Consider the following 71,012-nt stretch of genomic DNA (forward strand, 5'->3'; position numbering starts at 1 on the left):
GGAAGCTTTGGAAAGAAGAAAAGAGAAAGGAAAGAGAAAGAGAAGAAAAAGAAAAGGAAAAGAAGAAAAAGAAAAGAGAAAAAAAAGAGAGAGAAGGCCCATCGTGGACCGAACTGGGCCAAGCTTGGGCTCTGTTCATTGCGGGCCTAACTTGGGCCTAGTTCAACCATGTTGGGCCTAGTTGGAGCCGTACCCTTTTGTGGACCCAACTTGAGCCCAATTCAGCCTTGTTGGACCCTATTTGGGCCGTACCCATTGTGGACCCAACTTGGGCTCAGTTCAGCCGTGTGGGGCCCTGTTGGGCCGTGTCCAATAGTATTTTAAGTTTTGCTTCACTCTGAGATTAACAAAGAAATTTATTATATCTAAACAGGTGCACTTGATCTGTTTGTTTGAAGTGGGATTTAAGCAAGAAAAGGTAAGTAATTTAATACCTCAAAGTGTATTTTTCAAAGTATTTGATAAAATAATTATTTGTGATTGAATCTTGAGTTATATTTTGTACCTAGTAAAATGGGTCATGCATGTTAAATATCATTTGAAATTTATGTTATATGTTATGAAATCTGAAAAATGTGACTAGGCAAATGATGAAAAATCTATTTTTTATACATGTATGTATTCTCAGCATGGCTATGATCTAGCCCTGCCAATGGAGATTATTCGTTGGCCCTGTCGACTTGTATCTGTGAGAGACTGGTTTCGACATTGTACCACCGGTGATTAGAATAGTGATGTTTGGACACCGTACCACCGGTGTTTAATAATAGTGATGTTTGGACACCGTACCACCGGTGTATAATAATAGTGGTGTTTGGCACTTTGTGCAACCCATGCTACTAGGTTATGTGGCCGTAGCCTACATATGTTGGAATTTTAGTATCAAAGTTTTTGTGAAAATGATGATAAGTTTTGAAAAGAAGAAAAAATATGATTTGATTAAATTTCCAGTCATTATTTTGTGTTTTAATTAAATATTTGATATGCTTTGACCTTACTCTGAAGTATTATGTTGCTTACTAGGCTAGTGTAGCTCATTATCCTATTTTATTTGTTTTTCAGATCCAGAAGCTTGATCGCACGGGATTGGGGAGTGCGATAGATTTTGGAAGTTTTTGCTAAAATTAGAATTTTGGTTAGTCAAACTAAAATATTTGAATTATGTTGACATATGCAATTTTTGGAAACTTTGTAAGATTTTTGTATATATTATAATGTTTAAGTAAAATTTTAGACGTGTGTGATAGCTTTGATATGGTCAGTTGCCTTGCACACCCGTGCAGCCTGCTGCACAGGCGTGCGGTGTCTGTCGCGCTCCGGGCTCGGGGCGTGACAAATACTTCCTAACCAAATGGGTAGGCCTGCAAAGAAGTTGACCAGAGATGAGTAGCAAGCTGCTCTAGCTTGCGTCATAGCATAAAAGGAACAATCAAGCTCAAGCTGAGCTTGACAGCATGTTTTCAAGCTTGGCCCTGCTCTGGCCGTCATGTTAAAAGAAAGGGGTAACCAAGCTTGAACAAACTTCTTATCAAACCGAGTGGAGCTCCCACTCATTTTTGCCAAACTAACATATTCAAGTTTGGCCATTCTGAACCAAGCTTTAAAATAACTTAGTTCAGTTCGTTCCCTAGCCAAACCAGGCTCAGATGAGCCCTTACTGTGCTGTGCCTGAGTTGTTCATGAACAGCTTTGCTCATTTGCAGCCCTACAAATGGGGCCTTAAAATTTATCACAAATAGAACATGCTATGATCTGGCTAAACACACAAAAGCAACACTCTGAAAGACATCCATCACCTACTGTTAGAAATCAATTCTACACTGCACCCATACCTTCTGAGAGAATGAAATCATTCCCATAAAAATTGATGCCTAGGAAGATTTTGCGAGCATGGCCATGAGCGTCAGAGTTAGAATCATCAAGAAGCATATGCAGTGTAGAACGTATCCAGTTTAAGGGAGCATTTGGACCAGGACGATTAGGCCCTGAGAAATCATAAGTCATGAGAGAGAAACCATCTATGGCATCGCTAAGCTGCTGAAGATCTTGTGGCCCAAGATCATATTCACCAAGCTTTTCTGCATGAGGAGGGGAAATGACATAAATCAATTCCAAATGGCGAGCAGCATCTGTCATTGAGCTCACTGAATGCAAAGCTTCTCCCAGCTGCTTGATGAATTGTAGTGCCTAGGTTGCACCAGGGAAAAAGAAATATTGTTTATATGATGCTTAAACTAGAAGTAAAACAAGATAATTGCATGTGGTGTAAAGATGGTCCATGCTACAGTAGCTGATGCTAGTCTAAGTGCAAGCATTTCAAATCTCATAGAAAAATACTAAAAATGTGTAACAACCCAAGACCACACCCAAAAAGGCTAGCCGAAAGATGTTATTTGGATCCTTTGACCGTATATAAGAACACAATATCTACCCAATGAATAGCCAATGCAGAATTAAACGCACCTGCATGGGTCCTCACATACTCTTCCTATTTAAGCCCTAGCATCCTCAGCAGGCTAAAAGTCCAAATCTATTCAAATTCAATTACAAACATCATAATCAGCTTGTGGTCAATCCAAATAGGTCCGCACTGCAATACCCTCGAGTCCACATGAGCTATGGACTAGGTTGGCTCTGATACTATTTGTAACAATTCAGGACCTCATCTAAAAAAAACTAACTAAAAGGTATTATTTGGTTCCTTGACCATATATAAGTACCTAAGATCTACCCAGTGCATAGTCAATATGCGACTAAACATATGCGCTCACTAGTCCTCACAAAATGCATACTAATATTTATCAGCTGGGAGCTTCATATTCTATGAATTATTAATGCAATTAGCATGAAGATTTTCAAATAGTACATTATTTTTAAAATAGATAACAAAAAAGTTATTTTATTAAAAAAATAGGGAAATTTATAGGTTTAATAACTAAGAGAAGTGCCATAATATATTTTTAGCATTTTACAAATTTAAAACTGCTTAAAAACAAAAAGAGTTAACAACACATTCTAAAGTCGTCATGATATCTTCCCATGATGACAAAGCATCCAGGATAGGATGTGGTCCAACAATGAGAGTCCTTGCAACTCCAGCAGAATGGGCAATTATGGATTTGATGAGGAAAGAGAAAGGGCAATTATAAATTTGATGAGGAATGAGAAATGTATGTCTAGATGTCATTCCTTAATTCTGTAATATTAAGTGGAAAAGCTATTATAGAAGACTATATGTCAATGAAGAAATTAAGAGTCACCAAAGATATGGAATAATCACATTGCAATTATTGTTAGGTACAAAACCAGCAATTCAAATAATCATCTTATCAAGCATAACCAAGTTGGAAATTACCATACTACGCATGTCCAGATCATTCAGTACACCATAAGCTGCCCATCTTGACCAGGATTCTAGCACAATACCGTCATACCCCATTTCCCTATTCACTGACAAGTAGAAGTTAAACTTAACAATTCCATGAATAGTGTTGTAGAAAAAGATGATAACAAGGACGCTTGTTTAAAATGAAGCACTTACTTGCACTCCATTATTATGACATCAATTGCCTTAGTCCACTGCTTCTTCTTCAGGAGCAGCTCTGCAGGAAATGCTTCTAGAACAACTCTAGGTAAAACCTATTAAACGATCATATATACAACCATTACATGAAATTTATTTTGCATGGTAATTAGTGCTGGTGCAATGTTGGATCCTAATATGTGTCATCTTTAAGTTCTAAAACATAATATTCAGCACAAGTCTGCTAATGCTTTTGATATATAGACATTTGCTTTTCAGATTCAGGTCAGCAATATCAGTAGTGCAAGAAGAAGAGTAGTCCCCTGGTCATCAGTTAGTAGATGAATAATCCCTATTATGAAGAAAACTAAGTGTTAACATCTTTCATACAAAAATCAAATAGTAGAGACCAAGACATGAATCACACATGGTCTGCTAATTGTTTGTTATGGATGAACCAAGAAAATGACATAAATTACTCAAAAGGATAGAAATCTTATGAACATAACTGGTGCATCAATATGTAGATTTTAGACCACAAATCAAAGGACATCTACACCTCTTAACAGCATTTCATATATTTTTAAGCATGATCATGTTTATATATTAGTGATCTATTAGGTTTGGTGTAGCCCGAGAAAAAAGAAGTTGATCCTAGGTAACTTTCTTGGAATCTTTAATGAAGAATTCCGGAAGCTTCTAGAAATATTTATACAGGATGAGTATGGAAACATGTCAACATTAATATGCCGCCATGTCAACCCAGTAAAATAACCAAGGTTGCATAGCTTTCTGTGATTTTTAGAGGAAAGCATAAAATAAATGGATTGATTACTGTGATATCTGAACAAATAGCGACAAGTTAGAGGGGAAAAAAGCTAGTTCTACAACATATCTGTATGTTTGTTAGCAATATTATAAGAAACTCTGCTGGCAACTGAAAAGTGTACGAGAAAAAGAAAATAATAATTAAAGGTCTTGTAAAAAATTGATAGCAAGCATTGAGCACAAAGCATAAGTTTGGCATGAGAAGCTCAGGTTTATGATGTACCAGAGAATGTCCATTCATTCGAACTTCGGAAATCCATTTGATGTCAGCATTATGCCGTCCTTCAAGAACTAGTTTCTTTCCTTCACTGACAATAGGCATATTGATTGAAGAATTACAAAAAGAAAAAAGAAAAAAGAAAACCTAAACATGACACACAGCTGGTTACTTCACTAGATTAATTATACCTCTTCAGCTCATACCAGACAGGCGATAGATGTGTGAGCTTAGAATTGAACAGCTTTGCCATTTCATAGCCTCTGGAATTCCTGCATTGCACATTTTCCCTCGGAGTAAGCAAAGAAATCAAGCATGATACATGTCTCAAAACAGAGACAATGTTTCTAGGGATATCTTAAAGGAAGGCACACACGGTCTGGAAAGCAAAATTTGAAGGTATCATTATCACAACCCTAGCTTTAGTGCCATCACCAAAAACCAGTAATAACACATATAGAATAAATAAAAAAATAAACTAATGCATTTGGAAGCACTTTTTTATCATTTTATTTGAATATTAGTAAACAATGGATTCAAAGTGATAAAAAAAGAAATGGCAAAAAATGACCTGGTAATTTTTAATAGAATTCACAGGAGTCATTATATAAAAGGTGGTTGTGCTCTCCAGGATGAGCTGCACGATAGTAGGGTTGAGGGTGAGGTTGGACTCCAATTGTGATCAAGGTGAAGATCAGACAGGGATTAAGGGTTTTACAGGGCCAGTCAATGTAGGCTGGAAGAAGGGGAGATGTTATGAGTTGCAAGATGAAGGGAATCTAGGTTGGGCAGTAACAAGAGGGTGGCAGTTGAAGGTGTTATATCAGGTTTCTAACTTGGAACTCTTATTATCCGTAACCAAAATCCAATAGATAACTATGAGATTTTCTTGGATCACACTTTAAACATATTATATGTAGGTTCCTTGTTTCTATAGACAAAAACCAAAACATTAAATTAGATTCCAATCAAACAATCAAGTTGTCATCACATGGGTACAAAATCCTAAAAAGCATGAACTAACCCATTTATGTCAAGAAAAATAATTTATCAATATTGTTGAACCCAATGGAAACTTCAGTCACATAGGAATCAGTATTACACAAGAAGATGAACCAACAAGGATAGCAGAATTAGTAAGAAATGATGATGAAATGGTCATATTAAAACTTTACGAACCAATCAAAAAGTAAAAGGTTAAGCTCAACAAGACTTTAAAGCACAATCATAAACATTTTCATTATGATTTGTATAAGGTAGATGTAAAATAACATTACTGAGTAGTCAAATAGGAACTACGAAAAGATTGCAGCATTATATGAAATTAAGAATAACAAACATTGATCTAACCTTCTATAGCAATCAAGAAGATGATCAACAAACTCGAGGGTAACAGGACCGTAAAATAACATTACTGAATTGTGAAAGAAGAACAACGAAAAGATCGCAGCATTGTACGAAATTAAGAATAACAAACGTTGATCTAACCTTATATAGCAATCAAGAAGATGATAAACAAACTCGAGAGTAACAAGACATTCAATGGTTAACCACTATAAGTGGAAAAAGAGATGAAATATTTACAGATTATTTCTATTTTTGTATTCTAAAATATAACACGGCTTCAAGACGAAAACAACAACAGCAACAATAATAACCGGCTGAGATGGGGGCAAAGCACATGCCAGGGAGTTATGTATGCGAGCACGGAATTCGGGAAGTGGCGGCCAGACTTGTTCTCGGAAACCCTTCCATGCTCCTGAAATAGATCAAACCATTAGCAATAATGGGGAAAGAATGAGGGGAGAGCGATGGCCAAAAGGGGGGAAAAGGGTTTGTGAGATTACGGTGAGGATTTCTTGGAAGGAGACGTCGCGCTTGACTAGGCCCCGCTCGTAGACGGAGAGAGCCGGCGACGCGGCAGCCTCCGGCGAGCGGCGGTTGCCGCGGTACACCGCGAGGGACCCCGCGACCAAGAAGAAGGCGAGGGAGAAGACGAGGAGGGGAGTGGAGGAGGGGAACCGGCGAGTAGCGGCTGCGGGGCTTCCGGTTCGAGAATCTCGTCCCGGGCGGTCGGAACCGGACGCGCGATCTGGAGGCGGGTGATTCCGGCGGTCTCGCCTCCTGGCCGGCATCGCCGAGGGGGGTGTTGACCTGAGAGTGGATGGACGATTGCGGATGCTTCTGCGTCCGCGGCCGCGGGGTATGCGAGCTGGGCCAAGTGATGGATGGTATGCTTGATGGGTTGGACCACTTGTCCGTCCGATGCCGACAGTAGTGTCTAACTGTCAAAGTCTACTAGCTAAAGAATTTTTTTATTTTTTTTTTATACACCCGCAGCTCATACTAATCTCGCATGAACACCGACAGCTAAAGATATAGCTAAGTACAATAGGCATACATGCCATGTCCAAACTAATAGATGTAGACTAATTGGAGAGCCGGTTTGATGCAATGAATAGTTGTAATGGAGTTTGGTCGGTGGCATTGAGGAAGACATGAGTAAGATAGTTTCCAATAAATCTTCCCTTAATATTAGCTCTAGAGGATATTAAAATTTATTATTTTTATTAAATTTGTGCGGTGGGTGATGCAACAATAGATTCATACAAAGAAAGGTGAATCAGTCTTTCGTGCAAAAAATATAACCCAAATCTAGATGAAGGGCTACTCATCAAATATGTGTGGGTCGACAAAGTTGAGAGAAGTGTTATTTGGATTAGATGGTTAGTTAAAATATAATACTATTTATTGTATACACCCTCTTAAGTGAGTCTCCATCGGAACCATCTCTTGTCTTCATTTCTCTTTCTCTATTTCTTGCAAATCTTTTAGAAATTTATCTTTTCAAAATTCATTTTTTTGGGAATCATGTTTTTCTTTTCTCTCTCTCTCTATATTTTCCAATTACGTTTGTTCTAATCTGGTGATCTTCAGTTAGAATACATATATTTGATTTTTTCTTTATATTGTGTGATGGAATGATCACGGTTTTGATTGAAATTAATCTCTTGATACACTCCAGTTCAAATTTGATTGAAATTGGATGGTTTTTTAATATTTTTTAAATTAGAAATGGTTTAGAAAATTGGAGATCTTGAAGCTCGAAGTTCGAACAAATACGAAGCTCAAATTTGGAAAGTAGGCCTGAAAATGAGATCGGGCCGGATACAAATCCAACTTATTACCTTGGGGTTCCCTGCCTCAGCTTGTTGTGATTCACATTATTAACTCTTTCATTTTTCATTTCCACATAAATACTAAATAAATTAATAAATTCATTAATTAGCTTGCATTTCATTCTTATAATTCTTTTCGTAAACTATATTAAATTATCCTTCGATGTCTATCCGTTGCGGACCCGTTCGCATCCAAAAGCAAATAAATAGCGTATGCATGATGGTTTGGATGCTCATGCACGAAGCCACGTATCGATTCCTTTGCCGCTGTACGCTCCCTCACCCCCGCTTCTCACGCCACCTCATTGCCCACCTCTTTTTCTTTCTCTGTCACCCTCTCTCTCTCTCTGCTATTGCTTCTTCCCATTCACCACCCCAGCCAACTTCTCAATCCTTCTCTCCGGCCTTACCCAGGGAGCCGCCGGCCGCGACCAGTCTCCACGCCATGGTGAAGCTCGCCACGGCTCGAGAGAGCCGGATGTACGGGCCCCACCCGGTGCGCAACCGGTGGGAGTACATCAACGCCGGCCTGTACGTCTTCGCCGCCATCCTCCTCGTCGGCGGGTTCGCGGTCCAGCTCCCGGGGAGCGGTGAAGCTGAGTTCGGTCTCGTGGTTACCCTCGTAGGATTGGTGCTGGTGGCGGCGGTGAACGTTCATGACCTCCTCGCCCACTTGGCCGGCATCGACTACCGCTTCGAGCTCATGGGTTTCGACGTCCAATTGGGGCTCGTCGAGTTTGCGGTGCCACTGGTTCAGATGATCGGATCCATCCTCGTCTTTACCGGGATTCTTTTCCTCTTCATGGAGGTGAATATGTTTTAGCAGAACAAATTATATAATAATTATTTCGCTCCCTAAATGTAACCGGGGTGGTGGCGCAGTTGGCTAGCGCGTAGGTCTCATAGCTAAGCGAGTGATCCTGAGGTCGAGAGTTCGAGCCTCTCTCACCCCAGTGGAAACTTTTTAAAGTGGTGTTTTTTACATTTTTTTTTTTTAACCTCGATAAAAAAAAGTTATTATTAAGAAGATGAAGGCATTTAATTTGAAAATAGAAAATTAGTGACTCTTGAATGGCATGTCATGCTAATATTAGAACTCATGGGGTTGGCTGATTTTGAGAATGAGATTGGCATTGTAAAAGAATTTTTTCGCCTCCTTTCCCAGCTATCTCTCAACTATTTATTAGTTTGAAAATAAATAATCATTAAATTTGTTTTCACATAACTATATATTTTATAAGAAATAGGTCTCTTGTTTTTCAGAAACCTCATTTTACGAGTTTTATAAATAGCGATCAAACAAGCATTTTAATTCTAGATTATCTGCATAGCAATTTTGGTAAATCTTGACGTTCGAACAATTTCTAGAATAAACTAAAAAGCCCTTGTGGTTCATGAATTCATATCTGCTCTCTTATTCGATCTCTGGAACAATATGATGTTTGAGAAGTTTAGAGAGTAGAAGAAATGTGATCTTGAGTTAAATATGCTAGCCATTGTTAAACTGCCTTGTCACCTTAGCTTTCTGGATTTGGTTTCCATGGGTTTGCAATGGACAAATAGGTTCGCCAGAGAAATGTGATCTTGAGTTAAATATGCAAGTGATCTTGAGAGGCAATTCTTCATCAATCATTAGTATTTGCATGCACATACAAAAGTTTTGCAAAAAAAGTTGCATCATTCTTGATATCTATTTAAATAACCAAAAAGAATTTCTTTATATATCATCCATATGATGGAATGCAGGAAGTTAGAGGATACAATTATCGTTTAGAAAAGCATGCTCTGAACTTGCTGATGGCCGGGCCACTGCTATGGCTTCTCGGTTCGATCCACAATGCCTGCCAGGTCTACGAACGGTCTGATAGCCACACCCAGATTCTGCAATCTAGCGTACAGATGCCATTCCTCTTGGGAAGCTTCTTATTCTTGGTGGGTGGCATCTTCAATCGCCATGACATCTTTGGCTCGATACACCACAGCATTAAGTTAATGGTAAGATTTTGTTGCAACAAGAATTGACATGTATTGAATCATGTAGGTAAAGATTTCCACGGACATGCAATTACCATGAATCAAGCCGTGTAGGTGAAGACTAATGTATCAAGTATCAGTCCTTGTTGAACATTTGTTATGCCTTCTAGTAGTTTAGAAAGCTTATGTGAAGCTTTGTTTGTGTCATGACTCTTGGTTAGCAGGGGGGGAACCTTACTTTAACCTTACTTTTGCTTCAATTTATGCAGGCAAAGAGCTGGATTTGGTTGAGCGTATTTGGGAGCTTGCTATTCCTGATTGGAGGAATACTGAATGTGGTGAAGGTGTTCAAGATGCAGCAAGCAGATGGGCTGAGGCTGGAGAAGCTCCGAGGGGGGGCGCAAGAGAGACTAATTAGAGACAGAGAAGGTAGGGCCCCCCTGATGTTGGAGGACGATAGCTAGCTGCGGCAGCCGGCGGCGGCGGCGGCGGAGGTGGTGAGATCGACCATGCCGATTCCCAGACCCTGAGCTTTCATAACTTTGGTATATATAGTTTCTCATATGCTGGCCAACTCTTTGCTTCCCTACCACTAAGCTCTCACAGCTTAAGCCTAGGGATGACGAGGTGGTGGAATTTCATACGTTCCTAATGCAAAGTTTGAGAATTGTGTCTTTCTTGATTCGTATGTGTGAATGCTACAAATTATTTGAGCACCTTGCTTTGATTTGTATAAAGCCTATTAGAGGTTATATTAGATTGCTTTGGATTGTAAGAATATGCTTCTAATTTAGTTTGTATGAAATAACTTTGTTGTTATGTTCAAGAGAAAGCGATGCTTGCTATGGACTGAAAGAAAGAAATGCAAAGGAATAAATAACTGAACAGAAGAAATGGCAAAGCAAGGAATACAAGCAGCTTATGAATGAGGGAAGCCCTTGGGAATTAAAGCAGGACGCCCATGGTCCACTCTTCCCCAAGAGCTTCTAGGCCTTGCCTGGGAGAAGGCAGCAGGGAAGCCCTTGAGGGAGAGTGAGCCATGGATGCCCTGGCTTGGACTCCAGTAGTCCTCCATGGACGAACTTTCTTGGCGGTGCTTTAGAAGATCTTTGAAGAGGGTCTCTCCATAGGCAAGGGAAAGAAACTTTTCTTTCAATCGAAGCTTCATCTCTTCCTAATAGGTGATAGGAGGCTGACGAAGGCGATGAAGCTTCTCCTCTACCTTGTGCCACCAAACACGTCCCTCAGCTTTGTTATCCGCACCTTGGAGGAGTGACGCATGAGCTCCTTCTTATAGGCCGAGGTGGGACCTTCATATCTTTGACATTCCAACGTTCTTCCTGCTCATGGAGATCATGATATCTTGTCAACGAGGCATTTGCCAACTTGAGGATCATGAGCCTGACGTCCTTCAGCATCCTTCAGGGGTTAGCCTTCTTATGTTTTCTTTACAAGGAGCAGTGGGTTTTCTTTTCAACATTTTTTTTCTTTTGTTCAATTTTGCCGTTTGGACAAATCGAACATATACCGTATACCAATTAATTTTGGGAGGTTGAAAAGGATAGAACATGTTGCAAGTGATTCCTATGTATTGAAGTGACCTGTCTACTACTGGAAATACCACTTCTCATTTGACTTGCATGTATTATTAAGCATGCTGACGGCGTTCATCTTAAGCCAACATTGAGCCAAAGTTGGAGCTCTCCCTGAAATTTATGGTTGCATTACTTCCATGAGATATTAGAAGAGTTCATATTATATAATTAGAATAGACGCTCTTATACAATCAATAGATGCAGCTCATGCATTCATGTCATTCTTATAAGTGGAACCTAGGATTGCAAACAAGCTGAGCACACTCAGGACGCTTGAAGTGTTAATTTACTAACGAGATCGATGATTACGGGTTATAGCAAATTCCCAGAACAAACTTAATTTTTTTCTGCCATAACTCGGTGTCTTTATGTATTTGTTAAAATTACCTCGCAATGAAATGCTTTTATCTTCAGCAATATTTGAGGTGATTGTGTGACAAAAAGGTCTAACCTTCTTATTAACATCTCCAGAGACTGGGAAGCCCGAGCTTACAGTGTTGCTTAGGCTTAACTTTCGGTAACTTTAAATGAGGTTGAAATATTCATTTACTTGTGGAACTAGACCCAACATTTTTCCCGGGAATGAGTTGTTCTCACATAGCCTGATCCATTGCAACCTTATCAGTACCTATAACATGCAAGTTCCAACATGATCACCTTGTGGACTATGAAACAGAATCCATGTTTACATAGGATAAGGCTCCATGAATTATAGGACATTCGGTCATACAAAGCTCCATGGCCTGCATGAGGTAAAGGCGTCTGCTCTGTTCTACATGGCCATGTTGATGTTGTGGCCAATATCTCACTTTAACATCAATTTAATAAAATGATTCAGCTGACATGGTTCATTTGGCTGAGAATAATAAAGCTTAATACAACTGTCTCCACTGCTACTTGCGAACTGAAATAATAAATATGAATAAAATTCCATATCTACAATTTTTTTATAAAACAAATTGGTAGAAAGCTTGCTTGAATCATCATGTGCCATCAGCACTGTCCTAGGAACATGATTCTCTCCCTACGTGTGTGTCTGCTGCGGTCTCATCCCCAAAGTACAATTGGTTCAGCCGATCGTTCTCTAACAAGCACGATCGTTGGAGAAGCTTGACCCGACTGACTCCTTCAGAGAGGCTTGATCCGACTGACTCTTTTAAATGGCTAAAAGAAAAAAAAAAAAAGAAAAAAGAAAAATTTTCTCTCTCTTAGAAAGTAGGAAATAAAGTAGCAGTGATGCTAGTGAAAGCATATTCGATGCAATATTTCATCCCAAATAAAAACCAACGTTTGCTTCCGAAAAATTATTGAGCAAAACAAAATGCATCCCTAACAGAAACCAACATTTGGTTGTGTAAAACGATACGTCGTATGCAGCACGGCATAGTCGGCTGAGCCATGTGTGCGTGGTCACCAGCCCAATCTCATGATGCTCGAAAGAAGGTCAATTTAAGCAAGAAGACTTGCTTCCACATGTTCGATGCAGGACTAAAAAAGAAAGAATTTTGAAAACTTTGAAATACTTAAGATACAAGGGATAAGATTGGTTTTGATTTTTCAAAATTTAAATCTTTTTATAAGTTAAAAAACTCCAACAACCACCTTATAAATATCAATCATAGAAGATCTATAGGCATGCTGATGCTTGAGCAGTTGGTTGAAGATAACAAAGAAGAATAGGAGAGCGGTATGAAAAGGGGAAGCTCGGCAACACATGCCTACTTTGCCTTCTTGAATTGCACCCTCATGCACACTAACAACAACCAATTACTAACAATATGGTCTAGCTTTTCCACTTCTTGAAGATTATGCATGAATATTTCCACTGAGATCAGCTTCAATGCCGAGTAAACGATAAAAAATTACTAGAAATATTATGCATGAATTGCACTCTCATGCACATGCACGATGCACCCCAAGTGTCATGCACTTCTCATAGACATAACGTACCCAGTGGACATGATGTAATTACACATCCATCCCTTGCCGCTCCTTCTCTTTTTTTCCGTTGGACTTGTGGTTCAATATCGGGCCTGTGGTTCAATGACGGGTCTACCAAGCCGTCCGGTTGGTTTGAACCGGAAACAACTCCACCCCCCTTGGGTTCAATTCCAGGTTCACTGGACCGCTCCGCCAAGCGGGTAAAAATGGCCACATCATCGTTGCTGCCATACTTAAGCTTTATTTGGAATTATCATTGATAGTAGAGCTTTTAGAAATAGAGCTTTTGAAAAGTAGAATTTTTGTTAAAAGTTATTTGTTGCCCAGTAAACTATATTTCTAAAATACTATAAAACTTTAATATATATTTTATAACCAAAATGAGAAAGTACTTTTAGTATTGTAAACTGACAATAAAGAATATTACATAATATTATATGGTGAAGTGTAATATAATATAATACTATATATTATTATTATATATAAAAATATTATTATTTCGTATAATATTATTATAATATAGTGTAATATAATATTGAATACTATAGCATAATAATATAATGAGACGATATAATAAAGTAATGTATTATTAATAGGACAATATTATTACAATATAATATAATATTATTATAATTATAACATATAATATAATATAACGGATTAGAATCTAATTTATTAATAAATTATATTGTAATATAGTATAATAATATTATATTATTATTAAATATTATTATATAATTTTTTATATTATTAATCATATATTATAATATTATTGTTATACTAATATCTTATATTATTATAATATAACTATTATTATAATAATAATATAAAATTACGATTGTAATAATATGTAATATTATGCTTATAATAAAATATAAAAATATATTATGTTATAATTATGTATTACTACAATAATATAATATATTATACTATTATAATAGTATAATATAATATAATGTAATATAACAAAATATATTATTAATTTACTATTATCTTATATTATATTTATAGTACAATAATATATCATGATATGATATGATATAAGATGTAATAATAAAATTTGTTGGTGGGCATTTTGGTCATCAATTTTTTTTGTTAAAATTAAAATAATTTTTCGATATTGGTTAAAAAGTATTTTTGAAAAGAAGCTTTTTTTTTTTTTTTTTAAATAGATCTTCTCGGCTCTCCGCAAAAATAAAATAATTTTTTGATTTTTTATCAAACACTGTTATAACATTCAAGTATTTTTAGATGGCCGCATAATACTTTCTAAAAGCTTGGCCAAGCCACCAAGGTGATAGCCTGGTGGTAAGAGGGCTTGGACTTTACCCGAGTTGTCCGGATTCGAAACGCGCGGGCGTCGATTAAATTAGGAGACTGCATGCCCTTACTCCCGGATGGCTTTGTGTGGATATGCTTTCTTTCCATCAGTATTGAGGTGGCGCTGGAGTGACATACTCATACGTGGATGGCCCAGTGGGGTTTTCCATGAGTTGGGGAGGGCACACGAAAATTTACATCTATATCGAACATTTTCTGGTGGAAAGGAGCCCAGTGGAGGCTGCTATAGAAAGGGAGACCCCTCCCCTCCTATCTTTTACCAAAATAAAAAAATAAAAAAATAAAAAAAATAAAAAAAACAGCAGCTCGGCCAAACGGGCGTCGTACGGCCATCGTTATCAACCCTCTAAAAAATTAAAATAGCAAACCCTAACCCGAAGCCCTTCGGGAAACCACAGCAAGAACGAAAGGGGATTCAAGATTCCCTCGACTTACCCTTCCGTCGTTCTCCCGATCTCTCCCTCTCTCTTGAAGCCCGCTATAGATCCGCTTCAGGTGGCGCTCATTCCTTATCTTTTAACATAATTTGTCTTATTTCTTGTTTTTTCTTCGGAGTCTTCGTGTTATGCTTCCGGTTTGATCTTGCAACCGGTGGGAGAATTTTGTTTTTCCGTTTTGACGCCTTCTTTATGAATTTGATTTCTCTTTTGTATATTTCTGGTGGCACCATGGGTTTTGTAATAGAATTTTTGTTTTGTGAAATTATTTATGCACATCGTTCTTCTTGGGACCCCAAGTGTCGCCGTATCGACAAGATTGGATTTTCCCCCCTTTTTTGTTTTTTTTTTCTTTTTTTAGTTTTTCAGTTGCTGCTGCTGTATACGAGATAATCAGCGTCAAAATGTTTAATCCAGAGATCGAGCGGGGAGAGGAAAAGAGGACAAGCTTTTTGTAGAATATGCCGATAACTTGTTAATCTATTTTTGTTGAAGAATTAGTTTAGGAATAAGGTGTAAAGTATAAGCTATTTCTTGGTACTTAGGAACCAGGAAAGAATGCCTGGCTTCTCTCTTGACAGAGTTTTTCATCATAAATAAGGCATATGTTCAGTAATTTATTTGCCTTTGTTGATCAAAAAGGGGAAGTCTCGATTATGTTACATTGCATCAAATTAACCCTTCCCACTACGTAATCTGGAAGAATTTATGCCCTGATTTGATAGGATCAACTCATTGAAGTTCAATTTTTTGAGGAAGTTATATGAGAATTTAGTTGACAACTTGGCTAATGTGCATGCACTAAATATAAAAGGATAAATATTTAATATTTGTGAAATTTCATCAAACCTTTTGCCGGTGTTGGAGGAATAATGATGGTCACGCCTGTCGTCAATTGTTCAATTGTTCTTTGAAAGTATATTAGTATAGTAACCTATTAGTATATGCATCTTTTTGGCATATTAATGCATTTATCTGTTAATTGGCACATTAGTCTCTCCAGGTAAAGAGAAGAGATATTGGGAGTTAGAGAAATGAGACCAAGGAATAAATGCTTTCTTGGGAAATGAATAGTGGGGGCTATGATATCTAAGAAAGGTAAGTTAAAATGGTCAGATGGACTTTCTTTTTGATTTGGGGCAGATAAATTTTATTCATTGACATCTATATCAAGATCTTAAAGTTTAAAAATCTGAAACATTATGCCTCAATTGGTATTATCATAGTTGAGAAAATGGAAAATTGTGGATCATCACTGGACAAATGGCAAGCTAGATACTTACATAGCCCATATCTGGAAGGTGATACTTACATAGGCCATATTTGGAAGGTTTATAATAGCTATGACAATGGCTCATTACTAGCCTCAACCTTACCTGTGTAAACAATATGAAAGGATTATTATTTTCTAATTCCTTGTTAAAGATCCAGATTAGCGATGTTGAAAAGATAATCTTCGTATTGCCTTCCATGACCTTACTGTTTTATCTTTTTAGATTACTGTTTTTTGCTGATTGTTTTCTTCATCTCCTTACATAGGAAACTTTCTGCACATATATATCTACCTACGACATCACACAGAAATATCATACCAAAAATTAGATTGCGATGTCTTTAATAATGTCCAAATTCAGCATAGGTATTTCAACTCTGAGTGGTGATTGGGAATGCATCCATAAATTGTTAGCTTAATCAATGCTTCCTCGGGAGAGATACTTTTCCGGCTTCATCCATTTTAATCTTTTTGGGGTTGCTTTTGATTTGCCTCTTTGGGTTATTTGTGCCTTTGAGATGAACACAACTTCCTACGTAAAAAGTTGTCTCCCTCCCCTCTTTGTCTGGACTCCTTCAAAGATTATGAGGACTTTGGATGGTTGCTCCTTGTTTGGTACAAGCTTGGACTGCAACTGATAAAGTAGATTTCCCCAACTGTGAAGTAGACATGTAAGTTTCATGACAAGCCCCTCTCTTGCCTAGATTTGCGTTGGCTAAGACTTTGACATCAATTTTTAGAGGGTTGATTTTTAGAGGGTTGATGTCAAGTTCACAGCAGTCATAAAATCCGGTCAGTCTGGCTAGACTTTTCAACTTTGAGTGCTCTATAGCTGATCCCATAATTGAGGGGAAAAGGCTTGGTTGGTGGTGGTCGCGGTAGCGGTGGCAGCATTGGCGATTCATTGCTAATGGAAACACCACTAAAATGGATCTTTTTTGTTCTCAAATAATGCTCCATACACAACATAATTGATAAATATGAATTGGAATTGTGATTCTATTTTATTCTAGTTGTCTATCTTATTACAAAATAGATGCTCGACAAATCCTTATTGACGTTAACATGTATACATACTGAAATAAATACTGGTGGCAATCAATTTTATCTAGTAATGTGTCATATGACAGCTTGCAAATGAGCAATATTGCCATCGTCCTTATGTGTTTGAGGTCCTTATGTTTTTTTTTTTGAGTGAAATATTAGGCATAGCTTAATCATTTTCATTAAGTAAATAAGGGAGGAATACAAAGGTGACCCCAAGTGGTACCAAAAGACACATAGAAAAGATATGGAAAAAAACGGAGGAGCAAAGGAAGAGATTGTTTGTAAAGCTTAAAGCGAGGAAGAGGCAAAGGAAGCCTTCTGTGCAGAAGGAGCAAAAGTAGTCAAGTCACTAAGGCCTTGTTTAGGAGAGCTTTTGGAGGGCCCAAAAGCAGTTTTTGGCCCTCCAAAAGCACTTTTGGATGAAAAAAAGGTGTTTGGTAAAAATTTTGGAAAGTTGTTTTAGCTTTTCTAGAAAGCTAAAAACAGCTTTTTGGGAGAAGCTCCATTTTGGAACTTTTCAAAAAAGCTGTTTTGAGTTTTGTTGGGAAGCTGTTTTGAGCTTTGTTTGGAAGCTAGTTTTTGGACTAAAATATCCATAATGAAATATAACAATTACATCCTTTGTCCCTTTATAAACCTAAAAATTTGTTGGAGCCCTAACAGAAAGCCCTAACCGTGGATCAGACTCTCTTCCGTGCAAGAAAAGATATTTTTGTTTTTTATTATTGTATTATACTATAAATATAATATTATATTACATTATAACATAATACATTAATTTGTTATGTTAAATAATTTAATATTATGTTATATTATGAAAAATTAATGTATGCTAATAATTATAATATTTTGTACCTTTATTATTGTATTATACTATAAATATAATATTATACTACATTATATCATAATACATTGATATGTTATGTTAAATAATTTAATATTATATTAAATTATTATGCTATAGTATACAATGTTATATTACTATATTATAATAATATTATATTACATTATAGTAATATTATACTATATCATATATTTATGTATTAATATATGTTATATTTTATTATGCTCTGTTGTATAATACTATGCATGGTCTTTTATGATAATTTTATCATACAAAAGTACTTTCTCAGTTTGTTTACCAAACACATGTTAAAGTGCTACAGCACTTTAGAAATATAGTTACCAAACAACAAACAAGTTTTTATAAAAGCTCTACTTTAGAAAGCTTTACTTCCAACAGCTCTACTTCCAAAAGCTCTACTGCCAACAGCTCCCCCAAATGGGGCCTAAATAAGAAAAGCAAATCCTTCAACATCTCGAAGGTCGGTTTTGCTTCTTTCCTAAGAAAGCCTATTGTTGAATCCAAATGGTCCAATTTGCCACACTGCAAGTGTAAATCAGGCCAACCTCTAATCTTTCTTGATACCAACCCAAGGCCAAAGAAGCTAAAATGAGTAGCTGTCAGTTGGTATCTGAGATTAATCTCAGTTAAGACAGAAAGATAATCTCAGTTTGGACAGAAACCAAGATTGCCCAGCTTACGATGTTATTGTTTTTAAAACATTCTATTTTCTTTTCTCTTTTTTGATGAAAAGTCAGTTTTATGTATTATCAAGTTAGAGATATCTTTGAAGGAAAGGACATGCATAGAAGCACTAATATGGTTTCATTTTGTTGAATGTTAACATGTAAACTACAGTTGCCTCATTTGCAGAAGAGACGTGATGGCTTCTGTCTCTAGTCAGCCCCAGTTCCGCAATGCCCAACCACCATCTAAAGTAATTCATCTGAGAAATCTGCCATGGGAGTGTACTGAGGAAGAGCTAATTGAATTAGGAAAGCCATTTGGCAAGATTGTCAATACAAAGTGCAATGTAGGAGCTAACCGGAATCAGGCATTTATTGAATTTGTGAGTATGGGGCAGTTATCACCATTCTCTAATGTCCTTGTTTGGTTCAGGCTGACTGACTTTCCCTTCTGTGCTCATGTTTTCTTCTTGCAGGCAGATTTAAATCAAGCAATTGCAATGATTTCATATTTTGCTTCATCTGCGGAACCAGCAGAGGTACGTGGGAAAACTGTCTACCTCCAATATTCCAACAGGCAAGAAATCATCAATAACAAAACTACGGCAGATGTTCCAAGCAACATATTGCTAGTGACAGTTGAGGGTGTTGAAGCGGGTGATGTCAGCATTGATGTTCTGCACCTGGTAAGAATATCTCGAGCTTTCTTGTTATGAGTGGCACGAGGCTTAATTGTTTATAATTGCTCATTTTCATTTATAGGATGATAATGGTATGATAGACTTCTCAATGAGCAGCTTATGGTTGTTCTTTCACTTGAATTTAAATAGATCAGCAGGCCCATATCAGGGAAACATCCTCAGTTGTAGCCTACTGCATCGGGGGAAAACACGTGTGTTTGTCTCTTCTCCCTTTGCTTAAGTTGGCCCTTCACCCTTTTCCTCCTATCCTTTTGGACTTTTAGGGCTGTTTTCTTTCTTCTCTTCTCTCTATCTCTCATCCTTTGCGCAAGAATCCAACCACCCCCCCCCCCCCCCCCCCCCCCCCCCCCCAAGGGTAATCTAGTTTGGTTGATAATTATCTACAGCAAATCTAAGGGCCTGTTTGGCTAAATACAGTAGGATAGAACAGAATTGGGGAGCCACATGGGGGGTGAGAGGGGCGAGCATGGGGGTTGCACAGTTCGCTCCCACTGGGAAGAATCCTGCATGGAGCAGCATGCTAATCCCCCGCATTCTCTTTCCTTCCTCTCATGCCCCTTCCCTCCTTCCTTGTGGCTCCCCAATTCTGTTCTATCCTACTGTATTTAGCCAAACAGGCCCTTAGATTTGCTGTAGATAATTATCAACTAAACTAAATTACCCATATATAATGTGTTTAAATTGTGCCAATATAAACAACTCCAAATTTCAAGTCAGTATAAAATGTTTTACAGTTAGTTTTGATTTTGAAGCTCTTTAGTGCATGAAAACTAAATCAAATTTGAATTGCCAAGAATATGAAGTGTTGCTGGTGGTCCAAACCGAGAACGATTGGCACAGCGGTGTGAACGGGATTCCGTCTGAGCTGCCTTGGTCGATGTTGATTGTGCTCCACCTTCCACCGGGAAACCTGCAAGCAAGCCTCGCACCACCACTGGGGTAGCGGGGGCCCTCCGACGATCAAGTCAGAGGAGATTGGAGGAGGAGGAGAAATGATAATAGCAAGCAAGAGAGTGCTCTGGAAGATATTGCTTATCCCCCTTCTCTCCCCAGCCGCATATATACCTGGCTGGGGGGTCTCTCAGGGGGGTTTGTCATCGTGGGGCGCGATGGAGTGGCCACTGACATGGCCGTTACAGGGCGTCGTGGAGCAGCGCTGGGTACGGCCATGACAGGGCGTAGTGGAGTTCCGCTTTGTACGGCTGATACAGGAGATCGTGGAACAGCATCGGATACAGCCGTTGCAGGGAGTAGTGGAGCAGGAGGCCTCGGCGTGCCTCTGGGAAGCAGCCTGTCGTTATCAAGAGATCTCCGACTCGGGGTCGGAGTGCTGGATCAGGGGGCAGCCGACTCGGGGTCGGGCTGCGGTGCTGAGGATATCCGACTTGGGGTCGGATTGCTAGATTAAGGGGCAGCCGACTCGGGGTCGGGCTGCGAAGCCGAAGATGTCCGACTCGGGGCCGGACTGCTGGATCGAAGGGCAGCCGACTCGAGGTCGGGCTGTGGAGCCGAAGATGTCCGACTCGGGGTCGGATTGCTGGATCAAAGGGCAACCGACTCGAGGTCGGGCTGTGGAGCCGAAGATGTCCGACTCGGGGTCGGATTGCTGGATCAAAGGACAGCCGTAGTCTTCATGGGCGCGCGTGCCGGTCACGTGGAGCATGGCGGCTTAGTTCCCCCGTAACATGAAGCAAGCTCTGAGATCTCTTTCTATTCCTTTTTAGCAGGTTTCTATATGTTAAGTCTATCAATTGCACAAGATAACATGACAAAATATCAAATCATGAAAATATTCTATTGTTACGGGGGAACTAAGCCGCCATGCTCCACGTGACCGGCACGCGCGCCCATGAAGACTACGGCTGTCCTTTGATCCAGCAATCCGACCCCGAGTCGGACATCTTCGGCTCCACAGCCCGACCTCGAGTCGGTTGCCCTTTGATCCAGCAATCCGACCCCGAGTCGGACATCTTCGGCTCCACAGCCCGACCTTGAGTCGGCTGCCCTTCGATCCAGCAGTCTGGCCCCGAGTCGGACATCTTCGGCTTCGCAGCCCGACCCCGAGTCGGCTGCCCCTTAATCTAGCAATCCGACCCCAAGTCGGATATCCTCAGCACCGCAGCCCGACCCCGAGTCGGCTGCCCCCTGATCCAGCACTCCGACCCCGAGTCGGAGATCTCTTGATAACGACAGGCTGCTTCCCAGAGGCACGCCGAGGCCTCCTGCTCCACTACTCCCTGCAACTGCTGTATCCGATGCTGTTCCACGATCTCCTGTATCAGCCGTACAAAGCGGAACTCCACTACGTCCTGTCATGGCCGTACCCAGCGCTGCTCCACGACGCCCTGTAACGGCCATGTCAGTGGCCACTCCATCGCGCCCCACGATGACAAACCCCCCTGAGAGACCCCCCAGCCAGGTATATATGCGGCTGGGGGGAGAAGGGGGGGTAAGCAATATCTTCCAGAGCACTCTCTTGCTTGCTATTATCATTTCTCCTCCTCCAATCTCCTCTGACTTGATCGTCGGAGGGCCCCCGCTACCCCAGTGGTGGTGCGAGGCTTGCTTGCAGGTTTCCCGGTGGAAGGTGGAGCACAATCAACATCGACCAAGGCAGCTCAGACGGAATCCCGTTCACACCGCTGTGCCAATCGTTCTCGGTTTGGACCACCAGCAACAGTTGGCGCTAGAAGGAGGGCCTGATCTCAGAGCGATCGTAATGGCACGGCGAGGTGGTCGTGGAGCTTCCAATGCCTCCGGTCGCGGGGCCTCTCGCGCCTCCGGCCGGGAGGCCGCTGCGTCTCCAACACATTCTCAGCAACACTCCACCATTCCACCCCCCATTCAGATGGTCGAAGCCGCTCAGTTCGACCAGTTAGCCCAGCAGGTTCGCACCCTCGCGGAGGCAGTGCAGAACCTGCAGGGTGTGATGTTTCGAGCGCCACAGCGGGCCCAGGAGCCGCTGCCCCCCGAGCGCTCACCTGTCTTCCTCAACCCGCGCTCCTTCCTCTCCCATGGGGAGGAGCGCCGGCGCGAGGAAGGTTCTCGAGCACGGTCCATTCTGCCAGGACCTTCTCATCGAAGCTGCGCGGGGTACGAGAGGCGGACCCGGGCGCGTTCTCCGACCCCCCAGTCCTCGAGGGGCCCGCACTCCAGTCGGTCCCCCTCGCGCCGCTCCTTGTCTCCCACCCACCGGTCGCGCTCCCTGGACCGGCGGGTGGACGATCTCCACAGACAACTCCAGGTCCTGAAGGGCCACTCCAAAGATCTCTTCGCCGACTTGGAGATCACCTCCCAACCGGCGCTTGCCTCGAGGATCCTGCGGACCCCAAATCCGCCGGGATTCAAAATGCCGGCGATCGAGCCCTATGACGGGGCGGCGGACCCGCGGGATCACGTGGAGAGTTTCAGGACTCTTATGCTCCTCCATGGAGCATCAGATCCCCTCCTCTGCAAGGCTTTCCCGGCGACCCTCCGTGGCCCAGCCAGGGCGTGGTTCGCCGGCCTGGAGGCTGACTCTATCCAGTCCTTTGACCAGTTCACTCGCCTCTTCATCAGCCATTTCGCCGTCAGTAGCCGGCGGCGATTGGTTTCCGACTCCCTCTTTGATGTCCGGCAAAACGAGGGAGAAAGCCTGCGGGATTACCTTACCCGCTTCAACAAGGCTACATTGGAGGTCCGGAACCTGAGCCAGGAGGTGGCTCTCTCAGCCCTGAAGCGTGGCTTCCGGAAGGGCAGACTCACCTTCTCCCTGGACAAACGCCTGCCGCGGAGCTTCCCGGAGCTGTTGTCTCGGGCGAACCAGTATGCAGACGCCGAGGAGGCAGCCGCCCACCGGAACAAGGAGGCCGCCGAGGCCCCTCTAAAGCTCGGGAAGAAAAGGCGAAAAGAGGCACCCCAGAGGAGGAGCCCGACGCCTCAACATCGGCGCAGAAGCCCGTCACCGGCGAGGAACCACGGCGTCCCACGCCCTCGTTCTCCGCATCGACGCTTCAACCGGTACACCCCACTCCTGGCCCCCCGGGCCCAGATCCTTATGGAGGTCAAGGGGCGGGAGAACCTCCCGGTCCCGAGGCAGATGAAGAAAATCCCTGGGAGGAGGCCCTCTCGGGCGTACTGTGAGTACCACCGAGACCACGGCCACGACACCGAAGACTGCTTCCAGCTTCGGGACGAGATCGAGGCTCTCATCCGCCGAGGGCGTCTCGGTCGATATGTAAACGACCGACGTCCCCCCGCAGACCCGCGTCCGGCCGACCCGGCCCCTCAGGAGCCTCGGGAGCAGAATCGACCCGTCGCGGGCGTAATCCACACCATCACTGGGGGCCGTTCTCGGCCCGTGAGGAACGCAGGGGGCTCGGTGGAAGCATCAGGGGTGGCCGTCGCGAAGAGGCAGCGGGTCGGAAATGTAATCACTTTTTGTGATGAGGATGTAAAGGGGGTTCAGACCCCCCATGATGATGCCATGGTGATCTCCCTCACTATGGCGAACTATGATGTAAGGCGTGTTCTTGTGGATAGTGGAAGCTCAGCTGATATTTTGTTTTACGAGGCCTTCCAAAAGATGAGCTTGTCCCGACAAGTGTTGCACAAAACATCCACCCCCCTCATAGGATTCACTGGAGACGCTATCTCGGCCGAAGGTGTCATTGAGCTGCCTGTGACTGCGGGCGTTGCACCCGCAGAAGCCACGGTGCGGCTCGGGTTCTTGGTCGTCCGTGTTCCCTCGGCCTACAACGCTATCCTCGGACGACCCGGACTGAACGCCCTTCGCGCGGTAGTCTCTACATACCATTTGCTAATGCGGTTCCCCACGGCGGCCGGGATTGGAGAGGTCCGAGGTGACCAACCGACCGCACGGCAATGTTTCCTAGCAACTCTCAAAGGGAAGAAGCCCGTGGAGGCCCTAAGCGTCGAGTCCCTTGACGCCAGAGACGAGGTGGCTTTGCGGCACGGGGAGCCGGCCGAGGGTGTGATCGAAGTTCCCCTTGAAGAGGGTCGCCCGGACCGTACGGTCCGGGTCGGTGCCAACCTCGACTCGGAAGCTCGGCTCAGGTTAGTGGAATTCCTCCGAGCCAATGCTGATGTATTTGCCTGGTCGGCGGCCGATGTACCTGGGATCGACCCGGAGGTCATTTCTCACGCCCTCAACGTCGACCCGACCCACCGACCAGTGAAGCAGAAGAAGAGACACTGTGCCCCGGATCGGATCCGGGTGGTCGACCAGGAGGTAGACAAACTCTTGGATGCAGGCTTTATAAGGGAGGTGAGCTACCCTGAGTGGCTGGCAAACGTCGTACTTGTCCGGAAGGCGAGCGGGAAGTGGAGGATGTGCGTCGACTACACCGACCTGAACAAGGCGTGCCCCAAGGATAGCTTTCCGCTTCCACGGATAGACCAACTGGTCGACGCGACTTCCGGATATCAGCTGCTGTCTTTCATGGACGCCTTCTCCGGCTACAACCAAATAATGATGGCTCCACAGGACGAGGAGAAAACTGCCTTTATAACAGACCGGGGGCTGTACTGTTACAAGGTAATGCCTTTTGGTCTGAAGAATGCTGGCGCCACTTACCAGCGCCTCGTCAATAAAATCTTCAAGGAGCAGATTGGCCGGAACATGGAGGTGTACGTGGACGATATGCTGGTGAAGAGTCGCCATGCGGACCAGCACATTGCGGATCTGGAGGAGACTTTCGCCACCTTGCGGAAGTTTCGCGTGAAGCTGAACCCAGCGAAGTGCGCCTTTGGTGCTTCGGCCGGGAGGTTCCTCGGTTTCATTGTCAACCAGCGGGGGATCGAGGCCAACCCGGACAAAATCAAGGCCATCCAAGATATGTCCCCTCCGACCAAAGTGAAGGAGGTTCAGGAGCTCGCTGGGAGGGTCGCCGCGCTCGGACGATTTGTGGCAAAATCGGCCGAACGCTGCCAACCGTTCTTCAAGGTGTTGAAGCGCCCGAAAGACTTCCTTTGGACGGCCGAATGTCAAGTGGCATTCAACCAACTCAAGGAGTACTTGGCGTCTCCTCCCCTGCTGTCCAAGCCGCAAGAGGGGGAGATGCTCTACCTCTATCTGGCGGTCTCCCCAACCGCAGTCAGCGCAGTACTGGTTCGGGAAGAGGCAAAGCTCCAGAAGCCTGTGTACTATATCAGCCGGGTCCTACGGGATGCCGAGACGCGGTATACGAAGGCGGAAAAGATCGCCTTCGCGCTGCTCACCGCGGCCAGGAGGCTTCGCCCCTATTTCCAGGCTCATCCTGTCACCCTCTTGACCGATCAACCACTGCGGCAGATCCTCAGCAATCCTGAGAATGCGGGACGGCCGGTGAAGTGGGCAGTAGAACTTGGTGAGTTCGACATCCGCTACCAGCCCCGACCCGCCATCAAGGCCCAGGTGCTCGCGGACTTCCTCGCTGAGTGCACTGTGCAGGAGGCGGAACCTAGGCCGCCGGAAACACCCAGCCTCGACCTCCCAATCTGGACGCTTCACATTGATGGGTCGTCGAACCCCGAAGGTGGAGGGGCCGGGCTGGTCCTTACCAGTCCCGATGGAGTGATAGCCGAGTATGCCTTGAGGTTCGGATTTTCAGTGACCAACAACGAGGCGGAATACGAGGCCCTAGTCACAGGACTCAAACTCACCAAGGAGCTCGGCATCCGGCGTTTGAAGGTCTTCACCGACTCCCAGCTGGTGGTCGGGCAGGTCCGAGGGGAGTTCGAGGCTCGGAGCCCGACCATGCAGAGCTATGTCTGGAAGGTGCAAGCACTCATTCCCGACCTCGGCAGTGTTGACATTCAGCAGGTCCCAAGAAGCGAAAATGCCAGGGCCGACAGGCTGTCCCGCTTGGTGGGCGCAGACGCGCACAACTTGTCGAGGGCGATCTACCTGGAGACCCTGGATGCCCCGAGCATCGGCGAGGCCGGAGCGGTGATGGCGATTGATCCGGAGCCATCTTGGATGGACCCGCTCGTCGCCTACCTCGCCGAAGGAATCCTCCCAGAGGACGAAGATCAAGCTCGGCGACTCGTCATGAAGTCCACCCACTACGTACTCTATGAAGGGAGGCTGTATCGGACCTCGTTCACCGCCCCCCTCTTAAGGTGCCTCCGCCCCTCGGAAGCGGCCTACGCCCTCAGCGAAGTCCACGAAGGCATCTGCGGATCGCACCTGGGGGCTAGGTCCTTGGCGCATAAGATCATGAGGCAAGGCTATTATTGGCTTACCTTGTTGGAGGACTCAAAGGATCATGTGCGGAAATGCGACGCCTGCCAGCGCCACGCCAACGTTCAGAGAGTCCCTTCTGTCCCCTTGGCGCCGATCACTGCACCCTGGCCCTTCGCCCAGTGGGGAATGGATATCCTCGGACCATTCCCCGTCGCTTCAGCTCAGCGAAAATTTTTGATTGTTGCAATCGACTACTTCACCAAGTGGGTGGAGGCAGAGCCGCTGGCCACTATCACGGAGGTGCAAGTCCGGAAGTTCGTGAAGAAGAACATCATTGTCCGATTTGGGGTACCTCGGGTCCTCATCTCGGATAATGGGCGACAGTTCGACAACAAGCATTTCCGTGACTTCTGCGAGGAGTTCGGAATCGAGCATCGGTTCACATCTGTGTCGCATCCCCAAACCAACGGCGAGGCCGAGGTCACAAATCGGACAATCCTCCAAGGAATCAAAGCGCGAATCGGTCGGACGGGGCAAGCTTGGGTCGAAGAACTCGAGAATGTCCTTTGGGCGTATCGGACCACGCATCGGACCCCTACCGGGGAGACGCCTTTCAGCCTAACCTATGGCACGGAAGCCGTTGTCCCCGTGGAGCTCGGACTCCCCTCACCTCGGGTGGCCGCGCACCGACCCGAGGCCAATTCGGAACAACTCCGAGGGAACCTGGATCTCTTGGAAGAAGCGAGGGAAATGGCGCAGGTTCGGATGGCGATGTATCAGCGGAGGGTGGCCCGATATTACAACTCCAAGGTCCGACCGAAGCTTTTCAGAATCGGAGATCTGGTGCTAAGGCGAGCTAAAGCATCTCGACCTGCGGAAGGTGGGAAGCTAGCGCCAAATTGGGAAGGCCCATATAAGGTTCGCTGGGTAAACCGACCTGGCTCCTACCAGTTGGAGGCCCTAGATGGTCGAGAAATTCTAAGGAGCTGGAATTCCGCTAACCTGCGGATGTATTACCAGTAGAACGACGATGCCAGAAAGACAGTTCAAAAATGTATAACGTTTTGCATTTCAATAATTTCTGGTTACAACGGCGTGCTCGTGTGATTACAAGGAATTCCCAGAGGGGAATTAGGGTGTAAAGAAAGTAAAGAAGAGGTGGAGACTCCGAGGAGCTGAAGATCTGGGATCCCGAAACCTCCATCTGAAGCGGCTGCAACCCCGCCGGAAGTGGGTGCTTCTAACCGAAGGCACCAGCGACGCCTCACGAAGAAGACGAGGAACCACCGCTGGAGAAGCCGCCGCTGCCCCCAGGGGAACGCCGCCTCCAAAGGATATTCCGATCCTCCCCAGTGTCAGAGGAGAGAAGGAATACGTGGGAGAAGAGCATATGGAGGCGCGGTCCCGGATCGAGCGTCTGGTGCAGAGCTCAATCGGGAGGCTGAACTTCAAGGAGGGGAGACGTGATCCCGGATGAAACGCCTAGAGCGGAGTTCCGCCGGGGAGAACCTCCTTGTTGATCCCAGATGAAACGGCTAGTTGGCTGAAGTCGCGAGGGGCGCGCCTCCCGTTCCTTCGGCAGGAGTCTCTCAGCCATGCGCCAGAGAGAAGGTCCACGATCCATGGCAACTTGAACAGCTCCGGCTTGGCAAACTCCATCGCACCTGCACCTGTATTTATAGCCAAACTGCAGCCCCCCGGTCGTTCCGATGCGGGTGGCTCCCATAAATGCGGACGCATTGAATCCGGAGCCGTTCTGGCTCTCGAGGCGTATCTTCCCGCGATTTCCTAAGCGTCATTCTCCTTAATCGCATTCTTTGTGCAGGACACTCCGGGTGGCACGTACCCCTAGGTCCACATATCTCCGCTCGCGCCCAGGTCGCGTCCGCCTCGAAGAACGCGCGCATCGCGGCCGCTTAACTGACACTCCTCGCAAGCAGCAACTGGCGATCCGATTTCCCAGGTAACGCATCAATTAGCGTTTAATGCCCTTCTGGTGTTCCCCAGGCAACGCTTGGAGAAGAGGAGAAACACGATCGCAGCTGGCCACGGAGAAACCCCGTCGGGCTGCAAGCGACAGGCGCATGGCCAACGAGCGGAATTTTCCGAGGCACGGCCCTCGGATGCCAGGCTAACCCGATGACCATCCCGGGAGCAGACTAGCCTGAAGCCCCGACCGGTCGCCTTGGCTTGCGCCAGCCTTGGCCGACCAACGAGCGGAATCTCCCGAGGCTCGGCCCTCGGATGCCAGGCTAACCCGATGATCATCCCGGGAGCAGACTAGCCTGAAGCCCCGACCGGTCGCCTTGGCTTGCGCCAGCCTTGGCCGACCAACGAGCGGAATTTCCCGAGGCACGGCCCTCGGATGCCAGGCTAACCCGATGACCATCCCGGGAGCAGACTAGCCTGAAGCTCCGACCGGTCGCCTTGGCTTGCGCCAGCCTTGGCCGACCAACGAGCGGAATCTCCCGAGGCTCGGCCCTCGGATGCCAGGCTAACCCGATGATCATCCCGGGAGCAGACTAGCCTGAAGCCCCGACCGGTCGCCTTGGCTTGCGCCAGCCTTGGCCGACCAACGAGCGGAATCTCCCGAGGCTCGGCCCTCGGATGCCAGGCTAACCCGATGATCATCCCGGGACCAGACTAGCCTGAAGCCCCGACCGGTCGCCTTGGCTTGCGCCAGCCCTGGCCGACCAACGAGCGGAATCTCCCGAGGCTCGGCCCTCGGATGCCAGGCTAACCCGATGACCATCCCGGGACCAGACTAGCCTGAAGCCCCGACCGGTCGCCTCGGCTTGCGCCAGCCTTGGCCGACCGACGAGCGAAATTTCCTGAGGCCTAACCCTCGGATGCCTGGCTTAGTGCCGGAAGAATTTCCTGAGGCCTAACCCTCGGATGCCTGGCTTAGTGCCGGAAGAATTTCCTGAGGCCTAACCCTCGGATGCCTGGCTTAGCGCCGGAAGAATTTCCTGAGGCCTAACCCTCGGATGCCTGGCTTAGCGCCGGAAGAATTTCCTGAGGCCTAACCCTCGGATGCCTGGCTTAGCGCCGGAAGAATTTTCTGAGGCCTAACCCTCGGATGCCTGGCTTAGCGCCGGAAGAATTTCCTGAGGCCTAACCCTCGGATGCCTGGCTTAGCGCCGGAAGAATTTCCTGAGGCCTAACCCTCGGATGCCTGGCTTAGCGCCGGAAGAATTTCCTGAGTTAGGAGTCGGCAAGACGCTGCCAAGAGTTAAAAAGAAAAAAAAGAGGAGGACGAAAGCGAGATGAAGAAACATTCGACTTGTATTAATTTTCATTGTTTCAGGGCCAAGGCCCGTACAATTTGGTAAAACGCCGACATACAAAAAAAAAGAGGACAACGAAAGGTACAAGAGGTCAGCTTGGAGGAACCCCCGGGTCGGGAGCGTCGGGCTCGTCCGCAGGGGGTAGGGAGGCGGTAGGAGAATCAGCAGGCGATGGCGCCGGAGAGGAGTCGAGAAGGGAAATCCCATTCAGGTCAACTTCGGGGTACTTAGCCGACACCCTTGCCAGGCCCTCCTCGAAGCCTAAGATGAAGGATTCGGACCCCGCGTCCGACGCGTCACGGACGAACTCGTCAGACTGACGATAGGCCCGTACCGCCTCCGACATATCACGGGTGAACTCGGCGGACTGACGATAAGCCTGTACCGCCTGGCGCCCGATCTCCGCACTCTTCTCGGCCAGCGCCGCCTCTGCTCGCTCCGTAATCTGAGCCTTAGCCTCCAAGACCTTCGCCACAATCCGGTCTTCAGCCTCGGAGGAGACCCTCAGCAGATTAGCCTGAGCCTCCTTATGCTTCGCCTCGGCAGCAGTGCGAGCGGCCTCAGCTTCCTCCAGGCGCGAACGGAGCTCTTGGTCGTTCGCGCGGGACCTCTCCAAGGCTGACTCCAATTCGCCCAGTTTGGCTTCAAGAGACCGGGTTCGGTTGCGGGCGCTGTCGGCAGACCACTGAGCCTTCTCCCACCTCTCTCGATAGTCCGCGACCTTCCGGGACTGCTTTTCAGCTCGTTCCTCCGCCTTCTTAACCCTGCTTTCGAGGCCCGAGGCGACTTTGAGTTGCTCCCGAGCTTCCAACAGTTGCTTCTCGAGGGCGGCGAAGCCGAGTGCCCGCTCTTCGGCCTCCCGGAGCCTCGCCTCGAGGTCCCCGGTCGTCCTGCCCGCCACAGCCTGGCCTCCCTCTTCCACTGCTTTCAGTCGGTCCTCGGCCTTCGCCTGAAGCCCCGCCTGTTCCTTGTAGCACTCCTCTAGACGGATCATGTACTGGGCGAGCTAAGAGATAGGAAAAGTGAGGGCGTCAGGCGGAGAACAACAGAGCTAATAAATGGTGAAAAGCGGCCAGAAGAACACTCACCGACATGAGACAGACGCAGCTGGCAGCCCCGACGTCAGAGACCCCCAACTCCCGGACCTGCCGACGGTCCTTCTCCAGCAGCACTGTTTCGATGAGGTTTCGGGCGCCATCGGTAGTGAAGGCCGACTCCGATTTCTCCCCGGAGCCGGATGGTGGTTCTGCAGCCTTACCCTTATCCATCGCCTGGGGAAGAGTCCTGCTGATTGTGCTCGGGGCGGGGGTCACTCCAGGAATTGATAGGGCCTCGCTCGGCCGGGGCCTCGGCGCGTCCCTCCTCGAATCATCAGGAGCCGGTTGAGTCGAAGGCCGGGCCGGGGACCGATCACGTCCGACCCGTCCGTCTCGAGCGGGCTCGGATGATACCTCCGGAATAGCGGCAGTCTCACCACCGGAGGGCTGATACAGCGTCAGCTGCCGGTCCGTGCCCACGGCGTCTCCCTGATCGGTGGGCCCGGACTCGTCGGTCGGCGTCGGAGGCACCTCCTTGCGGGACTTCTTCGCTGGCGGGGCCCCGCTCGGAGGAGCTCGTTTCCTCCTCCGGACCGCTTCCAGTAGGGACGACCTACCAACGGCCGGTCCCTTGTCCGACCGCATGACGTCGTCAATCTCTGCAACAAGAACGAGATGGTCGGGCTGAGAAACCGAAGGAAAGAACGAGACGAAAGAGGAGAAAAGAGTCAAAAAAGAAATGGTGGCGGGCTCACGGTCGGTGGGGACCGAGCTCAGACCGACATTCACCAAGGTATCCTCGGAAATAAGGCGGGCCACCGGTGGGAGCTGGCCCTCGGCAACCAACCCCTTCAAGGCGGCCAAGCCATCGGATTCCTCCCTCGACAGTCTCGATAGGCCGATCGGGGACTTCATCGGCGTCTCCCAGGTCGCCCTGATTTCCCAAGAGGGATCTACATCGATGAAGAAGAAACGCTCCTTCCAGCCGTGAATGGAGGAAGGAGCCTCTTTGACGAGGCCGCACCCTCGCCGCGCCGCAAAGCACCACCACCCTTTGTCCTGGGGGTGGCCACTCAGGCTGTAGAACTCCCAAAAAACATTCAGAGTGGCGGGAATCTCGTGCATGCGGCAGAGAACCTGGAAGACCGTCAGGGCACGCCACGAGTTCGGCACCAGCTGCGTCGGCGCAACTCTTAAACCCCGGAGTACCTGCACGACTAAGTCCGAAGGGGGAAAGCGGAACCCGGCCTGGAGAATGCCCTCATTGATGACGATCTTCCCTGGAGGAGGATGGGACATCCTCTCCTCAGGCCCCGGGAGCGTAACGTTGCAGGCCTCGGGAAGGTGGTACCGAGCCACGAGTTTGTCTAAGTCTTCGGCGACCAGCTCCGACTTAATGTGGTCTGCTCTCACTTTGCCCATTTCTAATGGCCAATAAATCTACGGTCAGGACGGGGACAAGAAGGGGGGAAAGGCCGGGACGACTGGGGTACACTACTACAAAAGGAGAAAGTATGGAGAGCCCTAAGTAGAAGAATGGGGTAACTCACCGGAAGAGAAGGAAGAACGGCTCCGAGAGCGTCAAAGGAGAAGCAAGCGAACAGTCCGACGGCAACAACGGCAGCGCAAAGGGGAAACTCGAAAATGTCTGTAAAGAGGAAGACGGATAGGGGAGGGCCCCCGGTTAAATAGGCGGAAAGGCGGGTGATGCCTCGATGACGCCAGAGGACGCCTGGCCGCCGAAGGGTCGCTCGCGCCCCAAAGGCGAATCGACACCATTGAGGAAGGATGTCCGCCGAAATCCTCAGACTGCCAGGTCAGCAACAACCGCCATACGCCATAAAGAAGGCGGGGAGCTCGAAGCGCGCGCGCCTCTCCGAGGGATGGCGGCAATCTCGAAGCATCACTCCCTTCACCCGTTCCCCTTCTGGTTCCAGGCTCGGAAGTGGGGGGCTACTGTTACGGGGGAACTAAGCCGCCATGCTCCACGTGACCGGCACGCGCGCCCATGAAGACTACGGCTGTCCTTTGATCCAGCAATCCGACCCCGAGTCGGACATCTTCGGCTCCACAGCCCGACCTCGAGTCGGTTGCCCTTTGATCCAGCAATCCGACCCCGAGTCGGACATCTTCGGCTCCACAGCCCGACCTTGAGTCGGCTGCCCTTCGATCCAGCAGTCCGGCCCCGAGTCGGACATCTTCGGCTTCGCAGCCCGACCCCGAGTCGGCTGCCCCTTAATCTAGCAATCCGACCCCAAGTAGGATATCCTCAGCACCGCAGCCCGACCCCGAGTCGGCTGCCCCCTGATCCAGCACTCCGACCCCGAGTCGGAGATCTCTTGATAACGACAGGCTGCTTCCCAGAGGCACGCCGAGGCCTCCTGCTCCACTACTCCCTGCAACGGCTGTATCCGATGCTGTTCCACGATCTCCTGTATCAGCCGTACAAAGCGGAACTCCACTACGCCCTGTCATGGCCGTACCCAGCGCTGCTCCACGACGCCCTGTAACGGCCATGTCAGTGGCCACTCCATCGCGCCCCACGATGACAAACCCCCCTGAGAGACCCCCAGCCAGGTATATATGCGGCTGGGGGGAGAAGGGAGGGGGGTAAGCAATATCTTCCAGAGCACTCTCTTGCTTGCTATTATCATTTCTCCTCCTCCTCCAATCTCCTCTGACTTGATCGTCGGAGGGCCCCCGCTACCCCAGTGGTGGTGCGAGGCTTGCTTGCAGGTTTCCCGGTGGAAGGTGGAGCACAATCAACATCGACCAAGGCAGCTCAGACGGAATCCCGTTCACACCGCTGTGCCAATCGTTCTCGGTTTGGACCACCAGCAACATCTATCATTAGTGGCGTGAGTGGGAAGGCAAGAAAATCTGAAGATTAGTTGGTTCCAAGGCACATGCAGGACTGAATTATTTCATTTGGTCAACTGAATTTCGACATTGAAAAATGGCAAGTGTATCACCTAACATGTTGATATGCGTGGGCATAACGCCCCTAGGGTACACCTGATGTGAAGTAAGGAATAAGTTTAATGTTTTGGTTGTTCTGCCGTCTATGGTCAGAGATATGTTGGTTATATGTGGATATTTCTACTGAGTTAAGCAAGCACCATGAAGAACTGGATGAAGAACAAAGAGTTATAAAATTGTTCAGCAGATGTTTGTTGGAAACTATGACCAAATAACACTAGGATGGAAATTGATATAACAAGAGTATCTTATTTCTCCAAAAGCAAAAGGAAAAAAAAGCAACAATATATTCTGTGCTGGGATCTGATCTGTATATTGGTGTGTATTGAAATGTCTGACTTGAGGAATTGACTCTCAGTTAAAGGAAAACCTCGTACCACTGAAGGAGCTTGATCTAGCTTCTTGAAGTTCCGATATCCTTATTATGTGCGTTTCAAAGGTTTTCTTACATCTCCATTCCACATAAAAACTATGCTCGTAAACTTTTCTAGTATCTTTTCTCCACTTCTTAAAAGAAGTTGGTTGTATTTATTTGATTATTGTATGCGGCTTGTTGCTGCCAGGCCATCCACAATCAAAAAGATCTATGACATCAGGAACAAACAACAAGATCAGTTATGAGTCTCCAACCACAAGTTGTGAAGAAACATGCCAGATCCTCTTTTTTTTTTTGGCATCAGCTGGTCAGGGCATTCTTTTTTTTTTGTGTGCGCATGTTCTATACTCATCAATCCTTTAAGGCATTCTTATGCTTATTTTTTTATCTTCTCTCTTCCATTGATGTGCTGCTTTGGTTTGCACTTCCATGCTAATATCTATATATATTAAGTTTTGCACTTTGCACAACCCATTTTTTCTGCAAATATGTGCTGACCCTTTTTGTGAAGTTAAGGAAAGAAACATCTTTTTTTAACCTTTTACAAGGTTGTATACTGAATCCTTTTGATAATTTAAAAATATGGCATTGTAGGTCTTCTCAGCTTTTGGATTTGTTCATAAGATTGCTACTTTTGAGAAAACCGCTGGTTTCCAGGTATTATATCTGGTCTATCCAAATCCATGAGTATATTAGACCATTTCGTTTATGTTGTAATATATGTATTTTCTTGTCTATAGGCACTAGTTCAATTTTCTGATTCTGAAACTGCATCTACAGCAAAAAATGCCCTGGATGGTAGGAGTATTCCTAGGTATAATAGGCAATTATATATGCCTCTTTGTAAGATTGCCTGGATAAAAAAGCAAAATGAATTTGTGCTTATGCTTGTGTGTGCAGATACTTGCTTCAAGAACATGTTGGGCCTTGTACCCTGAGGATAACTTTTTCTGCACATACAGATTTGAATGTCAAGTTTCAGAGCCACAGGAGCAGGTAACCAAAATTAACACCTTACTGATTCTTTTTTTTTGTTTGGATGAAAACACCTTATTGATTCTTTGAGAGAACTTTTAAGAAAATTTTGCACAAACTTGTTCGAGCAAGGCTTTGAAGTACCTCTATGAGCCAGATTGGCTAGATTTTGTGTTAGGATTCCAATTTTTTTTTTTTTTTTGCCTTGTGTCAACATGCGAGAAGATTTCAACTTGAGGTTGATTTTGAAGCATCTCCAATTCAGAAATCAATAAATCAGATATTTATTCAGTTCCTTAAAATATATCAAATTCTCTTTTCTCTCCATGGTATGTTAATGCTGAGATGACTTAATTTGTAGCTTAAGTCCTGCATGCGTTTTGGTATATGAAATATCATATCTCATTTTGTATTTGCCTGTTGCACATATTTGAGGTTCAGATTTATATTGGCAACTTTAGCCAGTATGTGCCGATATTGAGACATCATTGGAGTAGTGGTATTTTGAATTTCTAGTGCTGATTTTAAAACATTTTTTTGTCATATCTTTTTTGAACATGGACATACAAAAATACATGTACTTCTAATCACCATTCCTATATTGAACTATTCAGGTAGCTATGTAGAGATAAGCGTGCTTCATATTAGTGCTATATAAGGTTGTGTGACACATATTTTCAGTTCGGTATCTTCCTATAATTTCACTATTAAAAAGCTGGTTTATACAACAAGTGTCATTCTGAAACCATAATTTTGGTTATGCGATTCCATTACCATTGTATTTTTTTCCTTTTTTTGACCAGTCAAGCTCTAGGTTTCATGCAAAATTATTCAATCAACATTTTATACCATAAATTCTGCATGCGTTTGGAAATATTAGATTTCTTTTCCTATATTTCTCCTTCTTTCCTAGGAATCAGCAAATAAATGCACACATAGTCACAGAGCGATCTCCCTCTCCCTCCTTTAAACTCTTGTACTATATGGATTTTAGTATGTTTCCCTTTTTACTCTTGTACCATGTGAATGAGTCTCTGGTTACTGATACCATTTTCATCAGGGACTACACAAATCCTTATCTTCCAGTTGCTCCATCAGCTATTGATGGTAGTGGACAGGCAAGTCAACTGACAGTAGGTGATTTATTTATCATTTATTGACCCCATGATTGATACCATATATTGTTCTTGTAATTTCTCCATCATTTGTGCAGCTTGGTATTGATCAGGATGGTAAGAAGCAAGAACCAGAGAGCAATGTTCTTCTTGCATCGGTTGAAAATATGCAGTATGCTATTACCATTGATGTTCTTCACATGGTAACATGCCCTTCCATCAGTTAATCAAATTAAGAATGTTGAAATGCAACTCCCACTAATTTTTGTTTTTCTTTTCTTTGACAGGTCTTTTCTGCATTTGGTACTGTTCAAAAGATTGCTGTTTTTGAGAAGAATGCTGGATTGCAGGCCCTAATTCAGTACCCTGGTAAATATCAAAAAGCAACTCTGACATAACCTCTGATGTTTTGTGTTCTGTAGGATATCATTGAGAATGTATTTTAGAGTCACTACATAGACTAGTGTTCTTTGCTGTGTAGATAATCTTTTAAACCATGACCTTCAATGTGTTCCTTATAGAGTTATTCTTGCCAGCTTTCCATGAGGGCCTTCTTTCTATTCTCTTGCAAGCATGCAAGGAAAGTTGCATTTCAGTACATTATATTCTGTTTGCATGTTGATTAATTAATGACAATTTTATGTAAATAATATCTCCCCACAATGTGGCTATAATAGGATCATCATTGGTTACACAGTTAATTCTGCAATATCAGGAAATCTCCCCTAGTTGAACTAAAATGCTATCTCCTTGATTTTCTAGAGTATCATCAGGAAGTGAAAATAACATATGCTTGGTTGATAACATTAGAAGTGACCTGGCTGTCTACGGTGAATAACATCCCAATATTTGGCAACTAGATTTATTAGCCGGAACATTTCAGTATCAATTATTGGCATGACTCATTTAATTTGCTGGCTGAGACCTCAAATCAATGCACAAGTATGAATGGCTTTAGTTATTCTCAAATGGCTTTTTTTTCAGTTGTTTTAAATGCTCCTAATCTATCATATGCGGCAAAGTTCATTTGGGCCTGAAGAACTGTGCGATTAATAACATTTTCCTTCTTTCATTATGTTTCGCAACAAAAGAATGTTATTGTTTAATAAGTTATTCATGCTTCTCGAGAGGTTGCTAATCTGTTGGTACAACATCTAGGCTTCGCAAGAGCTCCCAGCATTTGAGCTTATCCAGAAGCTGAAAACTCTGCAGTCTTTGAATGGTGGTTTTTCATCCCATCTGTTTTTTGGTTTCATCTTATCTTATAAATTAAGGTGCATCCTGAATAACTAGACCCTTTTGCTTCAGAATAATTTTACTTTTTTTCCTGTTAATCTTGCTTCTTAGCTGTTCGCAATCACTTATTTTGCTTCAAATATATGATAACTTCTTTTTTTTCCAAATACTGACCACATTACTGTTTCTTGTTGCCAAACTAACAGGTTTTGTGATTAGAGGGATTGCCTTTTAGTTTTGTGTTGTTATAATTATTCCTTTCCCTCTTTTATTTATATATGGAATTTAAGTGTTACTTGAAAATATTTTGTTAATATGTGTGCATGATGATCAATGTGAGCGGTTCTTTTGATGTCATTTATTAGTTTTATGCTTTCACTGCAGACATTCAAACTGCTAGGATTGCCAGGGAAGCCCTCGAAGGACACTGTATCTATGAGGGAGGTTTTTGCAAGCTTCATCTGACATATTCACGCCATACCGATCTAAATGTAAAGGTAAAATTGAATCAGTATGCAATTGTAGCTCTAAGATTGTTGAATTGTCTTTATAGCTTCTAGCAGTATGGTGGAGTACAGAAGCAGTTACTCGCAACCCTAATCCTATTGGCATGAGAAACCATCCCAATATTCTTTCCACTGCATAAAATTTACCAGTGTTACATTGGACATAAGTTGAAATTACAGGAGCAATAACCTGTCAGCATTTATGAACTGACAGGTTAGACATTAGGGAAATTGTTGCATCTCTGGCTGGTATGTGGGGTTAGCATAGTGTCTTCCAGTCTCCAATATTATGTATAGGGTAATGTATCGGTGCACAAAGTAGTTTGGTTGCTGTGCTTCATTGTACTTTTGAGGAATATTTAGGTACTTGACATGTTTACATATATGTGTGTACATGCAAGCATGCATGCATACATGTTTGTGCGTGTACAAAACTGTGCATGTAGTCATGCATGAAGTATGAACCCAAAAGCAGATACGTGCATGTTGAGACTGTTATACAGGCCCATGGTTCATGTTTGCTATCGTGCCAAAGGTATTCCTAGTGTCCTCCCCCTATAAGGTTTGATATTAACTGACATTCAGTTCCCTTGAAGATTACTTGGAGTTGCATTTAAATCTAAGAGCATATCTAGGTAATTTTGCAGTAGACTATTAATTACTGGTGGACCATCTTAGATTGTGGTTGCCAAATATATGGTTGCGTTCTTTAATAAATCTTCCCTGCTTACTCTGTATCTTTATATATATCCATCTGCTAATGTTGCAGAGTAGTGTTTATATTGAGGTTATTGTGCAGTAAACCTATGAAATGCATGGTGAGGATTTATTGCATGTCTAGCATTATTTCATGAAACTCATGATTTGATATTTTTCGCAATCGCACCAAGTATTAAGCTGGTGATGATATCCTTAACATATTTTTTTAATGCTTGACTTTAGAGTCAAGATAAATTTCAACCTCTTTAAAATGTCAATTAGAGATTTCTGTGGCATGTAAAATGGCTCTTGCTGAAAGGAAAACATATTAATACATAGGATGGACTTATCTTGATTCAGATTAACAATGATCGAGGCAGAGACTACACTGGAGGGAACACTGCCTTGTTGAACCAGCAGCCCTCGATTCTTGGTCCTCAGCCAGTTCAAATGCTTGGCGGGACACCTCCATACAACAGTGGTCCATATCTACCTTCAAATGCAATAATGGAACCTCAGCCTGCAGCAAGCTGGGATACAGGAACTGGCAAAGTATCTCCTTTACCTGTCCAACCGCAGAATCAAATGTATGTGCATCATGGGGCTGTCCCTTCAGGTGTAGGTCCTCAGATGGTGCCCTTGCCAGGTCGAGGAAGCCAGCTGGGCCTGCCGCCGCCAGGCATGAGTCATCAGATGGTGCCACTGCTTGGCCAAGGCAGCCAACAAGGGGCCATGCCGCCAGGCATGAGTCCTGAGATGATGCAATTGCCATTGCCTGGTCAAGGAAGCCACCAGAGGGCCATGCCTTTAGGTACGGGTACACAGATGATGCAGTACCATGGTCAAGTAAGTCGACAGTTCCCCATGCCGTTCTCGCTGCCTTACGGCCGTTGAGTTGAGCAACCTTCGCAATGTTACAGTCTTCTACACCTGCTAACTACCATTGCCCGGTCTTCATGCACCAAGATCTTGTTTGTTGTTCTCCTGTTACTCTTGTAATTCTTCGTTCTTAATGTTGTTGCGCATCCCATGTGTCTCGAAATGGATGCATTGAACAGTGATGCGAGTTGCATGCACAAGACTCATGATGTAACCGATACAAGCTTAAATTGAAAGTTAAAAACTGATCTCTCATCAAGATGTACATCAATGGGCATATTTTCAGGTCGTGTGATGTGTTTGCTGCTCATATTTCAGAGAACTTCGTAATTTTTTTGTGTGAAGATTTATCTAGAATATGTGTATCATTTTGGACAACTTTGAGCAGATAGAAAACACGTGCCGTATCATGCTTCGCTTGGGGAGAAACTTTTGAGTGAAATCTTGCTTCAGGCAGTCATTTGATGTTTTCTGTTTCTTGTTATAGAAACTTCCATAATAAAATCCCTGTTGCCGGATTATGCTGGTTCCAGATTAGAAGTCATCTTGTGCCTATGATAAGAATTAGTGAGGTTCCTATGGTAATGGCGGTAACTTGCCTACCATCCTGTTTGTGTTTCTATGCTGGCTCGTTTGGTGGTAACTTGTCATCTTATGCTGGCTCATTTGGTGGTAACTTGTCATCTTATGCTGGCTCATTTGGTGACTGCATATAAATTTCTTTGCAACCGTATGTCTTCAAACAACGATTTGATACATGGGTCGAGCATGACTACTCGCCGGGATGGGATCTTGTAAAATTAGACAATCCCGATCGCACTTGAGCATCATCAATTTCACTGATAAAGAAGCTAGAGTCCAGGAATTTCGTCAAAAAAACTCTGACCGCCATCCTTGATGATGGGCTCTGTTCTGGGGATCATAAACTCAAAGGTCAAATCCAAATTGGATTGAATTGTGGTCGAGCTAAACCATGATCGTAATGTTTTTAAATGAATCGTATGATTCCAAAATTTCTAATTAGATTTTTTAGATTTTCATGTGTCATTTAATGTTGTTTTCCAGTAATTCGGCATAATTTCTAGCATCTAAAAATTTTGCTGGTATTAGCGTCGTCATACAAGTGATGGTGCGGTATAACAGAGTGATCATATTTTTAGCCAAATGAAATAAGTAATTTATATGAGAAAAGTCATGGGAAAGTGGAGTGGAGTACTTGGAAGCTCTGGAATTTTTTGGATTGAGTACTTGCACGGAATAATTCAAATTATCCGACGCAAATGACCTCTTATTAGCTTTTTTTTTTGTAAAAGACCTTTTATTAGCTTTTCTGGAGCGGTACGAATCCATAGATTCTGCAGACTATAGCTGGAACCCAGTAGTGCTACAGTGAGATTCTTGTGTTCCGGCGGCAGTGCTGAATTCCAGCTATATTCCAGATAGAGGAGAGGTAAGGTCCAACTAGGGAAGGAGGCTAGTGAGAGCCACCGAAGACAGTACCAGCGCCAACATTGCCTCAGGCGCCGCCGCCTCGGCCGGGGCTTGTGGGCGGCGTACAGAGAGCAAGAGGAGCCACGAGCCAAGCACCCCCAGGGTGTAGACCGCGAAGAGGTGCACCTTGGAGACGGAGGGATCGTTGAGGTATCGGACGGTCGCGCCGCGGAGGCCACCATCATCATGAACCCCACTCGGCTCAGGAGCACTGCTTTAGGCGCCGCCGCCTCGGCCAGGGCTCGGAGGCGGCCCATAGAGAGCAAGAGGAGCCCCAAGCCGAGCACCCCCAGGGTGTAGACCGCGAAGATGTGCACCTTGGAGACGGAAGGATCGTTGGAGTCTCGGACGGTGTGCGGCACGGAGGCCACCATCATCATGAACCCCACTCGGCTCAGGAACACTAGCTCAGACGCCGCCGCCTCGGTCGGGGCTCGGAGGCGGCCCATAGAAAGCAAGAGGAGCCCCAGGCCGAGCAACCCCAGGGTGTAGACCGCGAAGATGCGCACCTTGGAGACGGAGGGATCGGTGGAGTCTCGGACTGTGTGCGCCGCGGAGGCCACCATCATCATGAACCCCACTCGGCTCAGGACCCTTCGGACTCCGTTCGGCTCGGGCACGTCGAGTAGTGGGGCTTCCATTGAAGGTTTCTTTAGAGACGAATGGTAAAGAAGCTAAATTCCAATTCCAGAATATCTCGGCAGTTATATTGCAGTTAGCTCTGCTCGATCTTCTCCCATTTTTTATAGTGGCAAAGAAGAAGATGGGCGTGGCTTGGAAAGATAACTCGGGTGTTGTTTCGAGGAAGCTTCGTCAACCTCACCGTCTGATTGGTGCACGTAAGGCCGCAAAGTTTGACGAACATTTGTGTATGTTACCATCGCATCATCCAGGGTTGGAAAATGTTGCCACCAACGTCCACCAACGTCCAGGGTTGGAAAATTTCTTCATAACTCTCGTAATTAACTCCTCATACTGTCGTAGTTCGAAATCATACTTTATTCTCTTTCCTACCACCAAGTCGGAAAAATCTGTGATACTAGAAAGAGATAAGTTCAAGTACAGTACAATACTTCGTCTTGGTTGATTAGGCATTAGGCATCACCCGGTGGACCAAAGTCGACAAGTCATGCCATAATATAGCTTTCTTTCCGGCGGAAGGACTAGTCCCTTTCTTTGGCTGTACTAGTAGCTCTCTATGCCTTTACTTTGCAGCATCTCTATATTAAAAAAAATAGAAAAAAAATGATGTAGAGAAATTTTTTTCTCATTAAACCTTTTTATTATTATTATTTTTTTGTCAAGCCATCTCTTTCATCCATGAAGAGGTCACAAAGTTTGATGAAGATTTGTGTGATGTCATCGAGGGTTGGAAAACTAGAAAGAAGAAGGATCATGTGACTTTTTATTATTATTATTATTTTTAATCAACTAATACAATGTTGGTGGAAAGAGTTTCTGATTTAGATTTTTTCTTTAAGATGAGTACTAGAAGAAACATGGCAAAATAGGAAATCCATCCATATTTCCTTTTTTGGTGCATGCCAGATATGATATTTGTTCAAATTACACGATATGAGGGACAAATTGGTTTGCTCGACTTGCTGAAGTTAGGTTGCATGGTACAAGAACCGACCTATAACCAAAAAAAACACATCAGAGGTTGTGGAACATATCCGACGGGGATTCATCGATGCTTTAAGTCAAGTAGAATATTGGAAATGAGCAATAGAGATCCGAGAAAAGTGATGAAGTGAGATGAAAAGTCATACCTAGGGTTCCCTAGCCTGATTTATATAAAGAAGAGAACGAGGATCCACCACAATCTAGTCGTGCAATCTTCAAATAAACTATTATGCCCTTTCCATATCCATCTTTCTCGACAATTACACTCTTTCTTATATAGTATACTGAAATCGCACCAAGCTGTAACCACTCGTGCTATTTGGTTGATCATTGATTCCGTGTGCCACATGACACCTGCACACTATTTCATTGGAGGTTAAATCTAAGCCATATCAAAAAAAATAATACGTACATATTTTATTATTTCTTTTATATTTTATTATTAATTATTTTAATTAAAATATTGAAATAATATGCTCAGCAATGCTATAACTCGGAAAATTCACTAAACAACCAAAAAAAATAATCTGACAGGGACTTGCACCGATCACCTTTCTTCGTTAAAAGCGTACTTAATGACACTAATTCAAAAGAAGCCTGCACCCTTGTGGTTGGGTGGCTGAACTTGAATCATGATCCGGTTCTGGATGACAGCGACTCAAGTATTCTAGGACGACCATGATGCATGATATCCAAAGACTACTAATGCACGCATCCTCCAATACCCTAATGACGGGGTCCATGAAGATCCAAATTCACATGGGAATGCACCACACTCGTATGGAAAAGTCCAAGTTGTTAACCTTCGTCTCCATCAACACCGACCGCGCTCTTGGACTCACATGGAACAAGAACTAAGGCGATGAAGATGCCAAGCGACCAAGTCAATACTGTGCCATTAGATCAACTATCTGTGCCGGATTTATATTAAAATACATTTAAAATCTAAATATAAAAATAATTACAATATAAAAAAAGTATGCATAATAATTGATAAGTTTTATATTTCCATTTGTTCTTTTAAATCACATGGTTCTACACAACTTTTCAAATCTAGCATAATTAAAAAGCTAATCATGAATCAAATTTAACTTCTAAAAAATTATATAAACATATATAATACAGAATATATACAAAACTTGCTGATATTTTAACTATTATAGATAACCAAATTTCAAAAATATCTAAAAATTATATATAGATATATGTGTGTGTGTGTATATATATATATAGTTTTCTAGAAGAAGGGGTAAAATTGATTTAGGAATACAAAACTACCAAAATGGTTATAGGAATAAAAAGCATCTCAATCATGAAGAGATTAATCATGTTGTAAGGGCTTGGTGGTTCCAATTCTAGTTTCTTTATTATTTAATTTTAATTTTTTTTCATCCACCCATCACCCACTCATCTGCTTGCAAACCGAGCGTTTCTCTCGACTCAAATCCCATAATTCTCTAGGAGTCAACTTCTACAAATTTCAATCCATATATTTTAAATTTATTATTAATAACTTTAATAATCTATGAGATCTCATACATATTAATTGAACTTATCAATTTTTAATTTTTTTTAAAAAATATTGATAATTTAATAAATTCTAAAATTAGATTTTAAATATAGTTAATAATCTTAAATTTATTGTTATGCATGAGTTTTACCTTAAAAACTCCCTAATTTATTATTTTGACCAAGATTTTATATCATGTTTTTAGATTACCCCAATCTTGTTACTCACCAAAATAACTGATATATTGAAATTAAATTTTTTTGGTCCAGGTGACAAAGCTTCCTCCACAAAAAGCCTTGTTGATGCTTGGTTGTTTGGCTTGCGTCATCGCACTTCTGTTTCTATCCAGCTATACATTGAATCACTATAATCTTTGGAGATGGAAACGATACAAAAAACTCAATAATTTTTATATTAATTAGATGTAGATGTAGATTAAATTTGTGATGATTTTATCTGATTTAAATTATATTTTATATACAAAATTTGTTTTTCTTTTTAATCTAGTCGAAGATGCAACCATGCTGGACTTTAAACCATATAGATGCAATGTATACAAATACAAGAATATAAGAAGAGCTAGCTATATTTCTTGTGTTATTCTTTTCTTCATGTTTGAATTTATATTTTTTATGAATGCTTGAATTTTGATTATTCAAATTTGCAACCTTCAACAAACATGAACTGTAATCCAAAAAATTAAGTTGATTAAGAAAGAGTTAATAATGTATATCAGGCTTAATAATCTATACATGGATTCAAACTCTATTTCTTTTACCAGATTCAGATGTGGATACAATATAGATCTAACATGAATCTAGCCTTTTCATCCTAGCGATGGCCAGAAGGATATGATTTAGATGTATTATCTGATTGCAATCCTCCATGTAGCTTGCAATCCATTGAAAGTAACAAATAAAAGGTATTGCAATCAACTACAGGGCAGTGGTTATAACTCTTGGTAAGAAAATTGTAGAATAATAGCATGTTCAAAGGTTTGGCATGTTCATTTCTTGCATCATTTTTTCTGAAAAATGATTGATATACTCTCACAACTAAATTTAAAACTTATAATATTTAAAATCTAATAACATTTTTTTGATGTATTTTAGTTTTAGGTACTCCACAACAATTAGCATAGAAGATTAAGCTAATTAATCTTCAAATATTAAAAGAAGGTAGGAAATGATAGAAAATATATTAAATTTAGTTCTTCTTTGCCATAAAAACTTTGGATTTATTGATGAAAAGCGCACTTCAAAACACCAACGAAGGAATTCGACTAGTTTGTAATTCTTTGCTTTAAAAGATCAATAGATCATATTGGTTTGTGATGTTTTGCTCCAAGAAATATACAATACAATATGGCAATTCTGCTAAAAATTGTCTTGGACATCTGTTAGTGCAGACTGATACTATCTGGGCTACTTATTATGAATCAACTTCCACATCTTGCATTGATTTTTTTCAAGTAACAGTATTCTCATTGTGCCATATACCAGGAGAAACTTTTTTTTCAGATTGAGCTGATCATGAACCGGGTTTGGATAACAAAAATATTGAATTTTAACAAACTCGGCCCGAAATCCAAAGCCCAACTAAAAATGAATATAGTTTTGAATCGAGGTTGACCCAATGATCAGCTCTATTCCAGCAGTAAACCTAAAAGACATACTCATTTCTTGTTTTTCTGAATTCTGATAGAATTGATGGATGCAGAGGCACTTAGAATTCGGATTTCAGATTTTATAAACATTGTTCTTCTTTGTTCTTCTTTGCCGACATAAACAATTGATATTTAAGGGGGCAAAAACTGACCAAACTTGCGAATTGCCTAGATTAACTTTTTGACATGAAATTTAAATGATTCAATCATAATTGAAGCTTTTCACTTAGATCGTACTTTATATGGATTTCAGTCTTATTTGATTTATGTTGATTTGGAGTAAAAGTTTGTTAGTCTCCATCAGAATTGCAATGTCTGCGGAGAACACAAATAGGGGGCATCATTTAAAAAGATGCTCCGCAAGTATCACCCTAAGAAATGGTGCAGTGCTGAGGTTTTTTCTCTTTTCTTTTTTCTTTTTGGGAAAAAGAGAGCATAATCTTCTACTCAGCCACCTGGGTATTAGTGGCGATTCAAATCGAAATGGATATTATCACTCATTGATAACCTTACCAATTTAACAAGTTGATATCCAGTCAAGGACCATCAAATACTAAATATTAAACCATAGTCTTGAATAACTGTATAGGCATCCAATGCAATTACAAGATATTGCAATTTAAACCTGTTCCCGAATGCTGCCTGTTAACTAGATGGCATAACATTGCGATTGTAATATGTAATATCTTAGATCTCTTCCTAGCATAATACTGCGACTGCAATATGATATTCACTCTAGTTCAATAAAAATCAGCCTGCATTTTTGTTAGTTCCACAGAAACAGAGCTCAATCTTCTGCCTAGCTGATATTTACGCCGGCAATACCTCCGGCACTCAGGTGTCAGGTCGATAACTCCGAATCTTTTCTTGCTTTGAAAACCATGAGATATAGATTCTTTCACATAGAAGCTGCATGTTTTTATAGTAGCAACATATTTTATGCTCAAATTTTATTTCCATTAGCCAAATGGCAAAGACATACATTTTCTACCCGACGAGAGCATCCAACAAATGATAGAACATCAGATTGCATTTGCACAAAAGCTCATCCCAGAAGTCCCAGTCAACTCTGTGCACGGCGATGGCTGCACCTCAGTGGCACCACCACTCACATCCTCACACTTCCATGGCACTTCCCGTGCCCCGTCACCATTAAGCTTCACATTAGAAAGACATATCCGCGTGAAAGGTGAGTTCTTGATGCCCTCCATCGACCCAGGCTGCTGGATATCGACACCCCACACATCTTTGATAGTCAAAGCATCGACAATTGGAAGAGCATTTGGATTATACATGCTGTCAGGATGACCTCCAACATCACCTGCAAGTCTCACAGCCTTGCGAACATTGTTCAGATTCACACCTGAGACAGTAATGTTTCTTATAAAACCACCCCTACCAGAATTGGTTTTTATATGTATCCCAATACCAGTGTTATGGATATGTATGCTCTCCACTAAGACATTCTCCACCCCACCAGAGGTTTCGCTTCCAATGGCAATTCCAGAAAAAGGAGATGAGCCGGTCAACCGCCGAACAGTGATGCCAGAGCTGGGGTGGGCATAGGCCATGCCATACTCATCCCACCCACTTTTCACAGCTACTAGATCATCCCCTGTTGAAATATAACAGTCCTCTATGCAGACATTTAAGCTGGAATCTGCCAAGAGTAATACAAGCCAGTAGTTAGTTATCCGGGAAGCTATGTGCCTGACAGAAGAGCTGTCCATCTTCTTCACTCCACCTAGCAAAGTTCCATAGGTGACGCAAGTGAAAATGCCAGGGTACATGGAAGACAGCAATATAACTCTCCTAATGATAGTCTGTGGTCTAGCTCTCTTATTATTTAAGAAAAGATGTCTGAATAGGATCTTTGCTCTTTCTTTTTTTTTACTTTATTTTTGGTAAGAGAATAGGATCAGTAGAATCAGAATACCTGGATCGATTCCGTCTGTGTTAGGAGAGTCAGGTGGAGCCAACACGGTCACATTTCTTACGACCACATTGCTGCAAAGACCGAAAAAACATAGTATTTAGAAGAGATGTTGAATCCTTTTTTCCAGATTTCAAATATTTATTGTTTTGAAACACCTATTGCAAACAAAACATATTGTCTGGATATGAAAAGGATGCAGCATAGCTCGCAAGCAGTCAAACCAGAAGCCTCACATAGACGATGTCATATTAATATCCAATGTTAGGTCAGATTCATTATATTTTACAATGATCTGTTATTTTTCTTATATCTACACACTTCCAGATGTAATGATCTCATTGAAACTTTATACAGGGTAGCTTAGAATGGCTCTGACATTATTGCTATAACTTGAGGGAATTAAACAAAGTTGAGGAAAATTTATTTAGCACGTGACAATTCAAGTTCCTTAAGGGATACTGCATGACCCTTAGTTCCATTTTCTCCGTAATTAAATCCGGAAACTTCACAAAATCAAAAGACCAAGGAAAAGAAATTAAAAATAAAACATTGTAGTTAAAGTGTAAGCTCTAGCGAGGAAGAGAGAATGAAAAGAGCAACACGTCACGTAAAACAGGGCACCTATCTAGAATGAACATCGACAATCATAAAACAACTAGATGAATGAAGAATTTCAAACAATAGATGCATTTTCATAATACATGGAATTCTGAAAAATATAGGAAGATATAGTAGTTCTGATGACGTTACAATGTAATTTTTGAGCAATATGTTACAATGTAATTTTCATTAAGCTAACATTGTTCACAGAAGCAGTATATAAGAATTTGAAGGGTTCCGTGTAGTTTGGGAGATGTGATTTTGATACTCCAAATAAAAGTGACATGATATCAAGGATTACTTATGATATTTTTTATTGAACAAAACGTACTAGAGTTCAACTATTTCAACAGAATATAAGATCATGCAGAGCCTTGACTGGGAAAATAAAGATGCAATGAATCTAAATTTCTCATGTGCACCTGCAATAAACAGGGTGAATATTCCAAAATGGTGAGTTTTGGAAGACCACATTAGAAATAACAATATCTCTACAATGCATGAGCTCCAAGATGTTTGGTCTTGTGAAAGGCAGGGTTCTTTGCCTCCACATATTCCACCAGACCTCGCCTTGGCCATCAATTGTTCCATTCTCTCCTGTGAACAAGAAGTGAGACAAAAGAAATTGAACATAAATTTTTTATGCAAAATGGCCATATTACTTAGTTCATAGAATCATATTAGCATGCACCGAGATAAATTAAAGAACTAAGTAAAAAATGAATGCATACAGCCATACATACATACATACATATGCATAAGTACATACATAAACATACAAGAGATTTTGCATAGTACACTCATTATATGTGCACATGACAATGCAGTCAAATTCATGATCAGGTTCTGAGTATAGATAAGATGGTCAGTTATTATAGAAAATTATTATTTAGAGAACATAAAGGGAATACAATTAAAAGTAAGAAGAAAACTATGAGTTCCCATTAACCGCACAGGTAATTAATTTCTAGCTTACTCAGAAAATCTTGCCTATGTAACAACTATCTTTGAAACAAAAAAACCAGTTTTGACATCTTTGAAGTTAGATTAATTAAGGCTTTCCAAAGTTGAAGCACTCATAGTTTGTAAGAGAAGACTTGAAAACTTTCTGGCCTCACCCATGCAGCTCATGAAGTAGTTGATATTTTCCTCAATCAAGCTTGATCCACCCACAATTTCCAGAGAACATCTGAACTTTCAGGAAGAGAGATTGCCCTGGCTTCATGAATCACAAGATTCATCGATAACATCAGTCTGAAACCACATGGAAGCGGTCATGCTAACACTAAACAGTCCTCTCCTTCCTACTTTGCTTAAGCAGATTGGCACCTTTCACAGTGGCCCCACCAACAATTGTCAGAAAAGTTAGAACTCTAGCACTGCAGGACCCCACATCCCAGGACTCAAAACACCTCACACAGGTGAAAGTATTGATCACTATGCTGAAAAATACTATGTGCATCTAGAAAGTAAAGTCACAGAAGATATTATGAGTGATAAACTATTGAAGCAAACAGAGTGTTCTCCGTTGCAGATATAATTCTTTTCTCGCATCTTGGTTGCAGGACATCCTGGAACAGTAGCTATTATAAATCAATATAAAACCACATAATATTAAATACATATGGAACTGCAAATGATTCACTTGCTTCTAATGGTTGTCTTAAAATGAAAAGGAAAGAAAAGTGAGGGGCAACAGGAGCGATTCAAACTCAACACGATCAGCTTGAATCCTTTTTGCTCCATCCAATCATTTGACATGACCAGATTATAAGATGTCAAATCTCAGCACACTAACATTATCTTACTCTTTCCAAATTAATGCATATCGTTGTTCTTGTTCTGAGCAGACTTAAGAGATGGGTCTTAACAATGCTACCCATGGTCTCTAATTAACTAACAATTTCTTTGGATAACAAGGCAATGAAATAATGTAACCAGTGTTGCAAAAGCAGAAATGTGACAAGATCCACCTGTTATTATCACATCATGAATTCCATTTCCATGAATCAGACTCATATATCTCCCACCAGGAAGCTCCCGTCCTCTCCCATATGATGGCAAAGGATCGATCAAAGGCCAGCTCGATGTATCCTGCACCATTCATTAAAAAAAAATGAAAACCTAAAGCTTTCAAACACAGCCATATCCATCCATCACCCATAGATCTGGCTCACGAAACCAAGCCTCAGAAACAAAGTACTGAGATCTCAGACTAGATGAAATCCAAGAGAGGGGAAAAAAAACTTTTCGGCAACTCTTAGAATCCCCTGGCAAACTCTTATCCATGAATGCTTCTGTTCATCTCAAATACATACAAAGAACACACTGAACATAAACAGCGATCAAGCGTACTGGATAGGAAGTGTACTTATCTTTGATTATATCAGGAGTAGGTGGGGAAAAGGATTTTTTTTTGGAGAAAAATGATCTTTTTTATTAGCAACACCAATGGAGGGGGAAATAAAGATAATACCTGGGTGGCCTTGATGACAGCGCCCCTGGCGAGGAAAAGGGTCATGTGGCTGGTGAGATTGAAGGCCCCCGTGAGCCAGACCCCCGGTGGGACGTAGAGGAGGGTGCCGCTGGCCGGCCCTCGCCGTTCGATCTCCGCCACGGCCTTCTGGAACGCCGCCGTGTTGAGCGTCTGGCCGTCCCCCACCCCGCCGAAATCCGCCACCGACATCGCCGTTCCCCGCTCCTTCATCGGCACTATTCCCGAGCACGTCTCTCCCCCCTCCGGCGCCGCCGCCGAGCCCCATTCCACCAAGAGAAGGACCGCCATCAGTGCCAGTGCCAGTGCCACAGGTGGTAGTGACGCCATCTGCAAGAAAGAAAAAGAAGGTAAAGCTAGGGTTTTGTCAGGCAGAAACGAAGAAGTGATTCCAGTAAGAAACTCCAAAGAGAAAAGCTCCAAGAAAAGCCTTTGTTTGTGAGAAAAGAATGGTTTCTTTTTACATTGGATTTGATTAGAGACGGAAGATTAGAAGCGAGGTATCTTGCAGTACGAAACACCAAGAGAAAGCTCCAAGAATAGATTCTTTTATGAGAAAAATGTTTTTTTTAATATGGATTTGAACTTAATGGAGGAAAAAAAAAAGTTTTATTGCACGGATCTGAGCTCCTGATGAGGAAAAAATGGATTCTTTATATACATTAGGCTCCAAAAGAGGCAGTCTAGAGAAAAGTAATAATAGGAGGAGAAGAAGAAAGAGCCAAGATGGGAAGGAATATGGAAGAAGAAGAGGGGGTAGTAAAGAGAGTTGGTACCACTTAAGAAGTCTGCAAACAGGGGAAGAAAAATGAGGGGTTCGTCGGAGAGTGACCTGAAAATGGCGAGTTTTTTCTTGGCCCCGGGACAAGCAGAAGAGCTCGGCCGAGCAGCGAAGGTGGAAACAGTGAAAGAATGTTTAGTTAGCAGAGCACAGGGCTTTTGGAGGGTGGTGCAATATTTAATCCTCGCAGATGAAGACAGATGGGAAGTGGATAGATCCTGATTGGATTCCTTTCTTGGTTTTTTATATGTTTGTGGTTGCCTGTTTACTTCTCTCCAGTAGTGGAAAACAGGCAGAACACGCCTTTCCCTCTCTCTCTCTCTCTCTTCTTTATTAGTTTTTAAGAACGAAGGATCCAGAGACGATGGAGGAAATTGATAGCCGTTATACTAATTTCGGGAATCTCTTATTAAATTGCTTGAATATGGCCCGTCCTTGCACATATTAATTCATTTTAATTAAAAACATCAGAAGAAATATTATATAAATAAATATTAGAAGAAAAATTCTAATTTCTAACCTTCTACATAAAAGAATAAGAGAAGAAAAGCTCGAGATGCAAAAAGAGCAGCACGGAAAAACATCATGAATATAGCATGAAAGTTCAAGTTATAGGGTAGTATAGATATATTCCTAAATAATATTATTAGTTTAATATGATCATTATGATATAAATAAAATAATAAAATTGTGTAGATTTTCTATCAAGAAGCTTTTATATGAGATACAAGTATGCAATAATATCTTATTAATTTCTTCAATATGCTTTTTTTGTGATTTTAAACAATAAATTTTTATTTTATTTTTAAATAAGTTATTGTTCAATAAAGATGTCTCTAATCCTGGAAAATCTGAATTTGAATGTATAATAATGATACAATTACTATAAAAGTAGATTGTCACCTTCACAACTAATATTTGAAAAGACTAGTGTAAACACTAATGGTCATTACTTTTATTATAATAACAAATATATATCATGCATGGATGCCTCTTTATACTAATAAATAATAATTTTGAGTATCATTTGATATTATTATCTTTTCCACTGATACCCTTAAAAATTTGATAATCAGTTTGTATTGAAAAATATTTTTCTACAAATATTTGAAGAATATCAATGCAAAACACATAATAAAGTCATTTTATACTTAAAATGATTATTTATTAATACTGTTGTGGGGGGTGCACCCGAATTTAGTCCCACATCGGCTAGTAGCGGAAAGGTTCTGTGCCTTAAATGGGGGTGGAAATCCTTTCCTCTCGAGGGCTCTTTTGTGGGACAAAACCGTGAGGGCACCAGTCTCCCCCCGTCTGCGCTGGACGCGCGGGCCGGAGCGCCCAAAGCGGACAATACCTCGGGAGGAACGCAGTCCTCTTTCTCTGCTAGCTTAATGTGGGCTAACTGTTGCGTGAGGCTCCGGCCAAAGCGTCCGTCCCCGCAACAGATTGGCGCTAGAGGAAGGGCCGCGCCCCTTGCCGCAGACTACCCCCTAGGACTGGGAGGCGCCACAGGAACCTTCCCGCTAGGGAGGCTATGTTGTGGGGGGGTGCACCCGAATTTAGTCCCACATCGGCTAGTAGCGGAAAGGTTCTGTGCCTTAAATGGGGGTGGAAATCCTTTCCTCTCGAGGGCCCTTTTGTGGGACAAAACCGTGAGGGCACCAGTCTCCCCCCGTCTGCGCTGGACGCGCGGGCCGGAGCGCCCAAAGCGGACAATACCTCGGGAGGAACGCAGTCCTCTTTCTCTGCTAGCTTAATGTGGGCTAACTGTTGCGTGAGGCTCCGGCCAAAGCGTCCGTCCCCGCAATAGATTGGCGCTAGAGGAAGGGCCGCGCCCCTTGCCGCAGACTACCCCCTAGGACTGGGAGGCGCCACAGGAACCTTCCCGCTAGGGGGGCTATGTTGTGGGGGGGTGCACCCGAATTTAGTCCCACATCGGCTAGTAGCGGAAAGGTTCTGTGCCTTAAATGGGGGTGGAAATCCTTTCCTCTTGAGGGCCCTTTTGTGGGATAAAACCGTGAGGGCACCAGTCTCCCCCTGTCTGCGCTGGACGCGTGGGCCGGAGCGCCCAAAGCGGACAATACCTCGGGAGGAACGCAGTCCTCTTTCTCTGCTAGCTTAATGTGGGCTAACTGTTGCGTGAGGCTCCGGCCAAAGCGTCCGTCCCCGCAACAGATTGGCGCTAGAGGAAGGGCCGCGCCCCTTGCCGCAGACTACCCCCTAGGACTGGGAGACGCCACAGGAACCTTCCCGCTAGGGGGGCTATGTTGTGGGGGGGTGCACCCGAATTTAGTCCCACATCGGCTAGTAGCGGAAAGGTTCTGTGCCTTAAATGGGGGTGGAAATCCTTTCCTCTCGAGGGCCCTTTTGTGGGACAAAACCGTGAGGGCACCAGTCTCCCCCCGTCTGCGCTGGACGCGCGGGCCGGAGCGCCCAAAGCGGACAATACCTCGGGAGGAACGCAGTCCTCTTTCTCTGCTAGCTTAATGTGGGCTAACTGTTGCGTGAGGCTCCGGCCAAAGCGTCCGTCCCCGCAACAGATTTTGGCCGGAGCCTCACGCAACAAATACCATTTATCTAAAAGTTTGACGGAACAGAGGAGGTATATATAAATTGTGATTTTTGAAGAATAAGCTATATAAACTAAATACATAGGCTATATTGCAAGTATTTGTATCCGTGTGTATATAGATGCCCGTCTGTATTGTATCTATCTAGAGAGAGAGAGAGAGAGAGAGCGTTATTTTAATTCTTCAAAGAAAAATAAAAATAAAAAAAAGGGCTGGGAATTAGTCGAGGTGACTGACCGACCAAAGACATTCAAGGAGGGCGAGCGGATAGCCCGCTATTGTAACGTCTCCATCAGTACAGTCTGTTTCCATGCTTTGGTGAGTGATTTAGGACAGGATCCAATGGCCTCTCTAAAGATATCACTCATATTAGTAGCTCTAAATCAAAGGCAAGCAGCATTACATTGGCGAATTCTAATTCCAGTTTCTCATCCAATAAGCAGCAGGCTGGAAGGCTATGATGCAGCTCAATTGTCTATACCAGGTCTGAATACTGCCATTGAACTCATAGATTGATTCGAGCTTGTTCAGATTGAAGGCTAGTCTTAAAAGTGAGGATGCTGATGGACATAACCATAGCATTGCTCTGTATGTTTCCGTCAGTCGCACTCTCAAAGATGTGCTTCAGGTTGCAATTCTATGCTTTGTCATGATAAACTTGCTGTAAGAATATGGAAAGATTTTGTTAATATTCAGAGAGTTTCCCATTACCTTCTTTGTTTAATGGTCTTGTCTGTTTTTCATGAATTGGCCAAGGACAAAACATGGGGCATGGGAGAGAAGGGAATGTAAAGGACAAGGAAGAGAAAGTGGCATTGACAGATTCACCAACCAAGGACCTATTAATTTATCTGCATGAGAACGGCAAGATTCGCTTCCCAGTGCCCCATACATCATGCCCTGATCTCTTTTTACAGATTATTCTGTAATTCATTATTCTGCAATCTTTCAGTATGCTTCATAAGCTGATAGCCATGAAGAGTGAAATTACCATGAGAACAGAAATTGTCAACACACCAAGAGGTGGAGAAGTTTGTGAATCAATCTGATAGGCACTACAAATCACCTCCAGTGCCCTTAAAGCAGTATGGATCCTTTGTCGCTACCATCAGGCATGTGTCTTGCACGTACAATGAAATAGTCCGTAATAGACTTCCAAGGTCACTTGGGACTCGTTTGCAAGAAGAGGAGGGAGGAAAATGGGTCAACGAAAGAAATGAAAAAATACATCATGTTTGGTTAGAGTTTTCCAAAAAGAAAGATGAGAAACAGCCTTCCATAAAAGTAAGATCCTATATTTCATAGGAAAAAAACCTCATATTTGCTTTCCAAAAGTGCCATAAATCTTTTAGATAGGGTGGAATAAAGAATTTTGTTTTATTAAGGACATAACAAGTATTTTACACAATTTTTTTAGAAAAATAGATGTTTAACTATATATGAAAAATTTATTTTTTTAGGCATCATATATCCAAATACCAGCTTTCTATAAGAAATTATTTTAGTAAGAAAAAATATTTTCAATGAATCAAACGAGCCCTTAATGAGTCAAGAAAAGCATTCTCATGCTTTTGGTTGATTCTTCCTCGGGAGAAAGACGGGGGATCCCCTTAAGAAACTTGCCTTACTATAACAAATCACATCATGATGGATATGGGTGCCGGTGGAATCCATCTACGTGCATTTGCATGGACCACCTCGTGCCCCCGGCTTCTTAATAACATTATCATTCCAACTTATTATAGGTTAATGAACAGAAGTGTTCAGCTAGAATCTAGCACGTGAGTGATTATTCCCCTTGCTCCTTGGATTCCATCTCAGTATCGACCATCCCACTGCTAGCCTCGCTTTCTATACAGTTCATGATAGTGATAACGTGGACTAATTAAGGTCTATTTGATATTGTTTTTCTTTTATGTATTTGTTTTCATGAAATTCAGTAAGAAAAATGAAGCAAACTGAACAATATCTATGATAAAACTTTTTATCCTTCAGAACCGCTTGTAGAGTCTGTGGAGATTTTGGAAACAAAAATATATTACTTTCAGAAAGAATGGAAGATAAACAAATAAAGTTTTGTGCAAATGGTATCCTCGAAGTAGAAAAAAGAGAGTTCGATGGATATTGAAATCTCACCGCACATGTAATCGTAGGTGTAAGATTATATTTATAATCATTGAGATATACAAGGAAGAGTTTTACAAGACAATAAATAAAGCAGATTATAAAAAATTAGAAGAATAATCAGCATTGTTTTATAAGGCAACAAATAAAACGGATTGCAAAAAATTAAGAGAATAATCAGTATTGTTTTATAAGGCAACAATTAAAAACTCAGATTCAGATGATTTGAATTTTGAAAATGGCTCTAGATGATTTGAATTTTGAATTGATTTTGAATTGATACAGCTAATATCCTCCCTCAAACTATGGATGGTAGTAAGGCACAGTTTGTGTCGCAGATGTTCCAAATCAAGACGAGTCTGAGGCTTGGTGAATATATCAGCAATCTGTGATGAGGTAGGCACATGATAAGTAACCAATAGCCTAAGAGATACACGCTCACGAACATAATGATAGTCTAACTCAATATGCTTATTGCGAGCATTAAACACTGAATTGATTGTCATATGTAATGTGCTCAAATTGTCACAGAAAAGAACTGGGGCATTAGGTAATGAGATATGAAGATCACGAAGTATAAATGACAATAAAGTTAATTCAGCTATAGTTTGGTCCATTGCTCTGTATTTGGCCTTAGAGCTAGACCGACAAAAATAGTTGGTTGTTTTTAGCACACCAAAAAATAAGATTACTCCCAAGATAAGTGCAAAAATAAGTATTTGATCGTCGAGTTAAGGAGCAGCATGCCCAATTGGCATCTGAGAAAGTATATAAGTCTAGTGTACTAGATGCCTGAATATGAAGACCCAAGTTGATAGTGCCTTTAATATACCTCAAAATCCTTCTCACCATCATAACGTGACTATCAGTTGTAGCTTTGAGAGACATAATTAACACTGAATGAGATATCAGGTCTCATCAGAGTCAAATATTGCAAAGCACCAACTAATGAGCGATAGTGATGTAGCTCTTTGTATGGAGTATAGTTCTGATCTGACTTAAACTTCTGAGACATAGGAGTAGAAATTGGTTTAGGCCCTGTTTGGGAGAGCTGTGGGCAGTAGAGCTGTTGGAAGTAGAGCTGTCTGAAGTAGAGCTGTTATAAAAAACTGTTTGCTATTTGGTAACTACATTTGTAAAGTACCGTGGCACTTTAACATATGTTTGGTAAACAAACTGAGAAAGTACTTTTGTATAACAAAATTACCATAAAAGATATTGTATAGTATTATACAATAGAACATAATAAAACATAACATATATTAATACGTAAATATACGATATAGTATAATATTATTGTAATATAAAATATTATTATTATAATATAGCATAATAGTAATATAATTATTAGAGTAAATTAATTTTTGATAATATAATATAATATTAAATTATTTAACATAACATATTAATGTATTATGATATAATATAATATATATTATATTTATAGTATAATACAATAATAAAGATATAAAATATTATAATTATTAGTATAAATTAATTTTCCATAATATAACATAATATTAAATTATTTAAAATAACATATTAATGTATTTTGATGTAATGTAATATAATATAATATTTATAGTACAATACAATAATAAAGGTATAAAATATTATAATTATTAGTAAAAATTAATTTTCCATAATATAACATAATATTAAATTATTTAAAATAATATATTAATGTATTATGATATAACGTATTATGATATAGTATAATACAATAATAAAGATATAAAATATTATAAATATAAAAAAAAATATTAAATACATATATAAAATATCAATTTATTTATAAATTGATATTTTATATTAAATTTTAATACAGCTCCTGGTGCAACAACAAGTACCAGCTTAACTTGGGGGGGTGGTGAGTTAGTAGCAGTAGGCGGCAAAGTAGCTTTGTTACCTATTCCATTAGGAACCGCGGATTTTTTGGTCCATCACATTCATGCATTTACGATCCATGTGACTGTATTGATACTACTGAAGGGTGTTCTATTTGCTCGCAGTTCCCGTTTGATACCTGATAAAGCAAATCTTGGTTTTCGTTTCCCTTGTGATGGACCTGGAAGAGGGGGGACATGTCAAGTATCCGCCTGGGATCATGTCTTCTTAGGTCTATTTGTAATAGATCCATGGGGACCCTTACTGTCACTCTACAGAACCGTACATGAGATTTTCACCTCATATGGCTCCTCGTTCAATTCTTTCGAAGTAATTGGATCCTTTTCTTCGTTCGAGAATCTCCTCCCTTCTTCCACTCCGTCCCGAAGAGTAACTTAGATCCTTTTCTTCTTTGTTTCTATTACTTTTTATTTCTATTTTTTAATAATATTTGTACGACTTTTATTCATATTATCGTCATCTTTTCAGCAACTTTTTGATTTACTCACATGAGGTGGACCAGGTTAAAACGCCTTTGCGTTGGGGTTAAGCTTATAACTCTGTGAATTTTGTTTGAACCACTGATGAAAAAAAAAAGATGGTTTTCGTTTCCCTTGTGATGGACCTGGAAGAGGGGGGACATGTCAAGTATCCGCCTGGGTTCATGAATTTGTAATAGATCCATGGGGACCCTTACTGTCACTCTACAGAACCGTACATGAGATTTTCACCTCATATGGCTCCTCGTTCAATTCTTTCGAAGTAATTGGATCCTTTTCTTCGTTCGAGAATCTCCTCCCTTCTTCCACTCCGTCCCCTTAGATCTATTTACTTCGTTCGAGATGTACTTTTTGTCCTTCCAACAGTGAGTAACGGCTAGTTTTTGAATTCTAACCATTGGGGCTTGTCCAATGGAGGTAGGAAACTATTTAAAGGGGCACTATTTATCAGATAGAACATCCTTTCCAAAGAATATCAAAGAGTACACAAGAAAGAGAAAGTGCCCTAATCTTCTTCATCCAAGTGCTTCATTCAAGAATCAAAGAAAGGGGTTGAGCAGATTCAAAGAGTCATCAAGATCTCCATCCTTCCTTGAAGAGTGAAGCATCCTTGACAAAGAAGAGAGAAGTCACTACAAGCGATAAATACTTTCTAAACTCTTCTTTGTAGATTATATTGTTTTATTTGCTCATTTAGGAGTTTAAATCTTCTTCCTTTATTTGTTAAACTACTTGTAAAGGTTGGTTGGTTAGCCCGCAAAACCAACGGAATAGGTTGATTGGTGAACCCGTAAAACCAATTGTAAAGGTTGGTTGGTTAGCCCGCAAAACCAACGGAATAGGTTGATTGGTGAACCCGTAAAACCAATTGTAAAGGTTCGTTGGTGAGCCCGAAAAACCAACATAGGTTCGTTGGTGAGCCCATAAAACCAACATAGGTTTTTGGTGAACCCGAAAAACCAAAGTATAAAGGTTTTTGGATTGTGAGCCCGGAAAACAATCCAACTGTAATCCGCGGGATTATAGTGAATTCCCAAGGGGTCGCTTGGGGAGTGGATGTAGGTGCTAAGGAGAGCACCGAACCACTATACTTCTTGTTGTTTGCATTGTGATTTGTTTAAGTTCACTAACACATCATTTAACATAAGTAAGATAGTTAAAATTAAAAGAAACCAATTCACCCCCCCCCTCTTGGCTTGTCACCTTGGGCAACAAGTGGTATCAGAGCAAGGTGCTCCAATAGTACTCATTGATCTCACAATCAAGAGTTAAAGATCATGACAACCCAAGTGGGATGTTCTATGAGTGAGGGGCAATCTACAAATAGACCACCTCTATTTAATGGCACAAACTACACATATTGGAAAGCTAGGATGAGGATATTCATTCAAGCTTCAGATTATGAATTATGGTACATCATTATTAGAGGACCTCACACACCCACACTTAATATAGAGGGCACTATCATACCCAAACCAGAAATGGATTGGAATGAAAGTGATAGACGATTGGCACAGTTAAATGCTAAAGCTATAAATGTACTTTATTGCTCATTAGATGTAAGTGAATTCAATAGAATATCTACTTGCATCTCTGCTAAAGAAATTTGGGACAAACTTGAGATCACTCATGAAGGGACCAATCAAGTTAAGGAGTCAAAGATAAACATATTAGTACACAAGTATGAATTGTTTAAAATGGAATCTACTGAGTCTATAACTGATATGTTTACTCGTTTTACTGACATTATAAATGGGCTTAAGAGTTTAGGAAAGTCTTACACTAACTCTGAATTGGTGCAAAAAATTCTCAGGTCTCTACCAAGAATTTGGGAGGCCAAGGTAACCGCAATTCAAGAAGCTAAGGACCTCAACACACTACAATTAGAGGAGCTTCTAGGATCACTCATGACCCATGAGTTGACAATGAGGCAAAATTCAGAAGATGAGGTCAAGAGAAGAAAGCCCATTGCCCTAAAGACTACCACCCCTAAACAACAAACTGAATCGGAAGATTCAGATGATGATGAAGAATTTGATGAAGAAGGGATGGCTATGCTTGGAAGAAAATTCAGAAAATTTATGAGAGGTAAGAATAGATTCTATAAAAAGAAACCCTTCCTCAAAGGTAACTCAAGCAAAGAAAAGGGTAAGGACAAAGAAAAGGAAAAAGAAACTCCCATTTGCTATGAGTGTAACAAACCCGGGCATTATAAGATAGATTGCCCAGATTTAAAATGGATGGCAAGAAAACTGAAAAAGAAGAACTTCATGGCTGAATGGAGTGAAAGTGAGGAGTCAAGTTCGGAAGAGGAAGATCATCAAGAGACGGCCCAAATGTGTCATATGGCCAATGACGATGAGGTAGATTCTGAACTTGACTGTGATTTTACTGTTGATGAATTACATGATGCATTCTTAGAACTCATGGAAGAACATAAGAAACTAATCAATAAAAATAAAGTTCTAAAAGAAGAAAATTAATCTCTTGTCAAAGATAAGTTAAAACTATCTCATAACTATGAAACATTAAGTAGGAAACTTACAAACGAAACTAAGAATCTAATTGCTGAAAATATCAAGTTAAAAGAAGATGCTGAAAAATATAAATTCTTGGTAGATAAGTTTACACTTAGTTCTACCAAACTAAATATGATTCTTGACAGTCAAAAAGCTGTATATGATAAGGCTGGTTTAGGATATAAAACAAATAGAAAACAAAAATTCTTAAAGAACATTTTTGTAAAAGCTAAAAATATTACTTGTCATTGCTGCAATAAATTAGGACATAGAGCATATGAATGTAACTATAGAAAGTCCAGTCAAAACAAATTAAGTAATAATCAAAAGATTAAATTCAAGAAAGTTTGGGTTCCAAAAGGAACATCAAGTACTAACCCTAAAGGACCCAACATAGTTTGGGTACCTAAAGTTTCTTCTTGATCTTGATTGCAGGAGTGTCTTGCAGCTGATAAAGTGGAAAAACGATGGTATCTAGATAGCGGCTGTTCAAGACATATGACCGGTGACGTAGATTAATTTGTCACCTTGGAATCAAAGAAGGGTGGAGTAGTAACCTATGGAGACAATGGTAAAGGGCATATCATTGGAAAGGGTAAAATTTTCATTACTCCATCTATTGTTATAGAAAATGTCTTATTAGTTAAGGGTTTGAAACATAACCTTCTTAGCATAAGTCAATTTTGTAATAAAGGGTTTAAAGTCACATTTGAAGCATCTGTATGCATAATCACAAATCCTAAAGATAATAGCATTGTACTTGTAGGACAAAGGCAAAGAAATATTTACTTAGTAGATCTTTATGAGTTAGACAAGAAAAATGGATTATGCTTAATTACTAATGAAGAAAAGAAAAATGAAACTAGTTGGCTTTGGCATCGAAGACTAGGACATGCTAGTATGGAATTAATATCAAAACTAGTCAAGAAGGATTTAATAAAAGATGTGCCAAAATTGATCTTTGAAAAGGACAAAATCTGTGGACCATGTTCATTGGGAAAACAAACTAAATCATCTTTCAAATCAAAGAATATAGTATCAACAACTAGACCATTTGAACTCATACACATGGATTTATTTGGACCTACTAGAACTGCAAGTCTAGGAGGGAAGAAGTATGGACTAGTTACTGTTGATGATTTTTCAAGATATACATGGGTTTCATTTCTGGCCCATAAGAACGAAACATTTTCAGAATTCTTGAAACTGTATAATAATATCATAAATGAAAAGAAACTCACCTTAGTAGCAATTCGAAGTGATCATGATACTGAATTTGAAAATCAACACTTTGAAGAATTTTGTACTAAAAATGGTATTTCACATCAATTTTCAGCACCTAGAACGCCTCAACAAAATGGGGTTGTTGAAAGGAAAAATAGGACATTGGCAGAAATGGCACGCACGATGTTGTGTGAGTCAAATCTTCCAAAGTACTTTTGGGCTGAAGCTATAAGCACTGCTTGCCATATTCTAAATCGAGTTTTAATACGACCAATAACCAAGAAAACTCCTTATAAACTTTGGAAGAATAAGAAACCAACTGCTAAATATCTTAAATATTTGGATGTAGATGTTTCATCTTAAACAATGGCAAGGAGGATCTAAGTAAATTTGATGCCAAGTCAGATGAAGGTATCTTCTTAGGATACTGCACATCTAGCAGGGCATACAGAGTATTCAATAAAAGAACTCTAGTAGTGGAAGAGTCAGTCAATATTATATTTGATGAGTCTGATAGTGAGTCTGCTAGGAAAGAAAATATTGTTGATGATGATACAGGAATTATTGACTTTGAAAAGTTGAATATTAATGACGTGCCAATTCAAGATAAGGGAGATGATTGCGTGCCACCACAATCTCAAAACTTGCCAAAGGAATGGAGGTATGCATATGGACACCCTAAAGACTTAATCATTGGTGATCCATCTCAAGGGGTAAGAACTCGATCATCTCTTAGAAATTTAAATGATTATCTTGCTTTTGTTTCACAATTAGAACCTAAGACTTATGAAGAAGCTGAAAAAGATACTAATTGGATAAATGCCATGCAAGAAGAATTAAATCAATTTAAAAGAAGTAATGTATGGACATTAACTGAAAGACCAAAGCATAACTCAGTAATTGGAACAAAATGGATATTTAGAAATAAATTAGATGAAAATGGATTAGTTATAAGAAATAAAGCTAGACTTGTAGCTAAGGGATACAATCAAGAAAAAGAAATAGATTTTGATGAAACATTTACTCCTGTAGCTAGATTAGAGGCTATTAGATTACTTCTAGCATTTGCATGTTTCATGGATTTCAAATTGTATCAAATGGATGTGAAGAGTGCATTCTTAAATGGTTTTATTGAGGAGTAAGTATATGTAGAACAACCTCCTGGTTTTGAAAATCATGAATTGCCAAATCATGTGTTTAAATTACATAAGGCATTATATGGATTAAAGCAAGCACCTAGGGATTGGTATGATCGATTAAGCAAATTTCTGCTTAATAATGATTTTAGTAGAGGAAATGTAGATAAAACACTATTTCTCAAAAGAAAGGACAAAAATCTATTAGTAGTACAAATATATGTAGATGACATAATCTTTGGTGCCACAAATGATACTCTTTGCAAAGAATTTGCTGATTTAATGCATGGAGAATTCGAAATGAGTTTGATGGGAGAACTAAGTTTCTTTCTAGGATTACAAATCAAACAAACTAAAGAAGGCATTTCCATTCATCAAACTAAGTATACAAAGAAAATACTAAAGAAGTTTGGGAATGAAAATCATAAGGGAGTAGGCACTCCAATGAATCCTACTAGTAAGCTAGACAAAGATGAAAAAGGGAAGAGTATTGATATTAAGCTCTATAGAGGACTAATTGGATCCTTGCTTTACCTTACTACTAGTAGACCCGACATCGTATTTAGTGTAGGAATATGTGCTAGATACCAATCGGATCCTAAGGAGTCACATTTAAGTGCTGTTAAAAGAATCCTTAGATATTTAAGAGGAACTACCAATATAGGATTATGGTACTCAAGAGACTCTTGTCTAGATTTACTTGCATATTCAGATGCCGATTTTGCCGGATGCAAATTAGATAGGAAGAGCACAAGTGGCAGATGTCAATTCTTAGGAAATAACTTAGTATCATGGTTTAGCAAAAAGCAGAATTCAGTGGCACTGTCCACAGCTGCAGCTGAATATATAGCTGCTGGTAGTTGTTGTGCCCAAGTACTATGGCTTAAGCAACAACTAGAGGACTATGGAGTTAAGCTAGATAATATTCCTATTAAGTGTGATAATACTAGTGCCATCAATCTTACTAAAAATCCGGTTCAGCATTCTAAAGCCAAACACATAGAAATACGATATCATTTTATTAGGGATCATGTGCAAAATGGAAACATATGTATTGAGCATATATGCACTGAAAAACAATTAGCCGACATATTTACAAAACCCTTGAGTGAAGATAGATTCTGCACGCTAAGGAGGGAATTAGGCATATGTGATCCTTTTTATTGAAGAAATATAAAAGGGAGCAAGTAGTCTCATGATACATTCCTTCAATTTCAAAAAACCCATGAAACATGAGTCATACTTGTTATCTATAGATTCCTTACTCATGTATCATTGTTCCAGAAAGAATTTATAAGGATTGGAAGCAAGGAAAATTTTTAGAAGCAAAAAGAAAGAGAAAAGAAAAATTCTGCACTTGGGTCGACCCAACCCAGAATAGGGTCGACCCAACGTTGAGTCGACCCAAGAAAATTCTTGAGTCGACCCAACGTCGGGACCCCACTGTTAAAAGGGGGACCCGAGAGCATTGTTAGGGCACTGTTTGCCCTTGTCCTCTTCTGAATACTCTATTCTCCACTCTCCAAACTCCTCCAAACTCCTCCAAACAGTAGATTACCTTAAGATCTTGAAGTAATGGGATCCAAAAGAGCCGTAGCCAAGAGATCCGGAAGAGTCTCATGGATCCAACGTGAGGAAAGGCAACCTACGGAGCCATCTGTCTCCCCAACGTGAGGCATGTGCGGAGCCACCTCCTCCTCCTTTCCCCTCAGTTATACTTGCAAGATTTGCGGAGAGACCGGTTACAACGGGGAGAAGGATCCATTCCGAGTTCTTTGATCAAGAAGGGTTTAGGTTGAGGGAATGGATCCAAAGGCAAGGTTGGGAGTATCTTTGCTCCCTAGATGTGATGATCTATCCCGGATTAGTTCGGGAGTTCTATGCCTTCCTTAAAACTGGAATGGGAGGGCTTGTTTCGGAAGTTCGAGGAGTTAGGGTTCGAGTTTTCGAGGAAAGTTTGAGTGAGCTACTTCATCTACCCTGCGAAGGAGCCACTCCGGAAAAACCAGAAAACAAGATGAGAGCTCTGCAGTTGATTATGGAAAATGAGGGCTTTGACTTCTCAGAAAAGGTAATAGCAAGCTCTTTATCTGCTGAAATGAGATTATTGCTTAGTATCATAAATAGAATTTTATTTCCAAAGAGCGGGAGATTCGATCGCATCACAGAGCGAGATTTAGTAGTGATGGAGTATATTATTCAGGGTATTCCCCTGAATCTCCCGGCCATGATACTGAAGCAGATGAGGAAAGTGATCTACAACTCCAGAGTATCCCTACCTTATGGTATGATACTCACTTTGGTTTTTCGACAGCACGGCATATCTGTCGAGGGGGAGGTATCCAGGCATCTGCTTCATACTGACACATACACTGCACGGACACTTATACGTATGGGTTATGAGAAAGTGAACGGGCAGTGGATTCATACTGGAGCAGGGATTCAGGGTGAGGCACCAGAGGGTGAGGCAGAGGATGATGCACCAGATATTGGAGACTCTATCCCTAAGGATGAGGAGCATATGGATCATCCTACTGTTGTTAGATGTATGCCCTAGAAGCCAATTTGGCTGACACATTGTTGATTCTAGGGACATAATTTTGTACTTGACTGTTTATTATTGAATAAATAAAAGGCATCTTTTCATTCATATTATTTATGTGTCTATGAATCGTCCAAGGAATTAATAAGATGACGATACATATTCTCAAGAGTTGAGAATTTGAGCCATGTATCATTGGTGATTAATTTCTAAATGCTCCTGATCAATGGATCATCACGAGGACGGTGATCGATCCGATCAGTGCACAGATCACTTTCCTTCTGGATGGATGAGACTTGAGTCCACAGTGTAGGGACACTGAAGTGATAGTGCAGGTGTTTGTTAGAGAACAAGGGTACTGAGCGTGACCAAGACAAGAAGTCACTTGGATGTCTATCCACTCGTCAGTGACTTGCTTGATGTTGCAGTAGTGTGACTGGTCCTTTGACCTGCGGTGCTTCGGCTACTCACAGTGAGGTTATTGTAGTTTGACTGCACACATACATGGTCTCTAGCCATATGGGTCCATGCAGTGTAGATTGGCTGCAGTAAGTTCACTGTAGGAGTAGGGTATGCACCTATAAGGAATCTATCGACCTTGATAGAAGAGAAGTGATCCTATGTGATTTGTTAGACTGAGTTCTAAAACCTTGGCCAGGGCAGTAATATAAAGTGGAGAAAGAGTTTTCCACTATCGAACTCGAGTCGAATAAATCTTGACATATGACAGACGATGGGGTTTGACGAGTTGTCCATGACCTCCGTCCTGTAGGGATCCACGATAGTAGGACTGTATCACATGTTAACTGCACCTAGAGGTTCATCATTCCATTCTGCTGGGTAGCCACTACATGCTGCTAGGTGTCACTGGTGGATGGTGGGACTCATAGGGATTATCTTGATGATCGATAAACCCTAATGAGTTGAGTTGGAATCGTTCCAACCCATTGAAAGAAGTTTTCAATGATATTGAGATAGAGATCACAATATATCTCACTACCAGTCAGAATAGAACCTATGGGGTCACACACACTAGAAGTATTGACCGATCCGATGGTTGAAATCGTGATTAGGAATCACAAGTAATCAATTTGATTGATAAGAAGTTGAAGAAAGGAACAAAGGGAATTAATTAATTGGACTTGAAACAAGAGTCCTACTTCGGATAGGATTCCTAGAGTCCTAATTGGATTAGGACTGGGAATCCTAGTTGGAGTAGGACTGGGATTCCTACTTGGAATAGGATTCCTACAATCCTAATGAGATTAGGAATTTTGAATTAAAATTGGATTCCTACATGGAGTAGGATTCCTAGAAATCCTAATTGGATTAGGACTTCGGATTCAAATAGAGTCCTAATTGGATTAAGACTAAAATTAAATACATCCTAATTGGATTAGGATTCCTTAAGTCTAAATTAATTATTAATCTAATGAATCAACATGACTCCTAATTGGATTAGGATTGAAGAGTTCAATTGAGTAATGGTTCATTCAAGTCCTAATTGGATTAGGACTAGCATAGATTGAACCCAAAATTGGCTAATCCTAATTAGATTAGGATTAAACCATGAGAGAGGCACCTAATCCTCTTTGGAAGAGGATTAGGCTAACCAAGTAAGAGGGGCATCAGCCCCTCTCCAATTGGTTAGGGCGACAAGAAGAGAGAAGGGGCCGTCGCTCCAAAGAAAGAAGGTTGTCAAGGGCTCCTAACTTGTAGGAGCCCTTGATGCTTATAAAAAGGGACCTAGGGCCGGCGCCCTAAGTGTGCTCTCTTCCCCCTCTTGCTGCCGCCACCAGCCCCTCTCCTCTCTTAGTTCAGCCGCAAGCAAGGGAAAAGGATCTCCAAGTGTTGGCGGCCTCCTCCCCTTCCCTTCCTTCATCCAACGCAAGGAACAAAAGAAGGCTGCGTGGGGTTCTTTCTTCTTCCTCATCTTCATCCTTCTTCTTCCTCCTCTCAAGCACAATCAAGGGTTGATTGAAAGAGAGGAGATCAGCCATCAAAAGAAGTCTTTGCAAGGGAGCTAGCACCCCGGGAAGACAAGAAAGATTTGATCGGTCCTCTACTTCGTGTGGATACCCGTAGAGGCCGGACGTTTGAACGGCTTCAAGCGAACCCTCTTCCAAAAACCACGAATTCAGATTTGCGGTGATCATCTACCCGCGCAAGGTGAAGATTTGATCTTCCTAATAGTTTTAAAAGTTTTTAATTCTTGCCTAATTACGAAAGGTCTCGAAACAACGTTCATGCGATGAACGTCGAACCCGTGCATGCCGATTCCGCTGCCATCTGATTTTTATTTTGAAATATCAGCGGCATGGGCGGGTTCCCAACAACTGTACCTTTCGAGGCTGGACCATCGTCATCTGCTCCTCCGAGAGATACAGATGAGTTCTGGAGTAGGCTGACTGAGATTATGACAGCTCAGGCCAGGACCATCACTGACGGGCTGACGAGCAGATTGGATATTATGTCAGCTCAGGCGAGGACTGTCACTGATGGGCTGACGAGCCGACTGGACATCATGACTGCGGAGATCAGTGATCTGAGGCAGCAGGTAGGAGCACTCCGGAGAGAGAGAGAGACCCATGGACCTTCTGTGCCACAGGCTGCTGAGTCAGAGATATCGGCACAGAGTCATCCAGCTCGTCGTGCTCCACGCCAGACACAGTCTCACCAGGCTCGACCTCCCCTCGCCACGTACACTAGGAGGATGAGGACTAGATCCCAGCCATTAGATACTTCCTAGGCAGATATTAGCATTTCTGGTTAGAGCCTAGGCTAGATATCTAGTTCTCATATGTATTTTACTTTTATCATGTATCTTTAAATTTTGATTAAGGAACATTGTATTTGTTTTTGTTTTTGGGCATGAATGTACTAAAATGTTCCTATTTTGATCAATGAAGTTTGAATGTTTGTTATTTATTGTGTCTTTTCCCATGCATCTATTTGATGATAACAAAAAGGGGGAGAAGTAAAGAAAGAGTAATGTAATAGGGGGAGAAGTAAAGACAGAGTGATAAGAGAAGTAAAGAAAGAAGGAGAAATAACGAAATAACTTGTAAAACAACTTGAAAATCATATAGGAAAGCATATGCATCCAAGGGGGAGCAATTTGCAACAATGAAAATGATCAAGTCAAAAATTTCTATCAAATTTCAGAATTTGGCACGCACCTTTCACACCTCGATACATAACCTGAAACTCATGTTTTATCTCAAATTTTTGGAGTTTCATCTTTAATGAATTATAAATGAAAGGGGGAGCAATTCAAAAAGTCAAATTGGCAACACTTGAATGATATAGGGGGAGACTTCACTCTTATATATGAAAAGCTGAAATTCAGCAAGTTAAGCCCTTTCAAAAACTGATTTTAAAATAAGTATCAAAAGGTTCATACTCTTTATTTTGTAATCATCAAAAAGGGGGAGATTGAGGATGATAGTGTTATTTTGATGATTAACAAGCAATTATCTAGAGTATGTTATAAGTTAAATCGATACTTCATTTATAAGTCTATTACTCTCTGTATATTTGGATAAATTGATATAGATACATTTCATTGTTTATTTGAATGAATCTAACCTTGAGATGCAGCAAAGTATGGATTGAGTCGACCCAAAGGATGATTGGGTCAACCCCGGCACATCAAGAAAGCATTTGGCACACTTCTGCAAAAATGGCACAAATGAACAGTGAGTTGGGTCGACCCAAGAAAAGCATGAGTCGACCCAAACATCAAGATCCTCAAACAGAAGACAGAAAATGGTTCTCTGGATTTACTGAGAGGGTCGACCCAAGATATAGTTGAGTCGACCCAAACCCTGAGAGGGTCGACCCAAAGGCAAAACAGAACAGAAGACAGAAAAGGTTCTCTGGAAACCCTGTTAGGGTCGACCCAAGAAGAAGTTGAGTCGACCCAACTGAACCTTGAGTTGACCCAAAGAAAAGTTGGGTCGACCCAAGTGAAGGAAGGCTGAATTTCAAAGTTTCTGTGGATTCTGAGAGGGTCGACCCAAGGAATGTTTGAGTCGACCCAAGTGAAAGTTGGGTCGACCCAAGGACAGGTTGAGCCGACCCAAACACGGGCAGAAGCATAACGGCTAGTTCTGCAGATGTACTTTTTGTCCTTCCAACAGTGAGTAACGGCTAGTTTTTGAATTCTAACCATTGGGGCTTGTCCAATGGAGGTAGGAAACTATTTAAAGGGGCACTATTCATCAGATAGAACATCCTTTCCAAAGAATATCAAAGAGTACACAAGAAAGAGAAAGTGCCCTAATCTTCTTCATCCAAGTGCTTCATTCAAGAATCAAAAAAAGGGGTTGAGCAGATTTAAAGAGTCATCAAGAGCTCCATCCTCCCTTGAAGAGTGAAGCATCCTTGACAAAGAAGAGAGAAGTCACTACAAGCGATAAATACTTTCTAAACTCTTCTTTGTAGATTATATTGTTTTATTTGCTCATTTAGGAGTTTAAATCTTCTTCCTTTATTTGTTAAACTACTTGTAAAGGTTGGTTGGTTAGCCCGCAAAACCAACGGAATAGGTTGATTGGTGAA

General features: G+C 42.1%; 4 protein-coding genes and 1 non-coding gene across 13 annotated transcripts in view; 3 read left to right on the top strand and 2 right to left on the bottom strand.

The window, feature by feature from the left end:
- Nucleotides 1-6,783, bottom strand: part of LOC103722157 (chitinase domain-containing protein 1) — a 14,081-nt gene extending 7,298 nt beyond the window's left edge. The window contains exons 1-7 of the mRNA XM_008812605.4: nucleotides 6,416-6,783; nucleotides 6,254-6,327; nucleotides 4,760-4,840; nucleotides 4,575-4,659; nucleotides 3,542-3,639; nucleotides 3,356-3,443; nucleotides 1,833-2,187 (exon numbers count right to left, since the gene is read on the bottom strand). Of these exons, the coding sequence (XP_008810827.2) occupies nucleotides 1,833-2,187; nucleotides 3,356-3,443; nucleotides 3,542-3,639; nucleotides 4,575-4,659; nucleotides 4,760-4,840; nucleotides 6,254-6,327; nucleotides 6,416-6,703 (1,069 nt within the window). The 5' untranslated portion in view covers nucleotides 6,704-6,783. The remainder of the gene's footprint in view (nucleotides 1-1,832; nucleotides 2,188-3,355; nucleotides 3,444-3,541; nucleotides 3,640-4,574; nucleotides 4,660-4,759; nucleotides 4,841-6,253; nucleotides 6,328-6,415) is intronic.
- Nucleotides 6,784-7,988: 1,205 nt separating this feature from the next.
- Nucleotides 7,989-10,529, top strand: LOC108511846. The gene is made up of 3 exons (XM_017846425.2): nucleotides 7,989-8,555; nucleotides 9,494-9,742; nucleotides 9,991-10,529. The coding sequence occupies exons 1-3, from the start codon at nucleotides 8,193-8,195 to the stop codon at nucleotides 10,183-10,185; spliced, it is 807 nt and encodes a 268-aa protein (XP_017701914.2). The 5' UTR covers nucleotides 7,989-8,192; the 3' UTR covers nucleotides 10,186-10,529.
- Nucleotides 8,615-8,700, top strand: TRNAM-CAU. Its single transcript is given in 2 exon segments — nucleotides 8,615-8,652; nucleotides 8,665-8,700. It is a non-coding gene; the product is annotated as a tRNA-Met (tRNA).
- A 4,413-nt stretch (nucleotides 10,530-14,942) lies between the features above and the next one.
- Nucleotides 14,943-40,105, top strand: LOC103722164 (polypyrimidine tract-binding protein homolog 2). Of its 7 annotated transcripts, none has more exons than XM_026810423.2 (12): nucleotides 14,944-15,093; nucleotides 16,030-16,133; nucleotides 19,058-19,268; nucleotides 19,362-19,571; nucleotides 35,025-35,087; nucleotides 35,171-35,244; nucleotides 35,331-35,426; nucleotides 36,466-36,538; nucleotides 36,619-36,723; nucleotides 36,808-36,889; nucleotides 38,141-38,253; nucleotides 39,322-40,105. In XM_026810423.2, the coding sequence occupies exons 3-12, from the start codon at nucleotides 19,083-19,085 to the stop codon at nucleotides 39,853-39,855; spliced, it is 1,536 nt and encodes a 511-aa protein (XP_026666224.2). In that variant the 5' UTR covers nucleotides 14,944-15,093; nucleotides 16,030-16,133; nucleotides 19,058-19,082; the 3' UTR covers nucleotides 39,856-40,105. The 7 variants fall into 7 exon arrangements, with proteins under 7 accessions (XP_017701916.2, XP_017701918.2, XP_026666224.2 ...); XM_026810426.2 differs by having other exon boundaries at nucleotides 19,073-19,268; XM_026810424.2 differs by having other exon boundaries at nucleotides 16,039-16,133.
- Nucleotides 40,106-46,974: 6,869 nt separating this feature from the next.
- LOC103722159 (probable polygalacturonase) lies at nucleotides 46,975-52,218 on the bottom strand. 3 transcript variants are annotated; one of them, XM_008812607.3, is made up of 6 exons: nucleotides 51,996-52,218; nucleotides 51,146-51,493; nucleotides 50,643-50,763; nucleotides 49,092-49,266; nucleotides 48,070-48,140; nucleotides 46,975-47,793 (listed from the first exon to the last, which is right to left on the bottom strand). In XM_008812607.3, exons 2-6 carry the CDS (start codon nucleotides 51,491-51,493, stop codon nucleotides 47,156-47,158), a joined length of 1,353 nt encoding a protein of 450 aa, XP_008810829.2. In that variant the 5' UTR covers nucleotides 51,996-52,218; the 3' UTR covers nucleotides 46,975-47,155. The 3 variants fall into 3 exon arrangements, with proteins under 3 accessions (XP_008810829.2, XP_008810830.2, XP_038981289.1); XM_008812608.4 differs by lacking the exon at nucleotides 51,996-52,218 and adding an exon at nucleotides 51,940-51,970; XM_039125361.1 differs by lacking the exon at nucleotides 51,996-52,218 and adding an exon at nucleotides 51,628-51,876.
- Nucleotides 52,219-71,012: the final 18,794 nt, after the last annotated feature.

This window comes from Phoenix dactylifera, chromosome 4, assembly GCF_009389715.1.
Source record: "Phoenix dactylifera cultivar Barhee BC4 chromosome 4, palm_55x_up_171113_PBpolish2nd_filt_p, whole genome shotgun sequence".
Lineage (NCBI taxonomy): Eukaryota > Viridiplantae > Streptophyta > Magnoliopsida > Arecales > Arecaceae > Phoenix > Phoenix dactylifera.

Bases quoted from the DNA above. Each gene is read 5' to 3' on its own strand.
- LOC108511846 (XM_017846425.2), top strand. From the start codon at position 8,193: ATGGTGAAGCTCGCCACGGCTCGAGAGAGCCGGATGTACGGGCCCCAC. The intron at 8,556-9,493 runs GTGAATATGTTT...GATGGAATGCAG, and splicing joins TTCTTTTCCTCTTCATGGAG to GAAGTTAGAGGATACAATTA. The intron at 9,743-9,990 runs GTAAGATTTTGT...CAATTTATGCAG, and splicing joins ACCACAGCATTAAGTTAATG to GCAAAGAGCTGGATTTGGTT.
- LOC103722164 (XM_017846427.3), top strand. From the start codon at position 19,083: ATGGCTTCTGTCTCTAGTCAGCCCCAGTTCCGCAATGCCCAACCACCA. The intron at 19,572-35,024 runs GTAAGAATATCT...ATGGCATTGTAG, and splicing joins GCATTGATGTTCTGCACCTG to GTCTTCTCAGCTTTTGGATT. The intron at 35,427-36,465 runs GTAACCAAAATT...CATTTTCATCAG, and splicing joins TTTCAGAGCCACAGGAGCAG to GGACTACACAAATCCTTATC.
- LOC103722159 (XM_008812607.3), bottom strand. From the start codon at position 51,493: ATGGCGTCACTACCACCTGTGGCACTGGCACTGGCACTGATGGCGGTC. The intron at 50,764-51,145 runs GTATTATCTTTA...TGAATGGTGCAG, and splicing joins CTGTCATCAAGGCCACCCAG to GATACATCGAGCTGGCCTTT. The intron at 47,794-48,069 runs GTATTCTGATTC...TACTCTTGGCAG, and splicing joins CACAGACGGAATCGATCCAG to ATTCCAGCTTAAATGTCTGC.